Raw genomic sequence first — 72,089 nt, forward strand, 5'->3', positions numbered from 1 at the left:
AAATGTAAAACATGAAGAAAGTAAAAGGTTGATCCTAAATTCATGAAAATTTTTATTTTAATTCTAGAGTTTATTTTATTTATTTTTAGTTTCGAAACTTGAGAGACGAGAGAAAAAATAGATGAAAAACAATAAAGAAATAAAGTTATCGTTTCCCACAATTTATGTAGTCAAAATGCCTAAACTTGGTGTTAAATGATTTCATTTGACGAGAAAAGTTTGATAGTAATGGTTTTTGGCTTTCATCTTGCAAAAAAAAAAAAAAATAGATCGGGTCTTGAAAAATTTTATATTTCAAGTTATTTTTGTAATTTTAACTGATTTTTTTTATTATTTTAAGATCATAAATAAGTTTGCTGAGGTTTCTTAAATGTTTTCATGTGAAAAATTGTTTGAAAATGATTTTTTGATCCAAAAGTCAACACTTGATTTTTGAAAATTTTTTCAATCACATGAGATTGCCTAAAACTAGAAAACCTGTGACATATCATTTTATTTATTTATTTATTTTTAAATAAAAATAGTAAAATGACATGTAGTTCACCTTTTATTGCAAAAAAAAAAAAACCCATAAGTCTAGACATATAGGCTTAGGTTTATAGGTCTAAGCACACCTGGACTATGGTAATTGGCCTCACACGAGGGCCTGCTTGACCGGTCCAGTAGGTCCTCACTCCTTTCTTTTTTATATTACTTTTTGTAAAAAAAATTAACTCTTTAGTTTGTATCTTTTTTTTTAGTTTACATTAGTTTTTTTATTTCAATTTAAATCAATAAAAAAATGTACTTGAATGATGTACTTTTTTTTTTTAAAAAAAGAATTGTTTGTTCTTGATTAGAAAACAATAATCTCTAAAATATAAATAAATAAATAAAAGACATAAATTCAAAAAAAAAAGTGGATGTTAAATATTTACATGCTCATTTATATTTCTCAATTAAAAAGACACGGTACAACAAAACGAATTCATAATAATGGTATATTTTTTCACTATCTTAAAAATTAATTTGGAATGCTACTAGTAGCGTAACTCAAATTTTAAATTTCATCAACTTGAATAATGCGTGTATTTTAAAAAGCTCAATGAAAAAATGATTTTTCTACCTATTTGACACATTGTTTGCACATATTTGATTAATAGTTAGACCCAATATAGAAATTGAGATGGAAAAGGGTTTGGATCACCGAATTAATTCATATGCACCGAGTTAACTTTAATCAATTATTTTTATTAAAAAGTATTATTTTAATTTTTTTTAAAGTATTCCTTAGTGTTGACCTGACAGTATATATTCGGTTGGGTCAACTGAGTTTTACTAAATTAATACTTGTCTAGTTCAACTAGAAACCTACTTCATGTTAGGTTTTAGATCTCGAATTTCATGTGTTAGACTACAGGTCTTAGATGTTTTAGGTCAACCTGCCAAGCTAAGTTTAACAACTATGCTGATCAGCTTAGCTAATTTTTTTCTTATATAGCTCATCTGCAAACTTCTTTTTATCTAGTTCATTCAAAATTCTATCTCAAGCATTTAGAAAGCTGTGAAATTCTTAAAACAATTTCAACTTTTTTATTCTGCAAAATATTGTTGTCAATTAAATCCTTTTAGAGGGAATAATGATTAGGATAAAGTCTATATGAATATAAAAACTATCTCACAATCATATAGAGTGTAAATCTAATAATAATTAGAATTAAAAACATATAAGCAATATTTTTATATTAATAAATTAATAAATTGTTTAGGTTAGCTTTTTGAAAGAGAAATATTACAAAAACAAAAAAGTAAAACCCATGGAAAAAAAATATTATGGACTCCCTTATGGTGCCCTATTAACTGGAACACTATTAAGTTTTATTGTTTGACCTTTGAAATTTTTTTAATTTTATTCACTTATTTATTTTTTAAAAGTAGTCCTTAAAAATTATGTTTATGGAACTTTGAGCTTATAATTTTTTTTAATTATCTTTTTATAGGGTTCTCAAATAGTCAAAAAAATATCTCATCATTTTGTTAGTATTTATTTTTGCAATAAACAATTTGGAAATGTTAATTAAAAAAAATTGGAAATTAAGGACCTAATTTGAAATTATAGCTAAAATATATGGTTTTTCTTTTTACCCCACTTTCCAAAATGTGTCTTTTTCTTTTTATCCCTATAGATTTTGTTAAGCTTCTTTTTTGGTCCTTTTAGTTTTTCAAATAAATATTTTGGTTCGAAACTTTATTTTTTTAGTTCATGGACTTGAGAGAGAAAATAGAGTCGCTGAAAAACAGTGAATCAGAGAAAATGTTGATGAATTGCCAAATTTTAGCTACAAAATTAATTGCTATTGGTGTCAACGGGTTTGACGAGGGGAGTTACATCTAGGTTTTTTTTCTCTTTATCTTGCTAACAAAAAGTAGATCAGGCTTAACAAATAATATTTTTTCCCGACTTGATTTTGTGTTTTTAGACCAATTTAAGTATGTCTTAAGTTGATAGATTAGTTTTTAGCATATAAGGGTGTTTATTAGGTATTTTTAGGTGAAAAATAATGAAAAATCCTTTTCTAGCCAAAAAAATCACCAACTTTGCTTTCCTAACCATTTTTCTAATCAAATTGTGGGGTTTAAAATGAAATGTCATTCGATTGATTTTTTTAAAAGATAAGAAGGCCAACATCAAGAAAAAGAAATGAAAAGTGGATTGAATAAAAGAAATATTAAAACCAAGGAAGTCCTGGACTCCGATCATTAGTTTTGGTTAACTAGACTAATTTATTCAGATCCAAAATACGATCTTGATATTTCAAAAAGTAGGTTAAGTGACACCCGCTTCAATATTCTTGTTTTCTTTTTAAGTCAAACCAAGTGTTGAAATTTTTTAATTGATATTTGTTTAATTAATTAATTATTTAAAAATATGTTTAGATATTATTTAATGATGTGTTGTTCAATTTTTACTTTGTTTTTAATAAGACTATAACATATTTTTATAATATTAACATGTGCTCTTTTTGTAAATCCCTTTATGATATTTCTTTTTATTTATTCTTTCTTAAATTTTATTGAATCGCTTTCATTTGCGTGTTTATTTTTGTTATCGTATAGTTAGATATAAAATTTGATCCTAAAAAAATAAAGTTATTTAACCTAACTGGATCCATGACCAATTTGAATGGTTTAACGGTTTGAATCAAGTTAACCCGTGCTAATAAAAATTGTTGTCATTTAGAAAATAAATGATTACGCCTTGATTTGTTTTTATCAAATCGGGTTATAAATGGGATGATCGTTCACAATTTGACTCTTTTGATTGTGCAGGTAACATCCGACCAACTCCAACATTATTTAATTTGAAACCCCAGTCATAAAATAGATCATATTGTTGGGCCAAGTCAAATTAATAAGAAGAGGAGGAATTACGTTAGTGAATTATTTTGTGTCATTTTAATTTTAATTTTTACTTATTCTAAAAAAATATGAACATATGATTAAATAAGAAAATAAATAGCATAGTATATTGTGATATCATTTATCATTATATGCCTATATCTCTATGCTATTTGGTTTAGTGTTTGGTTATCATTAATGACTCTTTTTAGCATTGGTTTGCACATACGATTATCAATTAATTTTATTAAATGCTTGGGATAGATTTATTTTTTACATTTTATTTTTATTTTTTGTTTTAAAAAGATTAACAACACCTACATATTGTTTATCTTTTACACTAAAATTAACTTCTAATTTGGCCTCAAAGCATAGAATGACACCAAAACTAGTAAATAACTAAATAACGATAACAATGGAAAATAGTAAATAAAGTATAAAAAAAAATATATTGCTAAAAACAAGTCATATTAGGTCTAGCAAAAAAGTTACAATGAGGGAAGCTCTGTTAATATAAAGATCATATCCCTAAACTACTTGTTTAATGCAAATCCATTTAATAATCCAACCCAATAAAACTCTAACTCAACTACTAATAACACTTAATCGTATAAGGAGAATTATAATTATTAATAGAAAAGTTAAATCATGTAGCAAAAATCTTGTTCATCAAGACATATGAAACTGTGGATTGAAACAGTCTCTTGAGCTAGATTATCCTTTCAATGTTTTTTTTTCCCTTCAAGCTCATGGCTGGGTTGGCTATTGCAAACTTTGGCTGAGTTTGTTAGGGATTTGCTTGGTTCTCTGTTGTTTTTACTAACTTGGGTAAGGTTTGGCTTGGATGACCTTTCTTTAGCTGTTTTCTTAGGTTAGTTATATTATAGGGAGAGCAATTTGCTGTCAATTTATGCATTAAATAAATGGGGTAGTGACATCATTAATGACACCTATTTGCTCTCACATTGAGTCTCTCTATAACATTGGGAGAGTTGTTGTGGTTTGTTTGAGGAATAATGTCACGTTTGTTTGAGACAAGGTTTTGTACTCTTTGTATGTGATTTCATTGTGCAACAGATTGTGCTTTCTTTTTGGTCTGACTAGAAATTGAAAATTCTTTGTTTTTTTAGTTTATAGGCAAATCCTTTTTTTTTTGGTTTGTGTGTCTCAATGCATGTGATGGACTTTTACTGGAGGTGCTTTTGGATTTTCCTTTCTACTATTTTTTAGCTGGTGAAATGTCAGTTCTTAAGAGTCATTATGACAAGGGTTTTTCTTAGGGGTCAGTTCTGAGGTTTCCAGTAGGCTATTCTTTTTTTTTTTCGCTTAGATTCAATTCTGTGCATTACTCTTTGGCCATCGGTTGTTGCACCATCAGTTTAGTCTTTTTTTTTTCTCCATTACCTCTTCTACTGGTTATTGCACCATCAGTTTAGTCTTTTCTTTTTTCTCCATTGCCTCTCCTGCTATCTTTGTTTAGTTTGTTTTATGATGTATTTTTTGGGGCATTATTTCATTCAGATTTTATCGGTTTTTAGGTGTTGCATGTGTGGCATATTTTGCATTGAACCTGTTGCCCATTGTTATTGTCAGATTGCTTCTATTACCGAGGTTACCTGATGTTTGTGCCATTCTTTTGCTTGGTTGTTTTTAACATTCCTGTCACGGTGCATTTCATGCATAGCTCCTGCATTAATGTTGGTTATTTCTGTAAGTTTTAGTTGAGGTTTAATGTCATTTTATGTTGGAATTTGCATCTGTTTATTTCATTATTTGTAGAGTGCCCAACTTTATTTTTGCATTTCTTTGCGTTTCATGATGCTTTTAACTATATACGTTGCTCTATTTGCTTTGATGTGTTCTTTTTTTTTTCTTGCTTGTATTGTATTCTCACCACAATTAATTTGTGTGGTGCATCTGTTATTAGCAGATTTGTAGAGCTTTTCTAACCTTCTTTCTGATTGGGTTGCTACTTTATTGAGATTAAGACTCGCTTGTCTTACTCTCTTAATATGTGTAAGTATTTCTAGTCTGGAAGATTAATGGTTGTCTCTTTCTTCCTTTGTTCGAATCTGTTACCAGCTTCTCTGTTTTTTCATATGCTTTTTAACCAGCCAACGAAGACATTGCTTACTAGGAGTTTGTTTTGAAAAATCTTTGTCCTCTATTTTCTTCCTTTGTAATAGTCGTTAAATTTGTGCTTTAAATTCCTATCTTTGACAAAGTCCTGTCTTTTTCTCACCTTTTATTTTCTCTGAAGATTCCTATTACTGTAGATAAAGATGGACTTGACAAGAAATGTTGGTGATTAGATGGAAATGACAGCACAAAGTTGTGATAAATGGAAGTGACAGCACAAAGTTGTTGAATATATATTGAAAAAAAGATTTGATTCTTTCAAGCAAAATTATTTGCAAAATGTTCATAACTTAAAAATGATAGCAATAATAAATTGATAGACAACATTCATTATTCTTTTTTCACTTACACTAAATTCTCTAGTTGTTATTGCAAATACAATACAAAATTGTTCTTCCATGTGTTTTCTATCAGTTTCAAATGCAATAATAAACTTTATAGGAGATGATCCAATAAGTTGACATGTGTCTAAAAAAGGAACCACATGATGGTATAGTTGTCATTTCCATTTCAACTAACATAGTTAAACAATGAAAATTTAGGTTTGATATAGGCTGTGATAACAAATGTTTCCAGTAATGAAATGTTATTAACATAGGTTAACCGGATGAATGAGTCAGGATCAAATTCACAACACAATTCTTAACCACTGTGATAAACCATTTTTTTTTCATGTTTATGAGTTTCACAATTGATACTACACACAAGTTTAGTTATGAAAACCACATGCCCTTTGTTTCTAGCTCTCTTTTTTCACGGTTGTTTACTCATTTAAGACTTTACTTTCCCTCTTTTTTTTTTTTTAACAAATTGTCAGCACATTATCTCTACCTTCTCTTCCTCTTTGCAACTTTTTTTTTATTCATTTGACCACTAATACTACTACTTGCTTTTTTTATTTGTAAGAAATCTCCAATAGGATCACACAATAATTTTGTTTATATAGAAACTCCACAAGCTATTTTCCTATCAATTTTGCATGCCCCTATGAACTACTCCAGCAACATTTAACTCTTTTAGAAAGCAATGCAACTCTTTAACGTTGTTATGGAATTGTTTTATTTATAATTAGTGATTAAATGGTTTTCCAAAATAGATATAACATTCCATGTGTTATTTAACTTTTAAAATATGATCAATGACACAATCAATCTTCTCCAATCACATAAGTCTTTGCTCTTTCAATGTCTTTATAATATCGATATTTTTCACACAACTCATTCTATTCAGTCTCTAAATTTTTGACCACCAACACAATTTTTTTCCCCTCATGGAATATTGGCTCTATTACACCTTCAATTTCTATTACTTATTTAGCACTGGTTCATAATTATAATACTATCAAGCACATTTGCTCCATAAGCCCACAGTAGTGCGTAGGCATGTCATCTAGTAAAAAACTAATATGTATAGTCCTTTTACTTTAGATGTGTGTGCATTATGCATGTTCTCATAGTTTATGGAAGATTTTAATAGTTTTTTCTTGTGTCACCGAATACTATTTTTGATTGCATCCTTACATGTACTATTGTGGTGTATTGTGAGTTGAGAGTTTCATCTCGTTACATATTCTTAAGAATTAAGATTTTTTTTTATCATATTTTAGAACTTGATTATAAGTCAATTTAATGAGATATAGTTTGAACTAGATACGTGATCCATGCTATGCGGCTAGCTGGATTACATTTTTTCCAACGTAACAAAAAATGTTTTGGTAATGATAGTGTTTTTCAAGAAGCAAGAAAAAATTAGAGATGTTGTTAATTAGAATAAGTTCAATAAAATTGGTTAATTAAATAATATGATTATAAAAAAGCAGCGACAATAAGAAAAAAAAGGACAATATCTAATAAAAAATGTGAATAATATGAAAAGATATTATCTAAATATTCTTAAAAGGTCGCAATGATGTAATTTCATTACAAATCAAAAACTGAATGAGAACAGGATAAACTTATGAAGAAAAAACATTTCCAAGCTCAATTATAAGCAAATCAAATGTTAAAGGATGAATTGAAGAAAAACTAATTTGACAAAAACAAGACAAAAAAACCTAATTCTAGCATGCCAAACTCGTGACCCACTTGTGAGGTCAAGATAACCCCACAAAAAAACATTTGAGGTGAACTCTTAAGGAAACTATATAATGAAAGATACAACTAAAAAACATAAAAAAAACTCGAGTCAACCCCAGTTAACTTTACTAATCCGTGATTTGGGATAAGAGATCGGGGTAACCTTATAAAATAAAAACGATAGAAATTATGAAGATGAAGGTCCAATAACTTATTATCGAAGGATAAAATTAAAAAAAAAATCCTTTTTAAAAAAAGCAAATCAAGCTAATTTTTGTAACCCGTAACTCAGGCATGAGATCGAATTACCTCAAGAAGACAAACCTGAAAAAATCACATAGTAAAATTTTCAATCATCCAAAATAAAAAAAAATACAAAACAAATAGTAATCAAAAGAATGAGAATCAATTATGGTATAAAACTTAAATGAAATAAAACAACGAGGGATAAAAATGAAAAAAATAAATCATAAAAATGATAAAAAAGAAATAGCAATAAATAGAATGACTAAATCTTGTACAGAAATGAAATGAAACATAAAATAAATAAAGGATAAAAAATAATAAAAAAATCAATTAAAAGAATGAAGATCAAATATAATAGATGAAAAAAGTTAAAGGATGATGAAATTGAAAACAAATTTTAATTTTATAAATTATTTTGAAATAAAATAAATAGTAATAAAAAATTAAGGACCAAATCTAAAAGGAAAAAAAATCAAAGGGTTGCTTTGAAAAATCAAAAGGTTTGGCATGAGAATCAATAAGGATAGAGAAAGAAAAATAAAATAAAAGAAAAGGTCATCAACACCAAATCCGAAGTTCATTGACCACATGCCCCACCTAGTCATCGAGGGGCCACCAAGAAGATACTAACCTCACCCTGTAAGCAAACGTCTATCCACCAGGTGACACTGGCCCAGAAGCCTATGTTTATCCAATAGGCGACGTTGCACACACTGTCTTTAATGTGCAGGCACTACCCATGTGCCAACTAATTTTTTTTTTAATAATATTGGTTTTGGTTAAATTACCAAATCACCCCTCAATCTTTCCGATTATAACAAAAAACCATAATAAAGAGACAAGAAAGCCCTTAGAAGTAAGTTAAATAAATTTTGGCTTTAAAGGTAATTTAATTAGTTTATTGTTTTAATAAAGTTGAAAAGACTAAAAATCCCCTAGATGCAAGATTATTTTTTTTGGTTTTTTAAGAGTAATTAAGTTATTTTGTTGTGCTAAGCAAAAATGTGAAGACCGATTTTACTCTAATTAATTTGATAATGATCAATGAACTATCAAGAAAAGTTCATATTACCTTTAAAGTAAGTTAATGGATTTTGTTTAAGAATGACAAAAAAAAAATCATTTCACTATGTGAATTCATAATGAAATGTTAGTATGTGAGCGAACCTATTTAAGTTTATATATATATATATATATATATATATATATATATATATATATCATTTAATGCAAAAGGACCAAACTGACAACTAAGAAACAAAAAAACAAAGTGGCTTATCTCAGATTCAAGTGAAAAGGTATGTTTTAGTTTGCATATCTCTATTAGCTTCATTTCTAGTCTCTTTAACTTTAGAGTTTTAAGTTTCCATCCAAAACTTTTTTTTATTTATATTTTAGTTCTTGAATTTGAGAGATGATAAAGAAAGTTACTAGTTGGCTACATTTTGACAATTCAAAAAGATTATCTAGATGCCAATGAGTTCCATTTAATGAGAGGAGTATCATTAAGGTGCTTTCTATCATTCATCCTGTAGGAAAAAATGATTGGGACTTAGAAATTTTTCATTCGGTTTAGTTTTCCATTTCTCGCCAATTAAATGCTAAATTTAAGTAATGAATGAGTTAAGTGAGATCTTTTAGGTGTTTTTCGAGGAACAAATGGTTGAAAATCGATTTTTGAAGCTGATAAGAGAATTTTTAGCATGTATATTTTCCACTATTCATGCTTGATTTTTAAATATTTTGGATATGTTGCACAAGAAAATTAGAATGTTGAATCTCTTTTTGAACTATTAACCTCGTGGGAAATTAATGTGTTTTCAGATATTAGGTTACTGAACAGGCATAGCCCGGCAGTGAAACTGAACAGTGATTCATTATGTGCTGCAAAAGAAGCTATACAACTTAGTTCCAGATGTTTGTCACCATTTTCAAATAGCTGAGATGAAGGTCTACAAAACATATGAAGGGCATATAACTCAGTTTTGTTGTTTCGAAGCCCAAAAAGCGAGTTGAAAAACAAGGATTGAACCAACCCGAAATTCCTGCACTGCACAGACTGTTTCGGTTTATGCCCCTTATCTCAACGTTCAGAGGTCCAAAAATTGCAAGATCAGTGTTGTTGGAAAGAAAATTTGATTCTCTACAATTTCTCCAGAAATAGAGATCTCTGAATTCACACTTTTCCTACCTCAAATCTGGCCCGCAATGTCTGGGTAGGAAGGAATTCAATGCAGAAAAGGAAACTTTCCTCATTACTGCAGGGGTAGAACAGCCACAATATAAAAGAAGAAAAACAGAGTGGAGACGGGGAGAAACCCTATAACAGAGAAAGCAAAACAGAGGAGGCGCGGACCAAGAGGAACAAAAAGAACAGAGGCAAAAATATTGAAGACCGGGAGGACACCTATCTCTTCCACTGAAATTCTCTGGTTTTGAGTGATGTTCATCGTATCAAGTTTGTTTCTCTTTAATTTAACTATGGAGTAGATTTTTATTCTGAGATTTTTTATGTAACCTTACTATGAATATGTGAACAATTTTTTCGATTGAATTATTATATTAAGATGTTGAGTATTTCATTATATGTGTAATGCTTGCATGTGTTTGGCCAACATCTGCATGATTTAAAATTCAATTTGAAACTAAGAAGTGATAATTGTTTTAGCTATTGTTTGAAATACCTTAAAAAATCTATAGGATAGAGATATCCTAGGAACTTTTGTAATCGATATAGGTTTTACAGTACTTAATAAATTTCGACAAGTTCAGAACTTTCGTAGAGTATATGAAATTTGTTTGTCGAAATAATTTATTGGTGCTCGAGAGAGATTAATATTTACATTAGGAAAACCTGATTATCAATATTAGGAGTAATTAATTTAATCGAGAAATTTCACATAAGCATAGTTACGGTAAGTCATAAATCCTAGAACCAGTACAATTGAATTTATTAATATTTAATTATTTGGTTGTTTGTTTTTTTAATCATTAATTTTTGTTTCATAAACTATCTCATTCGATTCCTCAAATAGATCATAATTTAAAAGACTTTGGTAATTAGTAGTAATTTTTACAAATCCTCGTGGGACGATACTCTACTCATCACTTTATTACTTGTTACGATTCGTGCACTTGCAAAATTAACCAACAAGTTTTTGGCGCCGTTGCCGGGGAATTTAGATAAAATTACTAATAATATCAATATAAATTAAATTTGATCTAATTTGATTGCCTTTTGTCTTTAGCTCTTTAGGTGTGTTGTCAAGTGCATGAGAAGCAACAAAAACCAGCCGTTGCTACCTTATAATCCTGAGATTGAGAGAACTGCAAGGGGATTAAGAAAGAAAACGCGAGAGACTCAAAACAGTTCAGGCATCATGGCAGACAATGAAAATCCTGAGCAAGACACACGGGCATTGAGAGATTTTGCTCTCCCACAGGTGATAGGAATTCGTTCTGTTATCAGGAAATCAAGGATTGAGGCCAATAATTTTGAGATCAAACCAGCAATACTTCAGATGATTCAGACCTCAATTCAGTTTTATGGGTTGCCAAGTGATGATCCTAACGCCCATATCGCAAGTTTCTTGAAAATTTACGACACATTTAAGCATAATGGCATTACTGATGATGCCATTCGTCTCAGACTGTTTCCATTTTCTTTGCGAGATAGAGCAAAGAACTGGTTAAACTCCATGCCTGCAGATTCAATTATCAGATGGGAAGATTTAGCTCAAAAATTCCTTGCTAAATTTTTTCCACCAGCCAAGACAACAAAAATGCATATTGAGATAGCTAACTTTGCCTAACTTGAGAGTGAACCATTGTATGAGGCATGAGAGAGATACAAGGATTTGCTCAAGCGATGCCCCTATCATGGACTACCGAAGTGGATGCAGGTGCAGAATTTTTACAATGGATTGAATGCCTCCACAAGAACATTAATTGATGCAGCTTCAGGAGGAGCTTTTATGAGTAAGTCACAAGATGATGCTCACAACTTATTGGAAGAAATGGCTATGAACAATTACCAATGGCCAAATGAAAGAAGCATACAGAAGAAGACTATTGGGATGCATAAAATTGATGCAATCACGATATTAACAGCTCAAGTCCATTCACTAACTCAGCAACTGAAAACCACTCAACTGTCAGCAAATGCCATCCATACAACGTGTGATTTTTGCCATGGAAATCACACAAATGAAGAGTGTCAGGTTAGGAACCCATTCTCTCATGCAGAGCATGCTCATTTTGTGTCAAACTACAGCCGGCAGAACAACCCCTACAGTGCAACATATAATCCCGGTTGGAGAAATCATCCTAATTTCTCTTGGAACAATCAAATTGTCATGAAGAATCCAGTCATGCCATCTTCAAGTGAGCACATGAAAGAGAAATCAAATCTTGAAGAAGCTATGACACAATTAGCAAACAACACCAGCAGATTCATGACTGAAACAAATACTAATATGCAGAACCAAGCAGCTTCTATTCGAAATTTGGAGGTTCAAGTTGGTCAGTTAGCCAACATGCTCACAGGTAGACAACAAGGAAATCTACCAAGCATAACTGAAATTAATCCTAAGGAGCAATGCAAAGCCATAACTTTACGAAGTGGAAAAGAAGTGGAGCAGACCGCTGGAAACAAGAGTGCAGGAAGAGAAGAGGAGGAGCAAGTGGCCAAACCACTTCAGAATATGAAAAAATCTGATCCTCTGCCAGAACCAACACAGGAAATAATGCAGAGAATTCCATTTCCACAACGTCTCAAGAAGAATAAACTTGATAAGCAATTTTCTAAATTTCTTGATGTGTTTAAAAAATTGCAGATTAACATTCCTTTTGCAGATGCTCTTGAACGAATGCCAAGCTATTTGAAATTTTTTAAGGACATCCTCTCAAACAAAAAAAAGTTAGAGGAATATGAGACTGTTGCTCTTACTAAGGAATGCAGTGCCATTTTGCAGAAGAAACTGCCTCCTAAACTTAAGGATCCAGGGAGTTTTACTATACCATGTTCCATTGGAAATTCTATATTTGAAAAAGCTTTATGTGATTTAGGAGCAAGTATTAATCTCATGCCTTTATCTATTTTTAAGAAGCTTGGCTTAGGTGAAGCAAGGCCAACTACAGTAACACTGCAGCTAGCTGACAGGTCATTGAAGCATCCAAGGGGAATAATTGAAGACATACTGGTGAAAGTGGGCAAGTTCATCTTTCCAGCAGACTTCATCATACTAGATATGGAGGAGGATAATGAGATTCCTATCTTGCTTGGCCGACCATTCTTGGCCACTGGAGGTGCGTTAATTGATGTGAAGAAAGGGGAGCTGCGGTTAAGGGTGAATGAAGAGGAGGTGATTTTCAATGTGTTCAAAGCCATCAAACAGCCAGAGATGGAGGAGAGTTACTTCAGCATTCAAGTGGTGGACTCTTTAATTAATGACAAAGTCAAGCTCCCAACTGACCCGTTGGAAGCATGTTTGGTAAATAATGTACTAGAAGAGGATGCTGAAATAGCAGAATATACATGTTGGATGGACTCTTTTGAACCTAACCGCAGAAGATACTTTGAAGATTTGGGACAACCAGCACCAAAAATAAAATCAACCAGTGAACAAGCACCGGTTCTGGAATTGCAACCTCTGCTAGAACACCTTCGATATGCATATCTTGGAGAAGCTTCCACATATCCTGTGATAGTCTCTGCAAAGCTGACCAAAACAGAGGAAGAAAAATTGTTGAGGGTGTTGAGAAAACATAAGGCAGCTCTCGAGTGGGTATTGGCAAATATCAAAGGCATCAGTCCCTCTATTTGCATGCATAAAATCCTGTTGGAGGATGAAGTCAAGCCAACAGTAGAACATCATAGAAGGCTTAACCCGACCATGAAAGAGGTAGTCCGAAAAGAAGTTCTGAAATGGTTAGATGCTAGTGTTATTTATCCAATCTCTGACAGCTCATGGGTGAGCCCAGTTCAAGTTGTGCCAAAGAAAGGAGGAATGACAGTGGTAAAGGATGCAAACAACAACTTGATACCTACTAGACCGGTAACTGGATGGAGGATTTGCATGGATTATCGAAAGCTCAACAAGGCAACTCGCAAAGATCACTTCCCCCTACCATTCATTGATCAGATGCTGGACAGGTTAGCTGGGCATGAATTCTACTGTTTCCTAGATGGTTATTCAGGATACAACCAAATAGTCATCGCACCTGAGGACCAGGAGAAGACCACTTTCACCTGCCCTTATGGTACTTTTGCTTTTAGAAGAATGCCTTTTGGGTTGTGTAATGCACCAGCTATCTTTCAGAGGTGCATGATGGCTATTTTTTCAGATATGGTGGAGCAAATCATTGAGATCTTTATGGATGACTTTTCTGTATTTGGAACTTCTTTTGATGACTGCCTTGCAAAGTTGGCATTGGTTTTGGAGCGTTGTGAAAAGACAAACTTGATATTGAACTGGGAAAAATGTCACTTCATGGTAAAGGAAGGTATAGTATTGGGGCAACGGATTTTAGAAAAAGGAATAGAGGTAGACAGAGCTAAAATTGAAGCAATAGACAAGTTTTTGCCGCCAACTACAGTAAAAGGGGTTAGGAGTTTCCTTGGTCATGCGGGATTTTATAGGAGGTTCATCAAAGACTTCTCTAAAATATCCAAACCGCTATGCAGTCTGCTGCTAAAAGACACAAAGTTTTAGTTTGATGAGGAATGCAAGACAGCCTTTATGCTGTTGAAAAAGAAGTTAGTGACAACTCCTATTGTAATTGCAACGGATTGGGAGAAACCATTTGAGCTTATGTGTGATGCAAGTGATTATGCAGTTGGAGCAGTACTGGGGCAGCGGAAAAATAATGTGTTTCACACCATTTATTATGCCAACAGAACACTCAACGATGCCCAGCTAAATTATACCACAACCGAGAAAGAGTTGTTTGCTATGGTCTATGCATTTGATGAGTTTCGGCCTTACCTGATGGGAAACAAAGTGCTGGTGTATACTGATCATGCTGCAATTAGACACCTAGTGTCTAAGAAAGATGCCAAGCCTAGACTCATCCGTTGGATCCTGTTACTGCAAGAATTTGATGTAGAAATTAAAGATAAAAAGGGGACTGAGAACATGGTGGCAGATCATCTTTCAAGGCTAGAATTGACACAGCAGTTGGAGCCTAAATTCACGATTATAAATAAATGTTTTCCTGATGAAAGACTCTTAGCAATTTCCACTAACAAATTCTTTCCTTGGTATGCAGATTATGTCAACTTTCTTACAGGTAAAATCATACCACCCGATTTTTCTTACCAGCAAAAGAAGAAATTTTTTTTTGAAGTCAAACACTACTTCTGGGAGGAGCTGATACTCTATCGGCATTGTGCAGATCAAGTCATTAGGAGGTGCGTTCCAGAAGAGGAAATGACAAACATATTGAAGCATTGCCACACACTTGAATATGGGGGGCACTTTGAAACACAGCACACTGCAGCCAAAGTTTTGCAGTAACGTTTTTATTGGCCCACTATGTTTAAAGATGCTCATGCTTTTGTTACTGCTTGTGATAGATGTCAGCATATTGGGAATATATCTCGACGAAATGAAATGCCACTGCAGAATATCCTAGAAGTTGAATTATTTGATGTTTGGGGCATCGATTTCATGGGACCTTTTCCTTCATCATATAACAACAAATACATTCTTTTAGCAGTGGATTATGTATCGAAGTGGATCGAGGAAATTGCAACGCCTACAAATGATGGCAAGGTGGCACTTAATTTTCTACGAAAGAACATCTTTACCAGATTTGGTACTCCTCGAGCCATCATCAGTGATGAAGGAACTCATTTTTGCAACAAGCAGTTTGAAGCATTGCTATCTAAGTATGGAGTCAGACACAAACGAGCATTGGCTTATCATCCTCAGACAAATGGCCAAACAGAGGTATCAAATAGAGAGGTGAAGCAAATCTTAGAGAAAACAATAAGTAATTCTTGGAAAGATTGGGCACGAAAGCTAGATGATGCATTGTGGGCATATCGGACAGCATTCAAAACACCATTAGGAATGTCTCCGTATCGATTAGTTTTTGGAAAAGCATGCCATCTTCTTGTTGAATTAGAGCATAAGGCATACTGGGCAATGAAACAACTGAACATGGATCTGCAGGTTGCAGGTGAGAAAAGAATCCTGCAACTTAATGAGATGGATGAATTTCGCAATGAGTCCTATGAGAATGCCAAGATATACAAGGAAAGAACCAAGGCATGGCATGACAAACACATTGTACGCAAGGAGTTTGTCCCTGGTCAGCAGGTATTACTTTTCAATTCACGGCTCCGCCTGTTTCCTAGTAAGCTCAAATCACGATGGTCAGGACCATTTACGGTTGTGAAGGTATTTCCTTATAGAGCAGTAGAGGTCACTCATGATGAAAAGGGAACATTCACAGTGAATGGGTAGCGTCTGAAGCATTATAAGAATGGAGAGTCTATTGGAAAAAGGGATGATATCCCTCTCACTTCATCTTAGCTAAATGGAAAAGTCAAGCTAATGACTATAACTAAGCGCTGATTGGGAGGCAACCCAAAAAAAAAAACCCTCTTATTTGTTTCATTGAGTTGTGCAGGGATTGATCATACAAGCAAATAACCAGGAGCAACAACAAACTCACACCCACATAGTCGAAAGGAAGTATTCGTAAGCCTTTCTATTCTTTGTTTTCCATTGAGGACAATGTGATATTTAAGTTTGGGGGAGACATTGCATGCTTTGACTATGAAAGACACTGCACACTAGGACCATGAAAACAGAGGGTGAAAAGTGATATGCATTTAAGACCAACTTTGACATTTTTAGGTGCTTCATGATGTATCCATGATATTCCTAGGCTTAGAGCGGATAATATCTTATAAAGTTGGATTAAGCATGACTATTTTCTGTTGAATTATTGAAGTACACTTTTCCAGCACAGTCATGTGAATTATGTAGTTATGCATAAAAGATAAGTGTGCTGTTCTTTCTTGTTATTACCCTCTAAGAAAAATATCAAAACAAGGAGTGATAATGAGTATGAAAGTGAATGAATAAGTATATGATGTGTATCTACTCCAATGTTTTGAGTTGCTTAGTAACTAGGAGTATTCATCACAAATGTTTACTTTTACGTCAAACGGCAGCTTAAAATATGAGTATGCAAAGCATTTTAAGTTTATGACCTGTTAAGTAACCGGGTGCATTCATCACAAATGTTTGTATTCGCGTCAAAAGACAAGTGATAAATTTAAAAAAATCACCCTTATCAAAAGACAAGCAAAAGTGTGTTATTACTCCTAAAGTTGGCTACCTTGTTTAAAAAAAAAATGGCAGAATGACTGTGCACGGTTCAAGGATGCTAAACACATGAAGCACATGGATGAGTTGGAAGTTTGTACAACGGTCTGCATAGAGAATAGGAATGCTTAGTTTTCCATTATCTAATATTGTCTATGAGCTAAGTCAAGAAGTGAATGTTGCATGATAGAGCCTTTTAAATGTCAAAGTTGAACTTATCATGAGCTTTAAGCACTCTGCTTTCATGGTTTCCTTTTTGCTTGAGGACAAGCAAACATTCAAGTTTGGGGGTATTTGATAAGAGAATTTTTAGCATGTATATTTTCCACTATTCATGCTTGATTTTTAAATATTTTGGATATGTTGCACAAGAAAATTAGAATGTTGAATCTCTTTTTGAACTATTGACCTCGTGAGAAATTAATGTGTTTTCAGATATTAGGTTACTGAACAGACAGAGCCCGGCAGTGAAACTGAACAGTGATTCATTATGTGCTGCAAAAGAAGCTATACAACTTAGTTCCAGATGTTTGTCACCATTTTCAAATAGCTGAGATGAAGGTCTACAAAACATATGAAGGGCATATAACTCAGTTTTGTTGTTTCGAAGCCTAAAAAACGAGTTGAAAAACAAGGATTGAACCAGCCAGAAATTCCTGCATTGCACAGGCTGTTTCGGTTTATGCCCCTTATCTCAACGCTCAGAGGTCCAAAAATTGCAAGATCAGTGTCGTTGGAAAGAAAATTTGATTCTCTACAATTTCTCCAGAAATAAAGATCTCTGAATTCGCACTTTTCCTACCTCAAATCTGGCCCGCAATGTCTGGGTAGGAAGGAATTCAATGCAGAAAAGGAAACTTTCCTCATTACTGCAGGGGTAGAACAACCACAATATAAAAGAAGAAAAACAGAATGGAGACGGGGAGAAACCCTATAACAGAGAAAGCAAAACAAAGGAGGCGCGGACCAAGAGGAACAAAAAGAACAGAGGCAAAAATATTGAAGACCGGGAGGACACCTATCTCTTCCACTGAAATTCTCTGGTTTTGAGTGATGTTCATCGTATCAAGTTTGTTTCTCTTTAATTTAACTATGGAGTAGACTTTTATTCTGGGATTTTTTATGTAACCTTACTATGAATATGTGAACAATTTTTTCGATTGAATTATTATATTAAGATGTTGAGTATTTCATTCTATGTGTAATGCTTGCGTGTGTTTGGCCAACATCTGCATGATTTAGAATTCAATTTGAAACTGAGAAGTGATAATTGTTTTAGCTATTGTTTGAAATACCTTAAGAAATCTATAGGATAGAGATATCCTAGGAACTTTCCTTTCCTCGCTCTCCACCTCCCACGACCAACTCCAAGCATTTCTTTATCTCCTCGCCTTCAACTATCCCTTCTTTGTTAGCACTGACTCTCACCCTTGTCTTCCATACATCTTCAACCATCTTAGCATTCGTCAACTAATCAGTCCATTGTGGAAAAGCCACCACTGGCACCCCAGAAGCCAAAACCTCAAATGTTGAGTTCCACTCACAATGTGTCACGAAACACCCTATTGATGGATGTGGCAAAACCTCCACTTGAAAGCACCATGGCACTATCTTTCCTCACTTTTCAAGCCCTTCCTTGCAACTCAGCTTATCTTCTTCTTTCTCCTCTCCTTCATCTTTTTCTATGACTCACAAAAATCACTATCGAAAATTCGCTTTATACCAACAGCATTACCAACAGAATACTTCTGTCAGTAATTTGTGGTCACAATTACCGATGGATTTTATTAGTTTTTGTAAGTAATTTTATCTTTTTCAATTTTAACATTTAAATGTCAATTTTATTGTTTTTTTTAGTATATGTATTTTGTTAGTATATGTACATGTTTTATTGTTATTTCTCAAACAAACTTGTAGTATATGAATGTATAATTTTATACTTGTTATGGTTTGTTTTAGATTTTGTAAAATTGTATTTGTTTGTAAATTTTTGAAACTTTATTGAATTACCGAATTACATGTGTTGTTTTGAAATAATTAATAGCTTGTTTAACGGCCCGTTTTAATTTTTATCAATGATATTGCGGAGTTGTAATTTCTGTAAATTTATATGTATTAATTTGTATAGACGTTGATAATTGATAATGAATATTTAATATTTATGAGAAATTGTAATTATTTTGTTGGATAATCTCGAGGCAAACCAATATTTTTGCAATGCAAATTTATTTGCCTAACAGAGTTAATTAATACATGTTGTCATCATAATTTTACAGAGGTTCGATAGAAGTCATGGATAATCGTTTATGGATATATTGAGATTCATCTCAAGGATTACGGATGATAGATTATTGTAACAGGGTTTAGGGTTTTATTAATTTCACAACATCTATTTCCAAAAATTTTACTGGAGACGATATCAGGTGTCTATGCAGGAAGTGTCAAAATAAAAAGTATTTGCATCCAGATGTTGTAATGATGCATCTTCTACACAAAGGGTTTATGGAGAATTACCGGTGTTGGTATGAACACGGAGAAGTATTTGTTCGTGAAGTGCCTTCTAGTGGGAACTTATCAATATTCTCCAATCCTGGATGAGCTACACCTAAAAATGTTGTAAGAGGAAGATATTTGTCAGAAATAGAGTTCAGACAAACACACAATTATGTTCTATTTAACTGTGATGAGCTGAGACCTTTTATTCAGTAAGTATATATATGTGTACTACTAATTAAACTTTGTTACTAATATACTGTTTATATATTGTAATATCATACACTCATTATAACTTATAGGTAACATCGATAATATTTGTTGTCCAATAACTCACAGCTGACCGAATCCCAGATCTTTCAATTACAAGATGAACAATTTGCCACGTGGTTCAGAACACATGTAAGTACTATCACAAACTCATTATCACTTGCAAAATTATTGTATGCATGTCATTACGAGATTCTCACTATTCATTGATGTACATTATGAGATTCTCACTGTTCCATACTAAAGAATACGGGCATGGAAGAAAGACATACAACAACGGTGTTTATGTTAAGGGATCGACTAGTAGTGAGTTAGAAGTTGACTACTAAGGTAGATTAGAAGAGGTTATTGAAGTGCAATATCATAGCGAGCAGAATAGAGTGTTTTTATTCAAATGCTATTGGTATAACACGACTGACAGAGGAATCAGAGTTGATCTGCACTATGGTATGGTCGAAATCAACTCAAAAGCTAGACTCCGCAACGTAAACAATGTCTTTGTTTTCACAAAGCTATGTCAACAAGTTTATTACACATACACCCCTTCCTTTAGAAAGGATTGATCAAGAGTTGATTGGTTATCTATTTTAAAAACAAAACCTAGGGGTCGTGTCGAGGTTGTTAAGGGTGAGAACGAAGACACAAGTGTGCGAGATGAAGTCTTTCAAGTTAGTGAGTTAGTTGAACCATATCGAGTTGCTCCTTCGATTGACTTGGAAGAAAATTCAAATTTTCATGTTTTCGATGATAGTCTTGTTGATATTGACGCAGAGTAGTTGAATATTGTTTTGAGCTCTAACGAACAAGTAAATGTCGATGAAGATGATGATATCCATATTGAAGATTGCGATGAAGGTGATGACTAGTCAATTGACGAAGAAGAAGAAGTAAATTCTGACTAACTATCAGAATGAAGCCATATATAAAACATTTTTTTCATGTAATATATATTATGGATGATATATTTTGTAACATAAAATATTTATTTTATAAGTTTGTATTGTTTAAGCATTGTTGTTATTGTTTTGTGTGATGAATAGTTTATCATTTAAATGTTTGCAAGAATGTAAATAGGCAATACAAACATCATATTTCTTGTACAACGCACTAACACCGATGTTCATACCGACGAACTCATGTCCGTCGGTATTTCACAGAGAGTTAAAAAATATTTACTAGAAATGCCGCCATCATTGACGACTTTGCAGACGGACTACCGTCCGCCGACATTTCACAGAAAGTTGAAAAATATTTACTAGAAATGCCACAATCACCAACGACGTTGCAGATGGATTCCAGTCCGTCGATATGTTGTAGGCGGGTCAAAATTACCGACAAAATCACCGACAAACTGTGTGAATTCCAAAGGGCAGGGCATTAAATGCATCTCTGACTGCATCAGTTTGCTGACGGAATTACCAATGAATGATGAAAAATATGGAGGGTAATTAAAAATGATGGTGCGAAATTCAAAATTTACCGACGGATTTTCGAAACGTCACCGACGGAAAAATTTAAAATAATATTTTTTTTTAATTGTCGTCGGTGAATCCGTTGGTAAAACTACACTATAAATCTCAGCGACTGCTCCTTCAGTTCATTATTTTCATCTGCTCTATTATTCCCCTTTCATTTTCAATTTTTTTCCTCTCATTTCCTTCAAGACTTTTGTTTGTTTTGCTTGTAATCTCTACTTGAATCTTCATCAAATTAAAAGGTATGTGTTTCCTCTATTTCATTTTACTTTAAGGATTTTTTTCTCTTTGTTTTAGCTATTTTTATTTTTGTTATTTTTTTTGTTTTGGTGTATTTTTATAATGTTGATAAAGTCTTGAAATAAACATATTATTAAGGTAAGTATATTTCATTCCAAAAGTCTATAGTTTTTTTTTTAATTTATTGAATATATTTTATTGTTTGTATTGCCATAATAATTGAATAATTTGTTGAATTGTAATTGTTAATGTTGAATTTACCTTAGAATTAGTAATTGAATATGTTGGAATAACTAGTAATTTTACTCTATTATTGCATGATTTGTGTTTAATTATTTACATTAATTTTAATTGTTAGTCTAGAGTTTTTTTTTGAATTTATTGGCAATATTTTATTGTATGTATTGCCATAATAATTGAATAATTTGTTGAATTGTAATTGTTAATGTTGAATTTACCTTGTAATTGGTAATTGAATATGTTGGAATAAATTTAATTATTTTCTCTCAATTTTACTCTATTATTGCATGATTTGTGTTTAATTATTTCCATTAATTTAATTGTTAGTCTAGAGTTTTTTTTTTAATTTATTGAATATATTTTATTGTTTGTATTTCCATAATAATTGATAATTTGTTGAATTGTAATTGTTAATGTTGAATTTACCTTGTAATTAGTATGGATGTTATTTGTATAGATGTTATGTTATATACAATATTAGTATAGATGGGGTCAATTGGTTATGGCTATTGTCAATACTTACAGGTTTGAAAAGTTTGGCTAGTCTCTAGTGTAGGGGAGGTGTTGCTGAATTTTTTTAACATTCGAATTTAATTATATAATTATTTGTATAAAATTGTGTAGATGCGTAGAACGAAATCCACAGCTCGTCGCTCACGTATAGTCGCAGCTAGTTCTTCTAGCAGTGAGGATGACATATCCTTAGGTGCCTGTCAAGAAGAGGCACCTGCGCTGTCAACCGATGTTGCCTCTTCCAGTGTGGTTTCACAGCGCAGAGGCGGCGTGCCTTCGCAACGGAACCAATTCAATGACGACCTTTCAATGTAAATTTGTTAAGGTTTTAGTTTTTTTAAAAAAATTATAACATAATTTATGAACAACTAATCAATATTTCATTAATTTATTTTATTTTCAGGTTCACAAATATTAAGGTCGCCCGAGTAATATCATCGGCGTTTAAATCGTCGATAGAGATTCAATTATTTCAACGGAGTCAGGTATCCAGACATTTGGAATGGATACCTCAAATTGATGCATGGTTTGACAGATTTGAGGTTGATGTTAATTTCTAATTTCGACTTATTTCTAACAAATTATTAATATAATTGTAAATCAATTATTATTTTTATTTAAAATCAATTATTTATACACAGGATAAATTCGACTAGGACAGTGTGCATGACACTGTTGTGAGGAGGGTGTGGAAAAATCACGTGGCAACTAGGTAACATCGAAAACAATACAAGATTTTTAAGGAGAAAAAAAAATCGCGAGAGATAATGGTCTTCAAGGCTGGAACGACGTAGCGGTTTGGAGGGATTTCAAATTGATATACATCTCGGAAAATATATGCCCGCAATATCTTGAGCACGTGATGTCTGAGCGGCTCATACGACGCTTATAGTCCAGTGCTGGCAACCAGAATCGACCAATTTATGGCTTGGTGACAACACACATCGACGGCTTCGTTCCATTTGCTGCACATACGAAACGGATGGTAAGATTAATTTAAATGAAATATATCGTTCAATTAATTTGTTGTTGATTAATTTTTTTTCATTACAGGCTACGTCTCTTGGACGTGAGCCGAGTTCAATGGAGCTGTTTGTTGAGACACGTGCGGAGTCAAGACTGCCAAAAGGGAACGTAACAGTTCGTTGATAACCTTGCTCAACACTTTGTGGTATGTTTGTTCAACCATTTTATTTTGTAAGTTATTATTTTTATTGAATTGACTATGATGATTTCTTTTTTCATTTTCAGGAGACCTATAATAGCCGGTTGATGGAGAGATATGGGGACAATCCTTCGACCCATCCGGATTTATGGATGGAGGTTGAATCGTTCGGTGGACCCGATAAAAATCGGGTGTATGTACTCTCCAACACTACAGGAGAGAACTTGCGGGCGGCCCATAGTGTCTCAACCATTGAGAGCTTCCAATCAGTATCGAGCACCCAATCAAAGGAGTTTGTGGCTTTGCAGTAACACACAGCTCAGCTCACCGAAAAATACAACCACCTATCGACGACTAATGAACAACTCTCAGCAAATTATGAACAACTTCGCCAAATGGTCATGAACATGACATCACAGAGTGGTGATACATGTGTGCCTCCTCCTTTTTTGCCGTATAACAACCAGCCTCCTCCTCCTCCTCCTGCTACACCATTATGTTAATTTGTAATGAATATTATTTAAATTTAATAGTTAATTTAATATTTTTTTTGAACACATTCAATTTGTAATGAATATTGTTTAACTTTAATTTTTTTTGTTTTTAATGTCTAATAAAATTTTTATTTGCATAGTTGGTTTTTTTTACTATTAATTTATATAATTTTATATTATGTATTCTAAATAATTTTTTAAAAAATATTTAAAAATAATCACCGAGGGTTTTACCGACGAACTGTATCCGTCAACATTTGACAAAAAGCGGGAAATGCCAATCGAACCTATGAATTTACAGACAGAATGTTTCCGTCGGCATTTCACAGTAGCTTGGTGCAAATGCCACAATCACCAACGAATTAACAAACGGGTATATTTTATCGGTATTTCACACACTCATCGACAAAGTTACCGAGGGCTATAGTCTTTCGGCATTTAACCGCGAGCTGAAAAATATTTACTGGATATGACACTACCCCGACAAAATCAATCCGTCGGTATATTTCAAGCGAGAATTTTTTTTCACACAATTTCCGTCTATAAAACCATCGGCAACTATTTTTTTTTTACTGACCGATGTAGCGATGGAATTAGGTATTACAAACAAAAGAACAGCCGACAGACGGTTTCCATCGGGGATGTCGTCGGTAAAAAAATTACCGACAAAATCTAAATCACAGACTGGCCGAATAGTTCCGTCGATAAAACTATGAAATCTTGTAGTGGATGGACGGCCAGTATTTAGCAAAGCACGAGCCATTTCCTCCTTTTGTGGCTTTGATAGAACTGATCTGCTTCTAAATGATATATATAAATCACAGAGGATTCGGGCTTCGTGTTAATTAAGCCATTCTATATATATAGTCCTTTGAGCCTTGAAAAAGATTACCACCAAAGGAAGTATCAGTTGGATCTTCTCCATCCAAAAAGGCTGATGGAATCAGAGGGCCAACACCAACCAAATTAAACTTGCCTATTGAATTCAAAGCCTCACACTCTAATGCATCAAAGGTATTGACAAGAACTTTGGGGTTGGTTTCTTCATCAAAGGACTTCTATGTACTCTCTATTTATTGATATTGCAAAAGCATGTGTTTTTCTATAATTGAAAAATGAGGATAACTCACGACTGCCAAGAGGAGGTAATCCAGGTAATTTCTGCGAAAACGTTGGATCATTGATATTCTCCTGAATAGTATCACCATAGCCATTGAAGTAATAGTAGAAGATGTCTAAAACAGCAGGAGAATGGTTCAAAAGAAGTATTGACGGAAGGTTTAGTTCACGTGCCACCTTAGCCCCCCAAGGTATGAGATTGGAGTAAACCACACAAATAAATGGTTGACCAGTCTTGGAACTTGCCACGATAAGTTAAGCCAGAGATTTTGAGCCAGCACGTCTTAGCCCGGTGAAGTAGTGTTCCATAACATCAACGGGTCTGAGCCCATGTTCGGAACCATCATCAAGCCTTTGGGATAAGTTCCGGTTTTGGACATCTGCTGTTCGGCACCCGTGCTCGTAGCAAAGGTGATATGTGCAACAATGGCTACTAAACGTTTGGCAAATTGAAGGGCTGGATTTATGTGACCTTGAGCAGGGAAGGTGACAAAGAGGATGTGAGGCTGTACGTACTCCCATGACTCCCATCTTAATTGCTGGAATTGTATGGAAAGAGAAGTGTGTGGGCTGGATTGATTTTTGTTGCTCAAATTGAGGGTGGGGTTTTGTGGGTACTCGGGGCGTGTTGAGAATGGTTTTACAGACAACGATGGGCACAGAAAACTGACGCTTGTTGTTACGATTTCACATGGCCCGTTCTGTGACGATTTGCATTGATAAACAGATGACGATTGCCAATGGCGAGCTTGGTGATGTTCTTAAGGAATACGTGAGCAAGACCTCTCTATAAAAAATCGAAATTGACAGCTAAATTTTGGTTTTCTTACACAAACTGACCTAAAGAAATTGTAGTAAGAGTAAGACAAGGTTTTCTTACACAAACTGACCTATACGTGAGCATGGTTCTACACAATCGCGCGTTTAGTCTACCTGACCATTGCACAATACAAAACTCAACCCGAATGTTCAAAGATTTCTTTCTTTGGTACTATCTAACTTTCATTTAATTGTTGTTATAATAATAACTAAAGAGTTAGATTATATGCTTGTTTGGGGTTTGAAATAGATTTATTAAGGTTTATAAGAAGTTTTTTGGGTTTCAAAACGTGAAACTTGATGTTTAGGTCACTAGAGGTGGCAGGAGACCCAACCAGTTTACTGATACAAAATTAATTAATTAAGATAATATTTAAGTTATTTTATTATAAAGTTTTTATATAACTTTCCTTAATTTATTTTTCTTTTTTTTCATATATGTGTATAAAAATGATTGATTCATGATTTAAAAAAATAATAATTGAGACTTGCTATAACAACTATAGTGAGTTTTTACTTCAAAAACAAAACTTCTCATAAAATTATATTTTTTTCATAAAATGAAAAACAAATGCAAGGATAAGAAAATTTGGTTTTTGTTTAAAGTATACATTTTTCCTTTTCAGTTTCAATCATTATATTTTTTGTGGTATTTGTTTTTTATTGTTGTTCCTTTTTATTCAATAAACTACATTGCTAATTAAAAAACCCATTTTATTCTTAAAAAAAATAATAAAAAAAGACAATTTTGACAAAAAAAAAAAACCCCTCATTTTCTCTGTAATTTTATCTGTTGGTTTGCATATATATGAATGTCTAATTTTGTTGTAATATAAACTACCAGAATTTTTCAATTTATTGATGAAATATTTTGTCGGTGATTAGACACTGAGCTTGTTAGCATGACATTTACCAACGAGCTCACATACAAAAATAATGTCAGAAAACTTATCATAGATGATTTATGGTCTGTCAGTGAGTTCATCTGTAATAACATTATCGACGGATTTAAAGACGAACAAAACACGTCAAACCAAAAAAAATTATCCATTTTAATACGTCGGTATTTTCATCAGTGACTTTACATATCACTAAAAAAAACATAGGTAATGCCAACTGTGAGTTTTTTTTTAATATTACCGATGAAATAAAATCATCAGTGATTAAACAATGGCACATAAGCATTTATAGTAATTCTTTATCAACTATCTGGAATATACAAATGGACTTAATCTGTCGGTAAGACCATCAGTTATATTTTTAAAAGTATTTTAAAAAAAATCTATTAAACATAAGTAGAAAATAACTAAAAGAAATCAAATTAAAATAAAAATCAAATATTTATTACAAATTTAAAAATTTATAAGTTCAAATACAATTAATCTATAATAGAAAGGTTTAAGAAGGAGGAGGAGGCGGGTCTTCGTCAAGACCGTGGGCCAATAAAAGAGAGGACATGTACCACTCATTTGTGATTTGATCTCCATTACCAATCGATGGAGTTTGGTCACTTTCTTAGCACTGAGTCATTCTATCTCAACAGCAAGATAGGCTGATCGAGCTTGAACTTATTGGTCTAAAATCACCTCGAACTCTAGAGTTTGAGTGCTTAAAACCAATTACGAGCATCCAATGATTGACACACTTCGGGTTGTTCGTGATTCCTTGGCCATAGTGTTTGAGATATCGTACACCTGATTTTTATCAAGTCCACCGAACGATCATACCTCCAACCATAAATTTAGATCGAGTTCTAGATGAGTTGAAAGATCATCCACGTATCTCTCCTTCAACCAGGAGTTAAATGTATCCTAAAAAAAGTCAACAAATTCAAAAAAATATTAATTTAAGAAAAGAAATTGTTGAAATCCAACATATCATAAAGTGTTGAGCTTGACTATCCACAAGATGAACACCATTTTTTGACGGTCATCATTTCACACATGCATTCTGCAAAAAGCTCCATCAAACTTGGTTCATGTCTAAAAACCGTAGTTTACAAGAGAAAACTGTTAATTAAACATATTAATATAAAACAAAAAAATTAAAAAAAAAATAATGTGTTAAAAAAAGAATCTTACCATGTACTTTGCATGCAAAGCAAACAAAATGAATCCGCTAGTGTGTGTGGTAATGAAACTAGGAATCCACCAATTCTGGTTCTTTGAGCTAAATTGTGACCGTCACATGAAATGCTTGGACATTATATGTTGAATATATTTTGCTCAGACCATATTATATGTGGTAATGTATTTTTAACATTTTTTTATCTGTGATTTTGCCTAGAATATTTAATTGAAATTTCCAATTTATTTGAAAATATTTAGAACCCCCCAAATATCATTGATGACTTTCCATTTTTGACTAAATTAAGAAAAACAGGTTTTGCTATAACGAGGATGCCTTTTTAAATCAGCCAACGTCAAGACCTTGCTCTACATCTTCTCTTTCCTAGTAGTTTTTCAATATGTTGATGATTTTGACTGAAAGGAATAATAATTAATATTGTTATTGAGAAGTGAATGATTCCAAAACTCTCGAGAAAATATCAACAGACATTAATCATTGGTGATCCCGTATGTAATGAACATAAGGAATAGTATCATTGAGAGGTGACCAAATCCAAAGCTATTTGAAAAACACTAGTGAAAATTAACAATCGGTGATCTTGTATGTAATAGACATCATGAGCAATGCCATCGAGAAGTAAATAGTTCCAAAGGTCTTGGGAAAATATTGATGGTCACTAATCGTTGATGATCCCATATGTAATGGACACCATGAACAATGTCATTAAGAAGTGAATGGTTCTCAAGCTTTCAGGAACATATTGATGAGCTCGATCCATTGGTGGATTAGTTGGTATTTTACATTTTTTTAGTAATTCCATTGGTATAAAAGAGTTTTTGTGGCCAGATTGTATTTGTATTTCTTATCTATCCATCCTGAAAATACTCAAAATCACAATAACACGCACAACACAATAACATCAGTTCTATGTATAATAATAAAATCATAGAAAATAAATGTTTCCCTATCAAGTAATAATAAATTGATGTCATTTTCATTACATTAAAGTTAATTTCATTACATATTAATCAAAATTGTCTTCTTCTTCTTCTTCTTCTTCTTCAATTTCATCTTTGTCATCTTCATCGCAATCTTCTACATAGATTTCATCGCTATCATCATCTTCATCGATTTTTGTATGTCGAATGGTTCTCAAAATATCATTTAACTCCTTAATATTAACATCAACAAAAGTCTTCTCACTAACACAAAAATTTGAGTTTTCTTCTAAGTCAGTAAACGGAGTAACTCGATATGAATCAACTAACTCATCAAGTTGTTAGACATAATATCCCATAGTTACTTCATTGTTATCATCCTAAAAAACCTAGACATGACTCTTGGATTTGGTTTTTACTATGGATAATCAATCAACTCTCAAATGATCCTTTCTAAACGAATGAGTGTATATAAAATTAACTTGATGGCATTGTTTGGTGAAAATAAAGACATCGTTGACGTTACAGAGTCTAGCCTTTATAATAAATTTGATCGAACCATGATGGGGATCTACTCTCTATTAGTGATATCATACCAATAGGATTTAAGGAAAAATAACTCTATTCTGATCGCTATGATATTGCAACTCAATAACCTTTTTTAACTTCTTATAGTAGTCAACTTTGAACTCATTAAAAGTCGATCATTTAACACATACTCTACTGTTATATGTCTTTTTACTCTGACCATACTCTTCAATATGAAAAAAAAATGTTCATTAATGAAATACCTATCATAGCACTTCACCTTTCTTTAAGGACTTAGACTTAGTAAATTCAAAGTTACAATAACATTTTCACCCAATTTGATAAACCCAGTACATAAATTACAACCATTAACATTTAATAAGAAATGTGTAATGAAATTAAGTATTTCGAGAGATAAGAATAATTAAACAGTCCTTACATGTGTTATGAACCACATGGAAAATTGTTTATCTTGTAATAAAAAAAATTAGAATTTAGTCAGCTGTGAGTTTTTGGATAATAAAAATTGATCATGTTGCTCATGAGGAATTCAATAATTTATCAATTTATGATAGTATAAGAGATAAATTGTTTAAAAATAACATGTTAATTATTATATTTATTAAATAAAAGGTCTCAGTTCATCACAATTAAATAATACATAATTATGTGCATGTCTGAATTCAATTTTTGTCAAGTATCTTCCCTTCACGGTATTTTTTCATAGAGGTAATCTAGAATGAGAAAATATTAAAAAAATGAATCAAAAAACGAATATTAAAGTACCTATATAGAATCAAAGAAATGTTTCCAAATTAAAAAAAATGAATTTTAATTATGATGTATATGTAATATCTAACATCTCGAATGGATATATCCATCTATATTGAATTAGGCCTTTAATTTTTACCTCAACCGATAAATATAAGGGTAAATGCTTCATTGAATCGAAAAACGATGGAGGGAATATCTCAAGTTTGTGGATTCTCTTGATGATATTTGTTTCAAGTCTCTTTATGTGTTGTGTTTGCAACTTATTGAAGCATATATCTCTAAAAAAGTGACTGATCTCAGTGAGTGCATCACATATCCCTTATGACAATAAATCCTAGTAAGTTAGTTGAATTAGATTTTGTATAAACACGTGACAATCATAACACTTCATTCCATACAATTTGTAATCCTTCAAATTCATCAATTTAGATATGTTCGAAAGATATCCATCAGAAAAACTTAAACTCTTAAGTCATTGGTAGACCAATAGTTGTGCATTCTTACCTAAGGCAAAGTTGGATTTGGGTTTTGTGACCCGTGATCCATCAAAAATCAACTCCATATTTTTTATGGCAACAAAACAAAGTATATTCATTCAAGCCTTCATGTTGTTATCTGTCTTCCCTTTCACATCCATAATTGTGTTAAAAATATTTCCAAACACATTCTTTTCATTATGCATGATATCAAGGTTGTGACGGAGGAGATTGGTCTTCCAATAAAGAAACTCTCAGAAAATACATCTCTTTACCCAATTATGAATAAACTAAAATCAGAAAACTTCTGCTTACTGGATTGAAAACCAAAGAAAATGTCATCGTACTGCGACACCATGCCATATAATTCTTCGCCTGATGGTAGAGGTAGTGTAACAACCCTTTTAGCTCTACTGACAAGAACCGCCGGTGGCAATAAAAAATGTTTTATCGTCATTTGTTAACATGAAGGCCTTGTTATTTTCCTTACAATATGGACATACTAATTTTTCATGCGTGTTTCTACTAGAAATCATTCCATGCGCAGGAAAATTATTGATAATCCACATCAAAGTGCCTTCATCTAAAAATTTTGTTTCATCGATACATCATAAGTCAAAATCCTAGATGCCCACAACTACTTTAACTCATCAAACAACGGTGAAAGACAAACATCTATATTCTAACTAAGACTATTAGGACCGATTATAACCGTAAATAAAAATACGAACTCCGGCTTTATACATATCCCCGGTAGTAAGTTATAAACTATGAGTATCACTAGCTAACCAGAATAAGGAGTAACAAATGACTCGAATGGATTGAATTCATTTATACATAACCCAAGATGCATGTTCCTTGATTCCATTAAAAATAAGGATGCACCATATTAAAATGTTGCAAGCCTTCACCATCGAAAGGGTGCACCATCACTCCATCCAATGTGTCATATGCTCAGCAGTCTTTGAAGACACGAATAATCTTTGCAGTCTAAGTGTGATTGAGAAGTATCTAAGTTTTCTATATGCAACAAAAGTCCTTCCACTACTAGTTCTGGGTTTACAATGAGCACGCCCATATGTTTTGAACTCAGTCAACTCTGTATTTTCAAGGTAGTATAACATGCAAAAGTTTTGACACATGTTAATTTTCTGGTATCCTAGGTTAAGTGGTTTTATCATAGATTTAGCAGTATAAATTTATCTTTTCACTTCTTCTGTTTAGGTAAAATGCTTTTCTTTTAATCGACAATTTTGTCATAATCAGTCTCACTCAACCTATGATTTGACTTGATTGTGAACATCTATGCAACGACTAATAATTTACTGTGATTTATGCACTCATCCCATAATGATTTGTTGGAATCTTTCAAAAGATAAAAAAAAAAATATGGTCGCGTCTCCATTAGGTTATTCATTTATGATTAGATATTCACTTGCACAACTCTGATTCATTCTCATCGCATCCATAATTATATTCTTATAAGGATTACAGTTGTCATTTACAACTCCATGCTAGGGGGTGATCATTTTTAATTTGGTTCAGTTTTTATAAAAAAAAAGTAACCAAACCAACATTTTTTTAAAAAAAACTGAAATCGAACTGAAACCGGTTCAAACCGACCGGTTTCATTTCGGTTCGGTTTTTTTAGGACAAAACTGGTTCAAACCGGTTTGGCTCGGTTTTTTTCCTGTTTCGGTTTAGTTTGGTTTTTTCGGTTTTAGGCTTATAAAATTAGAACCAAACCGAATCGGTCGGTTTTTTCAAAATTTTAATCGGTTTTTTTTCACGGTTCGGTTTTTTCGGTTTGCTTAATTCAATCGGTTTTTCAGTTTTTTTTCTCACCTCTACTTTATGCACATTGTTAGAACTAGAAGTTAACCCTACCATCCTTTCTATCATGGTCTCATAAGGACATATGGTTCTCCGTATGCAAACTAATATAAGTATTTTTCCATGAACCCTTTATATAGAAGATGTATTATTACAACATCTGGTTTAATAAACTTTTTATTCTTATACCTCTTATATAAACATCTAATATCACCTCCATTAATATTTCTCATAGTGCATAATTAATAAAACCCTCAACATCATTACAATAATCCATCATGTGCAACCCTTTGGGAAAATCTTGATACATCAATAAACGATCATCCATTACCTATATCAAACCTATATAGAATATTGACAACAACATTTATTAATTAATTATGTAAACTAAATAAATTAGCTAACATTTGTTTAACTCAAACTTATTCAATTTGTTTTAATAGTACTCTTAATTCATTATCAATTATCTACATAAATCCAAATTTCTATACATTTACCAAAACTTTCAAATCAATAATAAAATTGACAAAATATAAAATAAGTCCATTAAATAAGCCATTATTTAATTCATTACAAAACACCTAAGTTAAAAATTCAAAATAAATTTCATCAATTTACAAAAAAAAATTAAAATCTCAAACAAACTCTATCAAGTACAAATTATACATTCATACAACAAATTTATTTGAGAAAAAGCTATAAGAAAATAAACACCCAAAAACAAATACATATACTACAAAAATATGCAATAAAAATTAAATTTTAAAATTTAATTTCAAACAAAAAATGGGTAGTTTTTCTTACTTGATGTAGAGAGTCCTTAATAAAATTTAAATCAGAATAAAGATGATAACAAACTGAGTGTTACAGCAGCCTAATTTATGGAGGGAGGTTAATTTGTGATAAAATAGGGGGTGCTATTTGTTGCAAAGCTGGGAGGAAGAAGAAGAAGAAGAAATGGGGGAAGGAAAAGGGGGGGTTGTTGGCTAGGTCATAAAATAAATATTATCGATGACATTATGAATGGAATTCACTGATGGGTTAATTCTATCTATAACTTTGTTTGTATAAATGACATGTTATCGTACCTTTTATTTTTTTAATTTCTTCTTTTCCCACTGTAATCGCATCGGTATTACCGAGAGAATATTTTTGTCGGTATGGATACAGCAAGAGATTATTCTGTAAGTAAAGTTCACCACAGTCTATTCACGTAAAATTTTTATCAATGTTTCTATTTGTATGTGAAAATATTTTGGTAGTTGTAATTAAATAAAAACAGATTTCAAAAGGCAAAGTTATTAAACTTGGTTGGTCACATAACCCGCGACACTCATTGGGTGGGTTAACCTTAGTTGACCCAAGTCAATCCAAAATATCATTGTTGTTAGGTTTCCTAAAATATAAATGCAATGTAAATAATAATTTAATTTTTTTTATAGGAGTCACAATGATCTTGTTAAATAATCTAGAGTTTGAACGAAGATTACTTAAAGATTAGATTTTTTTTTTGTAGGATTGATTAACTTCTTTAAAGTTGAGTTGTCGCAAATCACAAGTTGTCCAAGTGTTCAATCTTTGACAGTAATCCACTCAAATCACTAGTGAAAAATCTCATAGAACCATTTTAAAAGAGAGGGGTCATTATTCCTATAAGTACTAGTTCTTTCTTTTGTGTCTTTAAGTGTTTTTCTGTATCATATATTCTGTAACATTTGTACAACTCATAACTTACAAAATACGAGGCATAACATTTTATTAAAAAAAACTTAATAACCTATAAATAGAAAAATATCACATATGTTATTTTATGATAGTTTTAGAAATGTATTCAACAAAATCCTTACTTGATTTTTCTAAGTCTAAAATTGTAATATCTTGTATTAATTACATTCTTATCCTTAATCTCTCAAGCTGGGTTGTTACAGATCATAAGTCATTCAAATGTCCGATCTTTAATAGTAATCCATATGAATCATTGGTGAAAAATCTCTTAAAACCTTTTTAGAAGAGAGGGATTGTTATGCCTTTGAATGCTAGCTTTTTCTTTTGTGTTTTCAAGTATTTCTCTATATCGTATTGATGCCAGGAACCAATTTTTTTTTCTTTTGTTGAAATGTGGACAACCAATGACTTTCTCTCTCCTCCCTCAAACCAAATAACTTAAACATGAACAAAATAAAATTTTAAACCCAAACATATAAGTGTCAAACTAAAGGAACCAAAATAGAAATTGAGAAAAATCTGAAGGCTTATTCCCCTAACATAACACTAAATGAAGAGTGTAAGGGAAAAAAAAGACTTTATTTGTCAGCCACTTTTAATTTTGATCCCTTTATTTTTATTTTATTTTTTTATAAAATCGAGTTTTAAACCAATGTCAGGATGTTTTTTTATACTACAACAACTCAATCAAATAAAAATTAAAATAAATTATGAAACTCAATACCTAATAAACACAATATAAATGAGTTAAATTAAAAAAAAATCATTATTACAATCCATATTAAATTCACACATAATCCACAATCTCTACAGTAAAAACATTTTTAAAGTTTTTTTTTTAATGAGATGATTATTTGTGTTAAAGAAATTGATCTCTTCCAATGTTTAATATTCTTATTTCATAAATTCTTTTTCTGAAACCATCGCCCATTGATTTGAGTAGGATCCCATCAAAGTACAAATTTTTTCTATGATTTATATGCCGAAATAAAAATGAATGAATTATTAAGATATAAAAAATTAAAACAGAGAGAAAGGAAAACTGTAAAAGAACCAACCTCTCATGAAATCTTACTTGAATTACTCAACAAAACTATAATAAGTGTTTAATTGATAAAACTAAAAGTATAGATATGTAATTGACAAAAACATTAAAATTTAGGGTTATAAATTGAAATTTATTTATAAAATAAAAACTAACTAGACTAGTGGCTCGTGAGATGCCCCAACCAAGTTAATGTTTTCATAACATAAAAAAAGATATTTGGATGATGATAGAGTCAATCTAGTTCAACTTATCTAACAAGCAATCCAAGATATGAGATTGAATAACTTTTAAAATGAAAAGGGATAAAAATCATAAATTTTAAGGTTCAATAATTTAATATCAAAGTATGAAAGTAAAAAAAATCAAATCCAAAAAAAAAATATTAAAGAAAAGAATTCGAGTCAATATGAGTTCAATCTATTAACCTGTCAAATATGATATGAGATCGGAATTAAAAAAAAATTAAATCCTTAAAAAAAGGACCTAGAAAGCAAGACTAAAGCTCAATCAATAAAAAAAAAAACAATGAAAAAAACCCCGAACCAACACGAATTAACTTGACTAACTTACACCCAGGATGACCTTGTAGAAAAAAAAAGTGAAAAAAATCACAAAACTCAAGAGCCAATAATTTAATGCCAAAGAATAAAATTGAAAAAATTAATTTCATAAAAAAAGGTTGAAATAAAACCTTATTCAACTCAGGTTAACTCAACTCAAACTAACTTGCAACCTGAAATATGAGATAGGGATAACCTCACAAAAAAAAAAACAAAACAAATAACAGAACTCAAAACCCAGTAACTCAATTTCAAATGACAAATTTGAAAAATAATCAATTTTAACAGAGACTTCAAAAAAAAAAGACAAACTTAAACCAGGTTAATATTTGAAATCAGTGGCTTAAATCATGAGATCAAGATTACCCTATAGAAGACAGACATGAAAAAAAAACAAAGCAAAATTTCCAATCATAAAAATTTAAAATTTTAAAAGTAAAATAAATAACAATTAAAATAATAAGAATCAAATATAATACAAAAAATAAATTATAAATAATTATAAATTAAATTGAAAAAAAATAAATTAAAAAAATTAAAAAAAATAACAATAAAAAAATAAGTACCACAATATCAACTGAACTACCATGAATCTTAATACACAAGCCGCAATATCAGCTGTGCCATCACTGGATGAGCCGGATGACACAAGAGTTAATAATTTTTGGTCGTCGTATGGCTCCTCGCATGTTGCTAGAAAGTCACAAAAAATGCGTCTGCAATCTTTTTTTATTAAAATTTTAATATATAAAATTATTAAACAACCCTAGGGTATCTAAGTAATAAAAAAACATAATATAAAGACAAAAAAATCATTTCAAATCAACCTTAATTTTTTTATTTTAAGGTTCAATGTATCATGTAAAAAAATATGAAAAAAAAACTTTTATCCAAATTCAATAATAAAAAAATCATTTCAAATCAACCTTATTTTTTTTATTTTAAGGTTAAATTTATCATGTAAAAAAATATGAAAAGAAAAAAAACCCTTTTATCCAAATTCAATATTTTTTTACCTTTAAGGGTATTTGCATCATTTAACCATGCAAAGAAAATGATAAAAAAAACCCTTAAACAAAAAATTAATATATATATATATTTTTTGTAAAGACAAGAAAATCATTTTACTATAAGAAAAATAGACAAAATTAATACCAATTAATTTACTAATGACTACTTAATCCCAAGTAAAAAATGATTTTACCTTATTATTTAGATATTTGGTTTTAAGCATAGTTATTAAACCCAGCCCGGCCCGACAGGTTGGCCCGGAACCCAGTTGACCCGGTAGCTGGACTAGTTCAGGTTTAATAAAAGATCAGCCGAAGAAACAACCCGGTAAAATTTGATCGACCCGGCGGGTCGACCCCTAACCCGGGCGACTTGGGCGAGACCCGTTGGGTATTGTATCAAGAATTGAGGATAAAGGGCTAGTGTTGTGATTGTGAAGGAGAGTGAAGACTCTTGTGCTGGTGTGTTATGTTATAGTTTAAAGAAGACTCTTCACTGAAGAGAGTTGTAGCTGCTGACCAGAGTTGGAAGGAGAGACTTTATGATGGGAGTTATCTGATTATCACCGTTGACTTGATCGAATTGGTGTAATGCTACTGTAATTCTTATGCTGGTGTGTCATGTTGTAGTTTAGAAAATCTATTTTCGTTGTCAGGTAGAAGGATTTTGATGGGGTTGGGATCTAAGTTATTTTCAATCTTCTTGTTGTTGTTAAGGAGTTGCCATGCGCTGCCAAGGCAGAAGCTTTCACTTTCCTTAAAGTGTTGTTGTGCGGGTGAATTTGATAAATTAGGGTTTTAATTTTGAAAGGGTTGTTTATAATTTTATATACATGTTGACTATGCATTGGTGAACTTTTTATCTTGTCCTCTGTCTTGTTTTGCCAACAAACTTCTGAAATGGATTACTGATGGAGAAAGATTATTTCATCTTGATATTTATAAATTAATATGAGTAAAATAGATATTTTAAATTTTTTTATTTATATATGTATAGTTTTTTTTATATAAAATTTTATATAAAATATTAAAATTTTAAATATTTTTTTTATTTTTCACAAGTTAATCCATGAAATCTTGGAGCTCGCTTGTTGACGGGTCAACTCCCGAATAAACTTTGTTAATCCATGGTGTGTAGAAAATCACCGATCTCTCTTAGGTTTCTTATAATAAATGAACCTTCCTCTTCTATCCTTCGTTGTCTCTTAAATTGCAACTAGGTACCACACTCACTAGTCTCTCCAAAAACCCTAAAAATCTGTGTTTTTCTCCCATAAACCCCATACGAAACAAATCAATGGCAGAAACCGAAATCCCAAACGAACCCGCATTACCCACAAAACGCAAACTCGATGAGGACCCATTTCCTGAAAACAAGCAAGAAAATCACACCAACAAATCGCAAAAGCTTGAGTCTCTTACCAACAACTCACCAAACACCCACGAGAAAACCACTGATAGAACGCAAACTCTAGAAGCTTCTTTCAATAACCAAAATGACACCGTACATAAAGTGGTAGAAGAAGAAGAAGATGGTGATGATGAAGATGGTGATTATGAAGACGAAGAGAACGGAGAGGAAGTGTTGGTGGATAGGAAAGGGAAAGGGATATTGATTGAAGAAGATGAAGATGACGACTCGAGTGATGATGATGGTGATGAATCAAGTGAATTGGATGGTGGCGATGATAGTGAGGAGGCGGAGGAGGATGATCCATTGGCTGAAGTTGATTTGGATAATATTTTACCGTCGAGGACTCGAAGGAAAGCGGTGCATCCTGGAGTTTATATTGCTAATGACAATCACGTGAATGATGATGATGATGATGATGATGACAGTGACGCGTGATTTTAAAGCAAGGTTAGTTTTGTTTTAAAGAAAACTGAGGTTAATTTCATTAGTCAAGTAGTGATTACAATTTAGTGATTTGGCAATATATGTTGTAGCAACCTTGAATAGATATTTTGTTTATTTTCCATTTGAATTTTGAATTTTGAATTTTGAAATTGATCATTGTGGAAATGTAGATGTGGTAGTCTTTCGTTTCTCTTGTTACAAATTTATTGTTTAATCTCTGTTTGTAGACAAGTTGGTGATGTTATCATAGAGGGTGTTTGCCTTCAAAACTTAGTGGTAATGCTGAAGAGTTAAAGAGGAAGAGATGCTAGGGGAATTGTGTTAGTATGTTCTTTTTGGATGAACAATCTAGAGGAATACAACAAACTAGTTTTTAAGTTGCAACGATGGTGATGCTCAGAAGGATCCTTTCCTTCTAAAATCGGTAGGAAAAAAGATACTTTGGTGATTGAGATGTGTTGGAGAAAAACATTCACCTAGGTTAGTAACGACATGATAGTGTAATAGTTTTCCTTAACCAGGCCACAATTGGCACGTATGATTAATGTACCTCACTGAGTCTAATTGACATCTTGGGAATAACAGAAAATCCATGAATCCATAATTTAGGAAAATGATTAATGAATTTTAATTGCTGTCTAATAGAAGCTTTCTTCTCTTAGAAAGTATGCCACTAAATGCTGTCCATTATCGACAAATGTCGTGACTTTCGCTGGTTCATCTGGGTATAGCAACTACATTGAATAACTCATCTGAGTTTCATGTGCTGTTCTTCCCTGAACTGTGTTGGGGAGAGTACAGAATGTGATTTCATTTTATTTGCAAATTATTGGTAGCAATTTCGAAACCCTGCATTAGGACTTGGAAATGAGTGGGAAAATATGCGAATGCATGGTGATCCTTGAATATGAGCAAACTATTTATGAGATCATGTAGTCCTGTGAATTAGTGGTAAAGAGGTATATGTACCTTTGTGTGGTTTCTTGTGGTTTAGCGATTCTTGACAAATTTTTGGCGGGGACGTCTATGCATGCATAGCAATGTAATTGCTATGTTGGTAAATGGTTCAAAGATAATAGAGTAATAAACCTGTCTCAGAGTTACCTAATTTGCTGAAATCCCTAGAATTATGATCTGGATCGCATGATCCCAACCATGGTGTGTTCATGATCTAGATTGTGAAAATTGGCCACCTTTTTTTTATGTTTCACATGGATTTACAAGTATTTGTGTTTAAATATAGCAATAAACATGTAAAACCTTTATAAGAAAGGAAAAATTAAGATTTGAAGTTATTGTTATTAATTGGAATCTAAAAGGTTGCATATTTTGGTTGGACTTTTCAATTTGTTACCTTTTAAAAAAATAATAAAGAAGGAAAAAAGATAATTATCTTCAGTTGCATGCATGGAAAAGATCGAGAGGTTTTTTGGGGAAGAGGTAACTTGTACTCTATTTTCAAGGCCCTGGGATGGAAAATATCTTGTTTGGAAGTTTTAGTTTACATGCTCCCATACAATACTTTTATCTTTTGAGAATTAGAAAGCAGCACATGTCATGATTATCTTAATAAACTGATCTAATGGCTAATAACTAAAACAATCTAATAGTTTTGTTAATAGGAAATATTACTTCTATCTCAATTAAATGTCATACCCGTACCCGTACCACGTACCATAATGTATTGTGTTCCAGCTAACATTGACCTGTCCAAAAGTACTGAGGGTATGGATTGCAGTTACATAACCTTAAAAAAAAAGGTGTATTGAAGTTTGCTTTGATATGGAAAGTCTACTTTTTGGAATTGAAGTTGGTTTGGTTTATTAATAAGCCACTATAGATTGGCAATATAATGGTGCATGTCTATTTAGTTGTGGCTTGATTAAACACACACAAGGAATCTAGGTGTATTCTAGTCTTCTTTTTGTATAACTCACATTGATTTTTATCATAGGGATCCAATTTTTTAAAAACTAAAGGTCTGTTCACTAACAAGAAACTATTTTCTTTTTTCATTTCTAGTTTTCTTTTCCAATGAAAAATTGGAAAACATGTACAACTATTTTTTATATATAAATCAAAATCATAATTTATATATAGAAGAAAAGGCTATATTGTTAACTAAAAAAAACTTTATATTAGATTTATAATAAAAAATAAATTTATGACACTATATATATATAACATTCCTAAAAAGTATTTATATATAGAAGAAAAAAAATTGTAATGGTCATGTCTTTTCTTCATTTAAAAATCAGTGGAAATCTTGTAAAGAAAAACTGGGAAGTACCTCTAAAATGTGTTCCCCAAACTCAGTACATATTTGGAAAACTAGAAAACTAGTTTTCTATTTTTATGAATGGAGAAATGTTGCATTTGAACAGAAGTTCCAGTTTTTATTTTTCTAACTTCAGCTATCCGAAAGATTAGAATATTACTCTATTTCTCAACAGCCTCTAACTTGTCATTGTATTCGGTTCCTGAAGATGTGGTCCTACGAGTGCGTGGTGATTCTGCCCCACACATCTTATGGTTGATTAGCACCAGTAGCAATCTTTAAAGTCAATCATGAATTAGCTTGTGGTTTTGGTGAGACCTTATAAACTTTTTTATTTTTATTCTAAAAAGGCAGTGTTAAACCTTTGATGAAAAATCATCTTTTATTTGAGCTTGAAGTCGCAGAATATGCCTCACATGATTGGCATATTGAAGGGTTGCTAAATCTTTATTTGGTTGGTTTATGGTGTATTTACAGAGCCAGTTGATGTTTATATCAATTTCCTGAAATAGAAATTCAACGATCTTGGTTTGTGTTTGATTTAGAGTTGTAAAATCATAGTCAGTCTTATGGCAAAATATCCACCACCACTTCCCTGCTCCAACACACAACTAAACTGTTTAGCTCCTTTCTGTGCTAATTTCTGGCCTCTGGATTTCCTGGAGAAAAACTTTGGTATTTGTCCTTTTCATTTGCTTTCTCTTTCTTGTATTCTTTCCTGTTTATATCCATATCATATTTCCTCACTTTGACCGGCCACTCTAAATCATTGGCCATAGCAAGTATTTCTAGGACTCCATAAGAGGGAAATGACCCACTGTTATCTGCCTTTTGATGAATTGTTCTTTAAGCTCTAATCTACTTTAGAGACGAAGTGACCAGTACACTGGGGGTGTTCCATATGTTTATTTTGTGTTCTAACTTTATACATTTCCTACAGGCTATGTGTTTTGATGCTGAACTTTAATCTTATTTGTGTGTTTAAGCTCGACTCAAATTAACCTTACCTCCTGGCTATTACTATAGCTTTATCAGGTTCAGTATGGACCCTTCCCTTTTTTAGCTACATGAGAGTTTTGGTCTCAACTCTTTGCACTAAGGACAGCTCTTGCAGCGAAGACCTTCGTACTTGCTTGTGTATGTAGTTGTGTGCATATATGGCCTGTTCCAGGCCTATTTTTCAAGATTTTTCAAGCAGGGATTGTGCTGGGAGATGGGTCTTGGATGACTTGTTGCACATTTTTTTATGTGTTATACCCTTCTTGATGACCTTATATTAATCTGAGTTGCATTAGGGGTTAGGCCCTTGAGTGTTTGGAGTTGCATTTTATTTCTGCTCCTAATATGAATGTCCACTCTTAACAGCATTTTTTGCTTTCACTGTTATTCTCTACAATAGAGTAGTCCAAGAATTAATTAGCAAATTAGAACACATGGATTCGCTTATCAGATAAACTTGAAATACAGATCCTTTGGTGTTTGATATTCAGTCTAAATTCGATTTCCTTGTTTTCTAAAGCCTCAGTTTATGCCACTTGGTTACTTCGGTGTGTTATGGATGTTGAGATACCTTCAGGTGCAGTCTAATTAATTATGTTAAAGTCTCTTAAGCTGTTGTTAGCCACACGCAGGCAATGTGGTGCGCATTTATGGCCCTCACCGGACCAAGCACTTGGCGCACTACTGAATTGCACTTTTCAAACATAAGGCTTGTCCGGAACATGAAAGCTCAACTTGCATGACTTGCTGGTGCTTCGATCGCTTCATGATCTTAAGGTCGTCTTTTAGCTTTTGCTTTAATCACTTGCTTGTGTTTGTTCTCATAGTTCTCCACATCGGCCTGCAATTTAATGAAAGTATGGATGCTGGCAGACCTTAGGTGCATATTTCATGAAATCAAAATCAAGCTATAGTCTATTTCTACGCACTCAATGTCGAACTCCTACGCGGAAATCAACTCCTCTAAAATGGAACTGGACCACCCATGCATGGATTTAGGAAGGAAAGAAATCAAATTCATTGATTACATGGCCAAAACCGTGTCACAGTGGAACAGATAGTAACTGGGAAAACACTGTAGGAGTGGCAGAATTCTGGTGTGCGTCTTATCATTGATGTTGGCTTTCGGCTTTAGGAGTACGCAAGGTCAAATAATTGCCTGAATTCATGCATTATCCCATGGTCCATGTTCTTAGGATATGTATAGCAAGGGACCGTGATCCATAGGCCTGGCGTTCATAGTCTTGGTGGACTCAAATCCAACTCCTTAACCCCTTAGTTGCCCCCCTCCCTACCATTATTCCTTGGATGTGAGGAATTGTGATGCCCACTCAATCTGGTTATTGGCTTGCTGAGGTTTAGTTTATGCGCCACTTCCAAGGTCTCATGCTGGACCAGCTGACGACATAGAGGAAAGCATATGATAGGTTCACCATCCGCCAATTAAAATCTCACTTTTACAAAAGATAGGAAGCTGACATCGACCGACCATTTAGGTGGTCGTTTGCCTCCCTTCATTTCTCTTATCTCTTCTTGTATGTACGAGAAGACCATGACCCCCTTTTTTCTGTCTCTGTTGCTCTCTCTCGGATTACTTGCAAGAAAGTTTCGCTGGGGGACAATACTTTTTGGACCATCTGTATCAATAAAAGGGACATCTTGTGTTCCATCTCCCTTTCACCACAGTCCGATCCCTATTTCCTTCCTGCAATTATACGTGCCATGACTCAGGACCACCATGCATTGCCATGCGTTATGATGCCGCCTGCCTCCATCTGAATTCAATTTCCTCGCAGAAGTGTCACATAACATGAGTCACATACGAGTATGCAAGTACCTCTGTGTGTGTGTGTGTGTGTGTGTTTTGGTATAAAGAAATTACTGCGGCATTCCTACTGCAAACATGTCCATTTCGTGCATAGAGAAGGAATCGATTTTGTAATTTGTTGATTAAATAGTATGTATTATAAGCTTACATGACTCACATGGAAGCCATTCTAGGAAATGATGGGAGGGGCAAATGAAGATGGAAATGATCATGGTTGGTGACTCCTTTTAAACAACAATTTTTTCCCCTTCCCCTTCCCCGTTCATTTTCAATTATGCCCTTCTCCTTGTAATTATACGCAAGTGGGGCTATAATTTGATTTGATTTAGCCGACCTTTTGGCCTAACAACTCCCTCTTAAAATTTAGTAAATATCAATCGTTTTGGATATTGTTCGTTGGCTCCCAATAACCTAGTTGCTTAATTGCGTAGTTCTTGCTACTTGATTTTGATCACGTTTAGGGCTAATGCGAAACGTGTTTTTAAAAAATTTTATTTTATTTTTGTTAAAAAATCAATTTTATATATATTTTAAATTATTTTAATGTACTGATCTTAAAAATAATTTTTTAAAAATAAAAAATATTATTTTGATATATTTCGATATAAAAAACACTTTTAAAAACAACCCCAATTAAACTTTGAAACATACCTTCTTATAAACACTTCCCCTAGTTCACCTTTTTCTTTTTTTTTTCTTTTTTTTTTATCACATGATGCTTTTCATTCTTGAACAGGTGAGGACCTTCTCTTCATCATAAACCCTATAATTCCTAGAACCACAAAGTCATGTCAGGCAGTCAACTATGGCAGCTAAGCTTTATTAGAAGTGGATCTTAGCCTTTGTCCAAGAACTCGTGCTTCCGAACCAATTAAGCAGGTAGTGCTATCTCATCATTTAGAAAGCACATGAAACGTTCTAAACTTGATTTATTTATTTATTTCTTTTCTTTTTTCATTGGGAGATTTATTGGATTTTGTACTACATGAACATATTTAACTAGATTTGACAGATTTTCATATTTTCCGAAATCCATTCTTGCCTCACTTCATAAGATATCTATTTTCTTACAAGAATCTAGAGCTGTATGGCAGGAGGTGAATCTCTTTATCCTAAGATCTTCATAATGGAAATCCCAAATATTAAAACCCGAGCGTCTACTTGGGAGCAAAGTTGGATTTGCTGACAGCTAAAATAGTTGGTAAGACTAGTTGAATACCTTCCACCTCAACATGAAATCACCGCGAAAAAGCTTCCTCCCATACTTTACAAGATGAACTATTTAAAGAATCTATAGAATCCTAAAGATTTCTACCAAATCCAGTCGAACCTTTACCACTGTATACATTATAAAATTAGAAACTAGCACTCATGATTCAATTGAACACCCATGAAAGACAAGGAAAATGAGAAAAGTTGTTGGCTTATGCAAGCATCATGTTGCATTACAGTTGTGGTTTTTGCTCGGCTTTTCCCGATGATGTTTGTCTTCGCGTTTAAGTTTTATATCATCTGTTGTTGTTATTAGCATTTGGAATTCAAACAATCCCTTTCCAGCAGGCTAGACCAGGAGCTTGTGTGCTGAATGAACCAGGCTTAGCAGTGAGCAGAGCTCATCTAGGCTGCAAGCTCTCATTATTTGTGACCAGAGGCAGGGCATCGAGTAACAAGAAGATGCAGAATCACCACGGAGCAATCAAAGAAAAACCAGTCACAGAGGAGTAGCCCCCACAATCACGTGGCTAGTGATGTCCCTTTAGCAATGGCCCACGTTAAGGAAATCGACAGCCGAAGTAGGTTAAAAAATTGGGAATATGAGTCCACTTGAAAATCTCCGCGTGGCTTGACCAAGTGGCCCTGCATATTCAAACGCCGGTGGTCATGCCACAAAAAACCAACAGAACAGACACCAACGGTCCAACACCAGGGACCCGAGCACCTTTTGGCAAGGCATTTGTAGGCAAGGAGTGTTCCAAGAAAAACCTCTAAATCTTGGAACGGAACTTAATTGAATAGACTGCATCTGAAAAAGTAGGTTAATCGTATCTATATTTTTCAAATTATAGATTCTCGTTACGGCTCACGATTTCTCAACCTAGACTTTCTTTCCTTCCATGTATTCCACAATAAATAGTCATTTTATATATATATATATATATATATATATATATATATATATATATATTCTTCTAGTTAATATATATATATTTAAATTAAATAAAATATTTATAAGTTTTTGAGTATATTTGAAAGTATAATAGCGATTGCTTTTCAAAATATCTTCTCATTTATAAATATATCAAAATAATATTTTTTTATTTTTTAAAAATTATTTTTGACATCAGCGCATCAAAATAATATAAAAATATAAAAAAATATTAATCTTAATAAAAAAAATTTAATTTTTTTTAAAATACTTTTAAAATAAAAAAATAAAAAGAGTCTAAACCCAAATAAAAGTAATGACTTGAAAGAGTAAAAATCCATTTATGTAGTTAAGGATAAACCTCCAAGGCAAAAAAAAAAAAACTAGTTATTTAAAATCATTTGACAAATAAAAGATTAGCAAATAGTGTTTATGAGCATACTAATTATTAGTAATTGCTAATTACTAATTAATTAATAATCATCATCGTCTGATTTTACGTGCTTCAATCTAAGGCTCCAAAAGAAGAACTTATAATATAGCAGAAATTAAGGATGATTTTAGTATCAAATTATGAGTAGATTCTGCTCTATTTCATTGGGTTGAATGAAAGGAGAAAATTTTCTAAGATTTTATGTTAAGATTATCCTTTATGCCAAATTGAGGCTTTTTTTTTTTTTTTTGGAATATATATTGGATGGAAGCACTTAAATATCGTGTGTGAATTGGACAAAATTAATGTCTTAAACATTACTATCATTGGATAACGGAAGGCTGGCACTATAATATCTAATATTGATTACGTTTAGGATATAATTATTAAAATCAAAAGGTTTTAATTAGACTTAATTGATAATTAATAGAGTCGTCATCATGTGGTGGTGGCTAAATTAGGTTTCTCCTAATTATATTTAGCCTTCATAGATTCAGAAACTTTCAATTTTGACCCTTATGTTTCAATTTTCCCAACTAAGTCATAATATTTTCAAAGAAATATTTCATGTTTTTGCCTAGACAGCCAATGGAGTCCAAATCTAACAAAATACACGCTTATTTTCACCTTTTAATTTCTGAATATTCTTGTTAGTTTTTTCTTTTGCCTTCTTCCCAAACCCTAAGCACGTAAACATATCCCACCCCAACTCCGAAGGACTGGGGATTATATTGGAGCTTCAGAAAGCTTTAGAGGTGGTATTGAGAAATCGAAACTATATAATTAGTGAGCAAAAGTGCATGGAATATTGTCAAAAGGCTATGATGAGTTTAATAAAAGACAGATTTTTTAAAAACAAAGTCTCCATTCTTTGCCTGGAAATAGATATGCATCACAAGTTCTTGAAAAGGACAGAATTCAATCTCTAATCGGTTATCGAGAGGCCACCAAGGGGGATTAGAGAAATCGATTGAAGAGGGAATAATTCAAGGGTTTTTTATTATTATTAGTATGGATATCTAGATTAATTTATGCATATCTCTTCATTTTATAAATTTTAATTTTAATAATTATATAAACTTTTTAATAATTTTAAAATTTATAGGATGCGTACTAGTAATTTAAAAAAAAATTATAAAAAATAGTTGAAAAAAATATTTATTTTGGATAAAGTGATGATCCAAGCTAGTAGAATTGTTTCTTGGATGGCTATCCAAAACATCTTCAAGAGATTTATTCACAAGAAAACGAAAAGAAAAGGAAATAATCTCTATGCAATAATTCCCGGCTCCTAATATGACAAAAGTCTTCGCATCAAAGCAACCAGAAGTTGCTCTTCTGTCAACATTTATCCATCCCACTCAAAGACGGAGAAAAAAAAACATAGAAAATTATTTAGATAATAGTCTAGTGATAAAAGTTTGAAATTAAAAAATTTTTTTTTTTTTATTTTATATTCGAGCCCTGTAATTATTCATATAATAACTACTAAAAACTTATATGATCATTAACTTTAAAATCTATAAAATTAATTAAAATTCATATAAATTAACCTAGACACCGCGTTAAATAAAAAATAAAAAGAGCACAGAAGCAAGCTTACGAAGGTTGACGACATTTTCAATTACAAGTAGCTAGCAATCTGTGGGTTAGTGTTTGACAGCTAAGATTTAGGTAACATGTAGACTTGACTAATCCCTAACTGACTAGTAGTAATACAAGTTGCATTTCAACACGACCACCTTTGGTATGGTTAATGGCTGCCTGCATACGCCATTGATGTTTCTTTCCCTCAAGGAAACTAAGGGCTCATTGATTGTTTGTTCCTCTGGCTCATGATCTCTACATAAAATATGGATTTAAAACATCATCAAATTATTTATTTGTACGATTACAGCTAATGAAAGATTGTCAAATCACCATGGGTTGTTGGATCTAAACCACTCTTTGTTTCAGAAAATGTTCCATGGATTTTGGCAAGTGTTGTGTCGGGAGGATGGAAAGTCGGGGGAGAGAATTTGGAGGGAAGCAAGAAATACAAGGCAAGTACTTCTACTTTGTATGGGGAAAAGAGAGGAAGAAACGGTAAAGGAGAGTGGGTGGCGATTGCAAATTTCACATTGGGCCCACCCAAACTCTATCTCTTCAAGTACTCAGAGAATTCCCTGTGGAGAAAATCATACTCTAGCTAGGGTACTAATAATATATGAATAAACTTAATTACTTTTAACAATATCTTGAAAGTGATAAAAACTTTATATTGATGTTATTCTCACTCTATGGCTTATTAATTAATCTAGCTTCAAGTTTTATGGATGGACCAAAATAATCTTCTCTCATGACTTGTCTCAAAAGCCAATGAAATTACATGAGATTAATTAATGTAAAGGAAAATTTCAAGTTAATTTTACAATTATGGTAGACATGTAATGTCTGTTTATGTTAAAAACATGTTGAACAGAAGGTCCTAAGCATAAGACAATCGGATTATAGTAGGGATAGGCTTTTGGCTTTCCTCATTCAATGTGCATGAATACACATGATCATGCTTGGACGTGAGATATAACATTTCAAAAATGCTTTCAGAAAGAAAACCCTAAAAACACCACTTTCACTGCTCGTAGAGCAGGAATAAAGAAGGGGAGAGGAGGAGAATAAAGATTGAAGATGTTACATATGTTGTAGGCGACAAAATTGACTTGGCAGAACACAAGATGATGTTAAAATAATAGAAATTTACCATGAAACAGTAGTAGTGTGTGTGTATGTAGTGCAACAGCAACAACTGGGTCAGTGGCTGGTTTCAACATAATTGAGGTGTGATGGTGATACAGAATTGACAAAATACTGCATTTTATATGATTTGTCTGCTGAGAAAAGAGAATCCCAGATGACTTTAATTTTTTTTTTTTTTTGTTGTTGTGGACGGGAGCCATCCCTTGCCTTTATATTCTTGCAATCTCACGTCTCTTTGCTATTGGAAATGTCCAAAACAGTGAAACACTAGGCAGAGAGCATTTCCTAAGTATATAATTGTACAATCTACAGCTTATGGCATCATTCATATAGTGGAACACATTGCACTGAGCGCACGCATGGTTCTTGTTGTTTTTTATTGGCTCTTGAGATTGTCCTGATCATGAGCACAGGGAGAAAAGAATTATGCGCTCAGTTCATATATGTTACTCTGAAAAAATCCAAAAATTTCATGGAAAAGAAAAAGAAAAAGAAAACTAATAACTAGTTGCATCTCCACCCTTGAGCAACTGCAATAGAAATCCTGCCTCATCATAATTAATATCATCCAGTCATTTAAGGATTTTCAAAACATCGTTGAATCAATGAGAATAATTTGATAGGGGATGAGAAGGATTGGAGAGTCATTGTAACTGTTTTTTTTTTAATTTGTTATCATGATATTCTGGAATCTTGAAATATATAGTTTTCACATATTGAATTTAAATTTTTTATTTTAAATCTTAGAAAAATCATTCGTATATAAATCAATGCACCCATATCTTTTTTTTTTCTTATTGCACTCTCTTAAATTCAAACTCAAAAAAATAAAATATGATATGGGATTTTCATTATGAATCCAAGTCTCATGAATTAGGTTTATGGTAAATCTAAAAATCAATCACTGATCTAATTTGAATATCTTTACAAAATAAATCCCAATAAAAAACTGAAAAGTAAAAGTAGCAAGTAATTGAGTTCAATAGCTTTTCATATAAAATTATTAACTTTAAAAAAAATATATAAAAAGTAAAATTATTTCAATGCATCGATAGAACCAGAAGTGCCAAAACATCAACTTTGAAATATAAAAGCAAAGCTTCTTGACTTTAATGTTGGTAAGGAGCACCTTGAGAGAGGTACGAGGCATTGAAGATACATCATACGCTAGTTTGGTGGTTATGTTCATTAAATTTAGGGTTTTTTTTTTCTTCCTATATTCTAAACAAGTTAGAACCACCGAAGTTGGTGGGATAATTCGGTTCCTTCAGCCCGATCATGCATGATAAAGTTCAGAAAAAAAAGAGAGAGAGAGAGAATAAACTTTGAATATATAATTTGTCAATGATCACAGGTTATGTTCTCTCAAAGCAAAGATTTTGAACAAGGCATTGGTTCAAGGAAGGCCCTTGCTATCATTTCCACAAAGAAAAAGCAAGGCTAAAGTTTTTATTCTCACTTTGACAATTTGACTCAGGAGAGCCAGCTTTAAGCCTATAAACCAATGGATAAAAGAGTGGATAATTGAGCCTATGGCAGCAGCTGGTCAAAGCCACAAATGATTGGTGAGATCGCAATTCACAGCCATGGAATTAAACTTTAATGGGAGAGTCATAGTATATTTATCTTTGTACTTTAGATAGTGAAAACTTAGACAAGAAAGCTCTCGTGCTGGGCATGGTAATGGTAGGGATACTCTTCTTTTTTTTCCCTTTTATTATTGACTTGCGAGCAGTGAGTGACCTTTATACCTGCATGTTTAGCTTTTCAGGGTGAAGAAAGAGCAAACTCCATTGTGAGTTTATTTATGGATTGATAAGGAAATAATTAGTAGAAGTACAATTACAAGCCAGAGAAACTGAGAGTGATCTCTTTTGTGAATCTTGTCCTTGGATATACTGTTGCCTAACCAAATGTTTTGTTTTCAAGGTAGTTTATGGTATTCTTTGTTTTTTAAAATATTTTTTTATTTATAAATATATTAAAATAATTTTTTTTATTTTTTACATTAATATATAACAACGATTTAAAATCATAAAAAATTTTAAAAAATATTTTTTAAACAAAAAAAACAAATATATTTTAATTGTGTAAAAAGCCCATGATAGTTAGCATTACTTGTTAAAGCTGCTTTCCCTTCTTTTCTCGATAAAATACATAATCACCCTCTAAAAATATAAGCAATCTTGTCTGAGGTGGATGATTTTCCACTATAGGCTTATAATTCTTCTTTTTATTTTTTCCCTTTCCTTTTATTCTCCATAATTTACATCATATGTGTGGATCTAGGTCTTTCTTATTAGATTTTATATTTTTCATGGTCTAAACAACTACAAACCTTCATCTATATGATCAAAGTTAATTTTAGCTCGATTTGATTGTATACCACCCTTGGAAAGCATCCAATTCATAGACTCCCTAACAAGATTTTGATTAATTAGATAGTTTTTTCAACTTTAATCTTTCTTTTATTTAATAGGAATATAATACATGATTTTAATATTTAACAAAGTTTATTTTCTTTATTAAGGTTTTCTATTTATTTCATGGTTGTTGCCTCTAAAAAGATTTTTTTTTTTTGGAATTATAGGTATTCGAGTCAACTTACGTTCATCTCGACTAATCCCTTGAGACCCTCAAATTAACGACCAAGTAAATCTTCTCTAAAAAAATTATATTTTTTATTGATTATGGTAATACTGTCATTTCTCAATAATTATAAAGACTTGAGACTCCATTATTTATGCGAATGGGATACAAAATCTCAATCTAAAAGGTTCTTATTTGGGATGGTTAGCAAGCTCTATTTAAGACTAGTTATTGCCTTAATGTGTTTTTGTAGTTATTGTTGCATTAGTTGTTATCAAATCATTATATTAACAACAAATTGTATTATCGTGTTAGGACTCTATGCAAGTCTTTCTAGAAGGTAATTTTATACTTTGAAATAATTTTATCTTAATTCAATTCTATCTTTAATTGTAATGAAAAAAAAAGTTCACAATAGTGTAAAATCAAGTAGATGGTGACTTTTGTAATAAACTCACCATGACAGTTGTGGTCATGCCCCCAAACCTAGAGGCAATACCCATATTACATAATTTGAACTAGTCATGTGACACATGTTTTGTCAGGTCAGATAAAAAAATCTTTTTAAGTAAAATAACTGATGTGCAGATAACACAATCATGTTTTAAAAAAATTATTATTGAATAAGAAAAATTAATTTCAAATGATGAAAAAACAACTACAAAAAAATGATGTTAACTCATTAAGCTTATGACTCGAGTCATTTGATCAAAAATAATAAATTAAAAAAAAACATTAAAGCCCAATCTTCAACTAATTGAATTTTGAAAGATAAAATTGAAAATAAAATAGAAAATAAAAAAATAACAATTATAAGCTAAAAAAAGACTTGAGCCCACCTAGATCACGATAACTTAAGAATAAGAAAAACAAAGAAAATCACAAAACCTCATTTTTTTTTTGGGAAAAAACCAATGTCAAATCATGAGATGTAAAATAAAATAAGTCCAAATAAAATTGATGTCAACCATTGTCCTTGGTCATTTGATCAAAAGCACTAAATATGAAAAAATCATTAAGGTCAATTCTCAACAAATCAAATATTGAATGATGAATTTTTTTTTAAAAAAATCAATCACACAAAAGGATTAAAGAGAAAAAAGCATTAATTAAAAGCTAAAAAAAGTGCAAGTCTACCCGGGTTAACAAATTAAACATTCAGTCCAGGTCATAAGATCATGATAACTCTTTAAAAGGAAAACAATGAAAACCATGAATTCTATTTTTAAAAAAATCAATGCCGAGTAATGAGATAAAAAAAAAAACAAGTAAAAAAAATGATGTGAACTCATGTTAGTTTATAAAACCCATGACTCAGGTTATTTGATCAGAAGTACCAAACTTTGAAAAATCACAAAGCCCAAATTTTAATAAATAAAATGTCAAAGTATGAAATTGAAAAAAAAGTTCAAAAGAAAAAAAATAGCAATTAAAAGAATGAAGATCAATTTTTTAAGAAAAAACAAATATGAACATGGATAATTTTGGATTGAAATGCTAAATTGAAAAGAAAAATCAATTCTACAAAGAATTAAAAGAAGAAATAACCAAAAGAATGAGGACTAAGTTTTAAAAAATAAAAATTAAAAATCTTGATTAAATGATGAAAATGAAAACTATAGAAAGTTTATAAAAGTGGAAAGAAAAAAATGAAAACAAAAAGAATTGGAACTAAATTTTAAAAAATAAAAAATTCATATTGAAAGATAATATTAAAAACAAATAAAAAACTTACAAAATGACCAAGGGTAAAAATTACAAATCAAAAGATTAAGAATTGATACTTAAATTCCCCAACTAAGAGGACTGCCCTAAAATTTTAAATGTCATGCATGAATTTCAAGGGAAGAGAGGAAAGAAGAGGGGGGAAAAGGTCGCTGGCTTCAAATGTGGCGACCTTTGGCCACATGCACCGCCTCCCCGAGGAGGTGACACCAAGACGAATCAAACATCACTGTAAAAGACGGTGTTTGACCACTATGCAACCTCGTATAAATCACCCAAAGGGCGCGAGGACCACCACATACTGACGCACAATGTTTTTTATAATAATTTTTGTATATATTAAATTAGATAATTGTCTCTAAACCAACCTGATAATTACAAAACCACCTGAGCTCAATTACAAAATTCCCCTGAATGAAAAGGTATAGAAATTCCACTACCAAGGGCATGCAAGTTAATTTATTGTTCATTAAAATTATAAAAGACTAAAACACCCCTGAACATAAGCTTTTAAAAAATTTGAATCTAAAGCTACAAGGGTCTTTTCATTATATATTAAAAGACATAATCGCCCCTATAAATTTTGAAATGCCAAATAGGTCATTGTGAAATTACTTAATTACCCTCAATAGTAGGGGTGTTCAAAAAAACCGAAAAACCGATTAAACCGAGAAAACCGGAAAAAAAATAACCGAAAAAACCGAACCGTGAAAAAAAACCGATTAAACCGATTAAAATTTTGAAAAAACCGACCGGTTCGGTTCGGTTTTTTAAGTCTGGAACCGGAAAAACCGAACCGAACCGAACCGAAACTGGAAAAAAACCGAGCCAAACCGAAAAAACCGAGCCAAAACCGAGCCAAACCGAAAAAACCGAGCCAAACCGAGCCAAAACCGAGCCAAACCGAAAAAACCGAGCCAAACCGGTTTGAACCGGTTTTTGCTCTAAAAAACCGAACCGAACCGAACCGAAACCGGTCGGTTTGAACCGATTTCGGTTTTTTTTTTAAAAAAAAAAAAAATTTCCGTTTGGTTACTTTTTTTGATAAAAACCGAACCGAACCGAACCGTGAACACCCCTACTCAATAGAATGATTTCTTGGTTTTTTCTAAGGGAAAAATAGGTATTTCCCACCAATGTCTGAAAATGCCACCCATTCATTCTGTTTTTTTTTTGTTTTACTTTGGTCCCTATCTTTTAATCTCACCTTCCCCTAACAAATTAGCATAAATTGGCCTATAATTTGGTCCAATAAAGGCTAAATTAAAAAAAATAAAAAATAAAAAGTCATTGTGAATAGTCTATCCATAATGCCTTATGAGGGGATCTGTAGTGTATAATGCACAGTGGATTCCCCACACGTTTTAAATATACCAATAAAAGTTGTAAATTCTCAGGTGTACATTGAGTTGTATTTTTATTGTCTTTATTATTTCAAAAGTATTCCTTGTTGAAGTCAAATCTTACATTTTGTCATAAGACATATTGAGACGAACTGCATGAAAACAAAAAGTAAAAATATAAAAAAGGGTTGTCACTTAGTTTTATAATAACTAGAAACCCTAATTAATTTTTCAAAGATTCTTGGATAATGGACTAGTTATGTAATAAGAAGGATAATAATTATCTTGTACATTATATCTAAGATAAGTTGAATTGTTATTTGTTTTTAACAATAAATGTGTTTATTGTGCTTTCATGCCAAGAGTTTACCTAAACTATTATATGTGTGTTTGTTATTAAAGGTAAAAACTATGATGACCTAAGGTAATGATTTAGGACTTGGGTCTAATAACAAAGGCTCTATCCTCACTACAAAAATACGAGTGTTAGAACGACAAGGATGGTGATCAAATGATAGGCATAAATCTGTTCAAGATTATATTGATTAAAACAGGTCTAAAAGCAGTCACTCACACCACTCACACTCAATGGGCCTATATAGGATAACACTAGCTCATCCCAAATCTGCTTGCACCATCAAGAAAATATGTCCTAAAAAATACCACAAGAATAAATTTATATACATCAACATAAACATAGAAAAGTCAAATATCAAATGAATATTTACAATTAAAATTTAATGTTAAGATTTTTCACAAATATTTACATTTTATAAATTTTAAAACAATATTATCACTATGGGTGATTCTGTTTCTTGAAAGTGATTAACTAGGTAGTTGAAAGATTAGCTCGAAAGTGTATTGTCGAAGGCACCCTCAAACCTATAAGTTCAGATTCAAAACAAGTTGAAAACAAACTTATTTATTATCTTTCTTCATAACAAAATTATAAGAAAGAACACAAAAAATGATACCTTGAAAACAAAAATGATACCTTGAAAATATTTTCTAATCTCATCCTATTTATGGCAGATGTACCTCGATGATGGTACATCTACCATAGATAGGATCAACGCATAATAAAATGGCAAAGAAAGTAATTTTGAAAAATATTTTAATCGCAATAATGTAATACATTATGTGATTTTATTATAGTCTAATTTCACCCTTAATACTTCCTAATGACACTACATATGCCATATGTAATTTGAAAATATTTTAATGTATGTATTAAGTAATTTTATTTTTGACTGATCTCACCCTATGACATTGCTCGATGACGGCACATCTTCCATAAGTAGAGGGTTTGATAATATTATAAAGTATTAAGTGATGAATTTCTTTTTACTTATTGACCACATCTTATGGTGGTACATGTTTTATAGGTAGAGATTAGTACTCACAACAAACAAACACACATCATTCACACATATCAATCAATATCAAGAACAAACATTACATCTTGGATAAACCTACCTAATCTTTCTAACCTCATCGTGTGGAGTATCAGAAATTTCTTGGCGACATCATGCCCCTGAAGTTGTCACACAATGGTGTGTGATTAGTACTTGAAAGTGTATTTTTATCAAGGTTTTATATCATCATTTTGCATTTGAAGTATCAATAACTCCTTAACTAAAGCATGTTTTATAATAACATATCTAATTATATAAGATACCTTTAATTTATGGTAAATGTTCATCTTAAATGCAGGCCTATCACATAAATAAAAGAATTGATTGATGAGTTGAAGTACTGAAATTGAAAGGACAAAGAGATGGCCAAACTTAGAAAAGAGATGCTGGTGCAGTCCAAACTGGAATACTGTTTGGTAATTGGGTCATATCTGGAGTTGTAGATCTTGGATTTAGGTTCATTTTATATGGATGGAAAGATAAGACATAGGCCTACAACTTTCATGTGGAGCCCAAGATTTAACAATGCTGTTTTCAAGTCCAAATTGTAGCAACAAAGAAGAAGTTTGAATCTGTCATGCAGCCCAGACACTGTTCTGTGTTCAGCCCATATCTCGAGTTCTAGAAGTCCAAATGATCTCAAATTTGTACCCTGGAAAGATGAGACAATTTCCTAAAACTTTCATGATTGAAGTCTGTTCAAATTATGACGTTATTAATGACGTTTTTGGCAGACAAGAAGATAAGAATTGTCACCAAGTCAAGATGTGGCCACCCACTCATCAATTAGTCAACAAATCAATAGTTCCAAATTTTGGCCTATAAAAAGAGGCATTTGCCATGTATTTAGGCATCTTGGTGTTCAGATCAAGATCATGATTGCTTTCTCTCTTTGTATGGCTTATGCTTTGCTTTCATTAATATCAAGTTTATGCCTTTCATATACTTTCATTTACTTAGTTAACTTCTTTCTCATTTATGTTTTTATCTTGTTTATTTATGTTTCTTTCTTTCATTATGTCTAGCTAAATTAATTATGCCAAGGTGAAAAGGGTACACTAATGGTGTAAGAATAAGTATAATATAAACTTAACATGGACTTTAATGTTGGATACTAACATGCTTTATATTTGTTATCTTATTCACTTTTAATACTTTGCTTGTTAAATGGTTAATCTAGATTTATGTTGTATAACACTTGGTACAACAAATACTTGGCACTTTCATAGCCCATACTGTATGGTATAACCGACACCTGAGCTATGAAAGGAACTTGATTTGTTGTTAACATAAGTTATAATCATGAATGCCTGACAACATTTACAAGTATTAGCATTAATCGAATAAGATAACTAATGTAATCATGTTAACAATTTATAATCTGATTGGAACCTCCTTTGTGTGTGGTTTCCAATTGAATAATAAGAGTTTATATTATACTTGTTTGAAGTACCATTAGTGGATCCTCTAACCTTGACATTTGTTATTATCATTATTTAATCCTTACGTTAATCTTTCATCTCAAAGTTCTCATCAACTTCTTCTTCTTCTTCTTCTTTATTATTACTATTACTATTACTATTACTATTACTATTACTATTACTATTACTATTAGTAGTATTATTAATAGTATTACTATTATTGTTGTTGTTGTTGTTGTTATTGTTGTTGTTGTTTATAATTTATACAATTAACCTCCATGTGGTTCGACCCCGGTCTTGCCGGGTTATTTATTACTTCGACACTCCTGCACTTGGGAGAAGACATCAATCTTTTGGTCGTGTCAGTGTGGACTCCTAACACTTTAAATATATCGCAAACATTTATAATAATATATAATCAATCTCAAAACCACCACAATAATCAATATTTCATCATAAAAATTCAAAAAAAATATTCAAAAATATTCAAAATTGTTCAAAATTTTATTTATGTTTTGAGATCAATCTTCTAGAGTGGTAGAGGTAGACTAAAAGCAACTAAAATAGTAGAAGGTAGTTGTGGCGTTAGCTACACATGCTGGTGGTGGTAGTCATTGGTGGCATGTCATTTCACACATTGATAAGGTTAGGAGGCACATGAATCACTCCACCAAGTATGCTTCTTCTTCCCCTTCCCTTCTACATTGATGATGAGCTTCACCGCCCTTTATGGAAAGAGGTTGAGGCACTTTAAGTTTTGGTCATTTTCTGTCTCTACTAGTTTGGCATCTTTCTCATGGTTTCTCTCTCTTTTTAGGTGGTTATTGCTGGTGACATCAAATGTGAAGGAACTTGTGGGTTGTGTGTAGTGTTGATCGTCGAGGGGTGGCTGTCCATAGTTTTTTTCTTTTTCTTTTTCCTTCTTCCTTATCCTTCCTCTCTCTCGATATGTTTCTCTCTCTTAGGGAATGGATGTCGACTATTAGAGAAGATGGCGCATGATCGGTGGTCCATGACTACTTGTGGCGTGGTGGTTGGTCGACCAGCTTGGTTGAGAAAGAGAAAAGAGAAGATGAGTGGTGATGGCTTCTTTCTCTTCTCTTTCTTTTTTTTCTTTTTTTTTCTTTTTTCTTTTTCTCTCTTTCCTCTACACCTTTTTCACTCTTTGTTTTTCATTTTATTTTTTTCTTAACCCATTATTTTCCTTAAATTTTTTTTGCCCTTATTTTTTTCTCTTTTAATAAATCTCTCCTTCACATTTTTCACTCACCTATTTATACTACCTAATATCCCTTTTTTCATTCTTCATTCTCTTTTAGCCTATCATCTTAAGTTGCTTGCTTGGGTAATGAAATTGAAATGTTTATATTAGTCTCTCATTCCTTTCTTAATTACCACCATGCTCACAAAAAATTTTTGATTTTAAAAAATTTGTAAACATGCATACAATAAGCGAAAATGTAAAAATTTGTAAAATTACTGAATATTGATCAAATTGTGTCGAAAATGTATTTTTGAGAACTTTTTGTTTTTTTAGTTTGTATTTTTGAAAACAAGGTGTCAAAATTGAGTTATAAAATATAACATTTCATTTAAATTTCTGATAATCCACTAATATGAAATATGAAATATAACATTATTTATTGCACCATGATTGATCTCAATCAAACATTGATCCTAGGGGATGTATGTAGGATGGTAGAAGTAGCTCCTATGAGTTTAAAATATGGCTTTGACCCCTTCAAAGGTGTAGCTATACATCTCATATAGCACTAAGTTTTTACACTCGGTTAAAGTTAGTTTTGATATAGTTTTGTCCCACCTCAAGCTAGGGATAGGGCTCTTTACTCAACCTTTACAATTGCATGGCTTATAAATGTAGTACTGACTTGAGCTTATTATTATAATCGTCGCTCAAAATAATTTTTTTTGTTGTACATGGAATCTTAAATCATGTCTTATATCTCATTTATATTTCTCATGAGATATAAAGCATCATAATTTTATTAGTAACTTGTCTCAAGTTTTAAAATAGAGTATCATCATTTTTTATATATACTCTGAAGGCATGAACAATTTTGTTTAGTATTCTTAGAATAAGTTTTACTTGCGCACATTTGAGTCTGGTTTGCATGACTACTGAAAAATAAAAATAAACTAAATTAAAACTAAGTTTGATAAAAATTACCAAAAACAATTTTTTCAAAAAAAAGAAGACAATCTAAGTTATAATTAATAAATAAAAAATTTTAATTTTAATTTTTGATAAAATAAGATTTTGACTCAATCATATAACAAGCATAAGCATAGGTTACCTTGTCAATTGAACCATCCTAATTCTTAAGCCACCTAAGATATTTCCTGCCTTATACCCAAGTCTTTCACCCACGACCATAAAAGAGGCCTCGGTCTCCGTTTAACACCTGACCACTTTGGGTCATAAGGATTTCCTCTACTATTTGACCATCTTGGGGAACTCAATCCCACCATAATAATCCCAAGTTTAATGCACCTCGCTTAACCTTTAGATTACTCTTTATCAATTGATCTAATTTCAATTTTGAACTATCCGATTTTGACCCATCTTTACATGTTTTTTTTTAATTGTAATACTTTCACATGCATCACTATAGAAACATATTTTTTTTTTACTGAAAAAAGTAAGAAGGTAAACGACTATCATTTTCATATTACCTATTACATTTATTGAATATGATTGAGTTTGAATCAAAGATTGATAATAGACATCGTGTTATTTTAAAACACAACGATTTGAGTTGTGATACCAAATTAATTTATAACGTAAAAACAAAGTAATAAAGCTGTGAAAATGTTTCCAATATCATAATTTTTTAATTGGAAAATGAAAAGATAATGTTTATATTTAATAAAATAAATCAAAAAATATATGAACTAATAGATAAATAAATAAAAAGTTGTTAGCATTAATTAAAGACTAAAACAAAAACAAAACTTATCTTTCTTGTAAGAAGCAATAGATTGATGTATAAGCAAATATTTTACTTTGGGATATCCTTTTACTTTATATATTTTCTTTATTTATTTTATAAGTTAATTATGGTCGCTACACAAATGATTTTTGTTTTTATAAATATATTATGTAAATACAATATATTTATATAAAATTTAAGACAAAACAAATATAAAGATAAATTATAATAATCTCTTTGAAGTATTATAAAATTATAAAAACAATTTAAAAGATTAATTACTATTTAAAAATAAATAAATTGAATGATTCAAAAAATAAAAGAGGGTATTAATTAAAATTTTAGTTTAAAAGATTAATGAGAATTAAAAGACAGGGGGAGAGAAATGAAAAGGCCTAGGCATGTCTAGTTTTTTTTTTCCAGAGCGAACGACGTGTCATTTGATCTACTGTTTTTTTTATTTTATATTAATAGGTGACATTTCATCCACTTTGGTAGACGATGTGTCATCTTCTAGAGCATTTTTCCGATCATGTCTAGAGATCAAAAAATTAAGATCCGAGTTTTGGATCCAAAAAACCTAGTTTTCAACTTGTTTTCACTTGAAAACATCTCAAAAACATTCTAAAAACCTTTATAAAGAAATTTTCAACCCTAAGACACCCTTTTATAAATTTGAAAACCCAAAATCAAATCAAATAAAAGCAGAATTCACGACTCCCGGTCTAATTTTTTTTACATGTTTAAATGGAAAAGTCACCTCTATATGGCCTTCTTTAAGAGAAACCTAATGAAACCAAATTTGGCCTTTTGTGACTATAATATAGTTGGTCGAACTCTTTCTCACCTTTCTCCTTTTTATACTTCTCTCTCGTCCCTCAATATTCATGGATTGAAACACACCAAAAATAAAGTTTTTGGTTGAAACATAAAAACCTTAAATAACAAGGACCAAAAATGTATAATTTGAAACCTAAAGGATAAAATTGAACTTTTTTGTGCTTCTTAAAAAAACAACCCTATTTTTTTACATTTTAGTTTTGATCCTTTTTTTGTTATAAAAATAACCTAAAATTTTATTTCATAAAATCAAACTTTCATTTAATATTAGAATATTTTATGACACATTGAATATGCGAGAATATGCAAATTAAAATAAATCCCAACACATAAAACAATACCAACGTAACTTGAAAGGATAAATCGATAAGAAAATAGAAATTCAAGGACCTAGAAGGAAATAATTGCTATGAATAGTAATGTGAACAATGAAACGTGAGGGGATGAGCAATTAATCTATAATAAAAGACAGATATGTTTTTGTTATATTGTATAATTTATGTCAAAAATTGGATATCCTTGATACTTTAAAAAACTACATAATAGTAAATAAAATTATAATGATCTGAAATGAGAGATTTGTAATTAATTCTATTACATTATATGATTCTTTTTATAGCATTCCATGCATACTATTACATTGTATTAAACATTAAAATAAGGAATGTTATTAAATCATACTAGATATTAAAAAATAAAAGAATGGATATAAATAGTGAAATGATAGTGGGTGAACAATGCTAGCTATAGTAAAACACCTATGTGTTTTAGTTTATTTTACTGGCAATATTGTTGGACATTTTTTAGAATTAATTTTTTATTTAGTTATGTCATAACCCAATCTTAAGTCTCCTAAAATTTCTTTTATGAAAAAAATATTTTTCTTCGAAAAATATTCATAAATTCAAAAAAAAATAAAAAATCCAAAAATATTTTGGGTCACAAATAAATGAGCTGCAATAGGTCAAAACACTAATGGATAGTCATTTTGAAATATTGTTGATGAAAATGGGTTGAAGATTGGTTTAATTGTGTAAATTGAAAGTTGAACGACCTAAATGGACCAAATGACAAAGTTTGGGAATTCCATTCCAACAATGGGGGGCTAATTGAAGGAAACAATGAGAATTTAGGATCAAATATAATAAAGATATTAAAGATTGGGATATACTTGTAAAATAATTAAGTTCGGGGACTTAGTTAAGCTTTGATAAAGGGTTTAATCAAAAGTAAGATTAAGTTTGAAAATCAATTCAATCAAAATCGAAAGAACTAGTTATATTTAAGAACTTAATTAAACTTTTAATGAGTTTAATTGACTTAATTGAATTGAAAACTTAGTTTGGAAACCTAATTCGAGTTAAATTGCATGAACTAGAAGTTTTAGGGATCAATTTTGATTTTTAATAAGTTAATTGGTTGATTTAAGGGCTTAATTTCAAAGAAACAAAAGTTCGAAGGCCAATTAAGGACTTAATTGAAGAAATTCAAAATCAGGGATCAAGGTGCAAGAGGCGCGTACATTCAACGGCCAAAATCAATTGCATCAGGGGTTAAATTGAAATAAATTAAAAGTTTAATGGTCAATTAAGGATTAAATAATCTGAAAACAAAGGCCAATTTATAAAAGGTGTGCGAATATGAAGATTTCAATCCACATTGCGAGGGATGTAATTGTATGATATAAAAAGTTTTGTATTAATTGAGGGTGTATGTACCAAAATTTAAAGTCCAGTGACTAAAACAGGCGACCTGTCACTTTGGTTTTTAATAAAAAGAAAGGTGACATGTCATTCAACCACTATTAATCTTCTTTTGTCAGTTGAGAAGACTGGTTGAGAAGCCACTTTAGACAAACGAGCATAGCATCTCTAACCACCTTAAGAGCTCTAATTGGCACCAAATGTTTGAGAAACACTTTATCTACAAGGATTAGTCATCTTTATCAAACTTTTATACCTTATTTATCTTAAAGAACTCGCCAATATGTCGTCCCCACTCAACCTCCCCTGCCTTGACAAATTCAAGCTAATCGAAGGCCATTCTTTCAATCAATGAATGAGGAGTTCTAAACCTCTAAATCAAGCATGTTTTATTTCCAATGATAGATATGTCTCTTCTACATGTTTTAGATCGTTTAATGGCACATTTACATCTCAATCTCCATGATTAATTCATCAACCTCATTGACTAAAAAAGAGGATCACCTTTAAAAGAGCCCACTTTGAGGTTATTTTCTCCTGGTAAGGCTTATTGCACAAAGGAAAAGAAGAAAACCAAACACCATAACTTTCAAGGAAGGACTTTTCAATAAAAAACCACCATACAAATTATAAGTGGTTTTATAATCTTCTGGTTTTGCTTCAGGTTATTAAAAGAAGTGATTTTTTCATAGAAAAAAGGGGGGATCAAAAAGATAAATATTCTATGAAAGAAAGAAAAACAATAAGCAAAAGTGAGAAAAGGGAGAGAAAAGAAGAAAAGCAAAGTAACAAAGGCTAAAATGAGTTGGAAAGTTGAAGAAAAAGACCGCGAACAACCAAAAGAAAAGATTGCATTTTGACCAAAAGGTATATCATTTAACCTTGATGAGATGATGTAGCTCAATGGGCACACCCCGCCTTAACTCCTTTTAAATCTTTACTTGAATGCTTAATATTCATCCCCTATATTTTGATGAACAATGTGTAATTTTGATGTGTTTAATCATGTTTTAAAGTGTTATGCATGTTTTGATGAATATATGTTCAATATGGTAGTGAATGCATAACTTATGGTTTTAAGGTTTAGTAGATTGTTAATGCAAGGTTGATAGTTTGTTTAGATGATATCCAAGTCAACTTTGATGGTTATGGTAGCCATGGTAAGCTTGGTTTGGTTTGATGGTTATATATAGTATGTGATGATAAGTATGATTTGCCAAAACTATAACCTTTGGTGGTTAAGGGTTCAATTTTATGTTTACTTAAGCCATATAATTGATAATGTTGAATGAAAACTAATTTTAGAATCAATGGAACAATGTAATGTGAAATCCATTTTAAAGTTATGTTATATTTGTTAGTTTAATAATTGTATTGTTTTGTTTGTTACTTTTCTTGAGGTAGTGGTTCAAGTAAGTCATTATGAGTGTGTTTGAGCTAATGTTGTTGAGTTTAGGTCATTTTCCAAGTTTTTGGCTATTTTCTAGGTTTTAGATAGTTTTATAGGTTTGTTTGGTGTTTGGGTTTGATGTTTAAAGGCTAACATTTTGATTTTTTGCAAATTGAAACTCATGGCTTACCTTGTGTGTTTCGATCAGAGCCTAGGTATATATATAATTATTTGAGACTAATTTATCCATTTGAAGTATGGTTTAGATCAATTGATCCTTAATACCTTTGAAGACCTGGTTTTATGTTTGAAATTGTTGGGTTTGATTCTTGGAATATCTTATATTAGATTTGTAGGTTCAATTCTTGAAATATATTGCATATTGTTCTTTTTTATTTTATGTTTGAGATTGTTTGGTTTATTTCTTGGAATATCTTGCATGAGATTGTTGGGTTCAATTCTTAAAATATATTGCATATTGTTCTCTTTAAATGAGTCTTTCAGCTTTAGCTTAACATGGTTTAGCTCTCTATACTTGTGATTTGATGCAATATGTTATCTAGCTTCGATTAGATTTATGGGTTCATATGATATTTTTCATGTTCTTAAAGTTATTCAACCAATAACTGTCATCTGATCTTCATAAATTCTATGTTGGTCGTGAGTTGTGTTTTTAGATCTTAGACTAAGCTAGGAAGTTCAATCCACGTGATTGGGCTATGCCCTTGGGTTTTAGGCCAGGCTAGGAAGTCCAATCTATGAGAATAGGTTGAGCCTTTTAAGGCTGAAAACTGTTTTTGTCAAATCCAAAATTTATCAAGAAAATAATATGTTTTTAAGTCTTTAAGGCATGTTTAACAAACATGCCCCTAAGGCAAATTATAAGCCTATGATTTTTAGTTAAGGGCATGTTTGACAAATACACCCTAACATGTTTTTTCACAATCTTATTTTTTGAATTTTTTTATGATTTGCCAATCATAGCCTTAATTTAATTTTTATTAATTTTGAGAGATTTGGAGGATTATTGTGCAATTAATTTTGGGTCTTTTATACTTTTTTTACCCTTTTATATTTAATATTTGGGATTGTGAACTTATACATAAGAAACTTTTTTTATATTAAATAAACCAATTTGAGAAAAATAGAAATACAAAAAAAATCCCTCTTTAAAAAAATACTTTTATATTTTAAATTGTATATGGCTAAGTTTCGTTTGAAAAAAAATCATGTTTGCATTTTTAATCAAAAAATATGAATGAAAAAAAAGAAAAAAAACTAAAATATATTGCATGATTTAGCATTTCTTGAAAAATTCAAAGCAAAATAGTTTTTTTATAATTTGCATGCATCATAGACTTAATAACAAGTTTATTACGCCCATGAAGGACTTGGCTTATATTTTAAAAATACTAAAAAATCATTTTTTTTGTTTTTAATATTTTGAGAATTATAAATTTATACATAAGACATATTCATAAAAGAAACAAAAATAATAAAATATATTTTGGCTTTAGAATGACTTGATTTGACATACAAAGTCATGGTTCGCCTTGCTGAGATGGATTTGTTTTAACCAATAGACAATTAATTGTTAAAAAAACATAACAAAGCCTTAGTAATAACATAACAAATGAATAATGCAACTTACCTTAGGTGAGTTGTATTAGGGGTGATATTGTCTTCTCTTTTCACAATAAGCTCTCTTATCTAGACTTTGTAGACCAATTAGAGGTTTCTAATGACCAAAACACTAGGTGGCGACTCTAAACTTTTAAACCATATATATATATAAATTTGTTCTTTCCACACCTAGAATCTTGATCTAGGAGGATGATCATTATGATGTTGCAACATGTTATAGATTAGATACTCCATTGGGGATTCTTCTATGGATTAAGCTTTGTTGTTTATCTATTTGTTATGTTTTAGTTTGATTGGTCTATGTATTTGTTTTCAGTATGCATTTTATATATATTGCTCTTGAATTGTATATTGGATATGAATTAATTCCTTTCTGCATCACATGCTTTAGTTTTTTAGATCACACAAGCTTCAAGGTTAGGTGGGGGATTAATAGTTTGTCCTATGACTATTAGTCAGGGTTCAGATTCGTGAAATACCCAAATCAGATATGAGTGCTTGCTTAGTAATGGTAGGCACACATGCCTTAACTGTTTCTTGCAATGTTCCTATAATATTCTTATGAGGACCATCATTAAGCAAATTTAAGATCTTTTTTAGATTAGGTAAAAAACTTACTCATGTTTCACTTAATGACTAGAACATGTCTATAGGTAAATGTTCCCAATTATTCATGTTGTATTAAATGCAAGCCTATTCATAATCATCTTATATTACAGGATTTTGAGTTGAAACCATAGCTTTCATAAAATACATATATTTTTCAAGAATTTAGGTAATAATCTAAGTTAGCCTATTTAAATGAGGGAAACTATCCAATAATCAATGCCAGTGAATTACCACACATTATCAAGGTGAACTATGATGCGAATGAAATGGAGAAATTATTGTCTATCATGGGATACTTGGATAAGACCTTGTTTGAAAAACAATATGGAAGGAAACTTCGTTAATAAGACTCTTGGAACCTAATTATAAGTATTCCACCTATAAAAATATTGATATGATACCTACATAAACAATACAATATGATTCTGGATTTCTCAAATGACAATCATAAAGTTTATTTCAGGTAGAGATTTAAGGATATTGCTTATAAGGTAACTAAGTAATTGTGCTTGAGTAAGGTCCGCCAATGTAGAACAATTGATGAAGGGTTTAGATGGAAAAATATTGAAGCCATAATGAAGAAAAACATTGAGGAAGGAAAACTAGGAAATGAAAGGTATAAGATAATGGTATTTGCTATATTTAAGTTGGTTGTATCCTCATCTAACAATGGAGTCATTAGTCTAGAAGTTGGTAATGTATTCATAAAATATTAGCATACCAAGATCAACCTTTCTGCTAGAATTTGGTTAAAACCATGTTATCAATCAACCATTATAGAATGCATGAAAAAAAAGAGCCATGAGATGTTGTGTCTAATGTTGTATTTGTGGATTATTAGCCATATTGGGACCTTTAGTGATGTTTTCAATAATTGATCGGGGTAATTGGCTATATTAGTTATGCAAATGCATTGGTAACAAAATAGCTTGGTGAAGTACTGTATGTTCCAAGGACTTTAGGGTTAACTGATTTTACTGGTTTATTTAAAAATTTTAACACTGATTTTACTGGTTTATTTAAAAATTGGTTGTCTCTTGAAGAATTAGACCTTATGAGACAAATTACGAAAGGCTTGTTATGGTGAAGAAAGAAGAGAAAAATAGAGTTGAATTCACATTTAGCCAAAATTATATTGTCTGAAAAAATATAGGAATTTCTAGGATGGTTTGATCCATAAATCCCATAACCTTTGAATATGAAGTAGGGCCTTCTCAAATTATTGAGCAGGGGTTAAATAGAAAAAGGGTCGATAACAAAGAAAAGTTAAGAGAGTAGTTGGAAAAAAAAGTTCAGAATTGACCTCTGCAATAGCAAAGGGCAACAACAGTTTTTGGAAAAGCAGCTAGAAAAAAAAAGATAAAATAAGGAACACTTGAATCAATAACTTAAGGAAAAGAATGAATAATGGTGAAAGATCTTGGGGCAATAAGTGAATGAAAAAAAGAAGTTAAAATAGCTAAATAAATAGCCAAAGGTATCCAAGATGAACTAAGAATTTGAATAGCCAAGCATGACGAGCTAGTCATAAAATAAATGCTCATAGAAAAAAAGTTGGGAAATGTTAAAAAGTTAGCTAAATGTAAGATGAGTGCCAACAAATAAAGGGTAGCCTCTTTTAAAAAGGAAAAAGACAGCCTTAGAAGGAAGTTAGATGCTAGAGAAAAAAAATAATCATTTGGCCAATATTGACATGGATGAAGAAAAAAAACTAATCCCAATATATAGCACAAATTAAAGGAAGAGAGAGGTGTTCGAAAAACTATAGAATCTGATATGAGAGATTATAAGAAAAAAGCTGAATTTTCAAGGGAACAACTTATGGTGTTACAGTCTGAGCTTGAGATTCAAGAGAAAGAGTTGAAAGAGTTAAGGGGTCAGTACCTTGAGATATAAAAGGATCTAATTAAGGTCAAGAAATAATATAAAAAAGAACAAGATTACTTTAACATTTTGATATTCAAATAAACTCCAAAATAGCCAATCTTGACATTAAGAGAGAAGCTTTATAGGTCAATAGATATAGTAAAACAAATAAAAAATACAGTTTGAGTGCATGAAAGAAGCATTAAAGCCTTAGCTTCCAATAATGACATTTTGCTTACTAATAATACATTATTCCATGACAAGGTAAGATAAGGAAAATGATAAGAAAGATTGAGCAAGTGGCTTATCAAGCTAAGAGGTTACAACAAGAGGCCACCCAAGTAAAAAATAATGTTGTAAAATATCGAGAACACTTGAATGCAAACATTATTTTTTTGTAGAAACATAGTTAATATAGGCGATGCCTTTTATGAGTAGTGATGTAAAGCCTTAAATGAGACGTAGTAAAGCTTATCAGCCTAATTAAGAAGACGCTAAGGAGGAATCTATAGAAACCTATGTTACTCAACCAACAGTAGCAACTCATCCAATAACTACGACTCCCTTCAATCAATAGAATTCAAGCTCTAGTGGAATATCTTTAGAATCTCAATTCATGGGCCATTATCTATATATCCAACATGTTTGTCCTATAAAACTACCATTTTATGGTAGACTTGACTAAAGAAGAAGTTCTGAAAGAGAAGCTTGTGGAAGAAGAGACTTATGAAAAATAGGCAGCTTTAGAAAAAAAAAGATAAGGATAATAAAAAGGTCTCATCTATATGACATAGTAAAAGAAGTAGAAATATGTCTAGTCCCCAATATCATAGTACCGAAGAAATTTCGAGTGCTCGTGTTTATCAAGTATACGAGAACTCAGTGCCTAGTGTTATAATAATTAGGATCTATGATGAGACACCTAAGCCTAATTTTGGGAACATTGACATCGAACTAGTTATTAGCCCACAACCATTTCAAGTTACCTGTAAGTAAGCGATATATGCAGTTGGTGTTATAGCATCTTATTTGCATCAAAGGATTAAATTTACTATTAATGTTAAGTTGGTGACTATAAACTCTACAAAGATCTTAGCAATGGTAAGAAATATGGCAATCCTATACATTAAAACTAAAAATTGCACGGATGAGAATCTACACGCATTCAAGGTTGTGAATGCAGATTGGGCGACTGAGAAAACCATATGTGAATGTTAATCAAAGGTTTAGGCTAGGGTTCAAGCCCTAGAAGAAAGATTTTGTAATAGCAGCTGAGATCAAAAGAGAAAAAAAGGTTGCATAAATTGAAAGAAGGAATCCTAACAAGAGAATAATAGAGATTTTATCTATCCAAGTGACATTTATACATTCAACTTGCATGATGAAAACATGTAAAAAGCTGAAAAACCTAGAAGAAAAAATGGCTAGAGCTATAGTTAATTATCTAGAAGAAGCCAAAGACCCTGAAAAGGATCATCCCAAGCTATAATTACCCTAGTTAACTGTTAACATACTAGAAGATAGTCTTATGGGACGATTCATGAGAAAACTAGCTAAAGGAGAGGAGCTGAACAATTGGAAGGTTTAAGATGCCACAACTGTTTTTAAGAAGTAATTTCATTTAAGTGTGCTTTTGTTGATGTGTTTAATTTAAGTTTACTTTTTATATATCGTGTTTGTCTTTTAAATATCATGTTTTACTTAGCTGATAAATGGCTCTGGATATCAACTTTAGGTCTTTTGTGTGTTTGAGCCACCTTTTTAGATTTAATAAGATCATGCACTTTCTTTCATCTTTTGCCTTTGTTTATTTAGATTTCCCGCGCGAATTGACCACTTATGTAAAAACACTTTCTACTTTCAAGCAAACTGAAAGCGGATCTTTAATAAACAAACAAACTTATTGTAATGAGAATAATTAACCTAAGTTTGATAAAAACATAATTGCCATGAATGAGGAAGAACATAAAGAGGAAGATGTGACTGAGTTTACTAAGCTAATTAAATAGTCTACGAAAGCTCTAGAACCAGCAAAAAAAGAACTAGAATTAGTGAATGCAGGCATTGAGCAAGATAATAAAGAGTTAAAAATTAGGATGTTAAATGCTGTTAAAGAAAAGGATGATTTGGTCACCTTATTAAAAGAGTATGTTGATGCATTTACTTGGTCATATACTAACATGCTTAGGTTGTATACTAATATTATGGTACATGAGCTGTCTTTGATAGACCGATGCAAGCTTATCAAGCATAATTTTAGAAGAATGAGACATGATATCCTGATAAAGGTAAAAGAAGGGGTGAAAGAAGCAATGGGATGTCGGGTTCTTAGAAGTAGTCAAATACCCATAACGGGTGTCCAACGTAGTGGTTGTGCCTAAGAAAGGTAATAAAATTTGAGTGTGAGTGGATTTTAAATATCTGAATAAAATAAGCCCAAAAGATGACTTTTCTCTACCTCATATAGATGTGCTTATCGACAATGCCATAAAAAGCTCTATTTACACTTCTATGGATAACTTCTTGAGGTATAATAAAAAAAATGTCCAAAGAAGATAGGGAAAAGACTACCTCCTTCATAACCTTATTAAGAACGTTCTATTATAAAGTGATGTCCTTTGATTTGAAAAATGTTGGAGCCACATATCAACGAGTAATGATAACTCCCATTCACGATATGATGCAAAAAGAATTTGAAGTATGTATAGATGATATGATTGCCAAGTCTCAAGTAGAAAATGATCATATACAGATTTTGAGGAAGCCATACGAGAGGTTGAGAAAGTACAAATTAAACTTGAACCCTGCAAAGTGCATATTTAGGGTAAAATCTGGGAAATTATTTGGATTTATAGTAAGCAATAAAGGAATTGAAGTAGTTCCTGATAAAGTCAAAGTCATTCAAGAAATGTCAGCACCACACCTAAAATTGAGAGAAGTAAAAGGCTTTTTAGAGAGGTTAGATTGTATAGCCTGTTTTATCTTTCAATTGATGGCCACATGTGAACCAATTTTTAGGTTGTTGCGGAAAAAGAATCTGGAGTTTGGAATGAGGATTGTGAAGAAGTCTTTGATAAGATCAAGCAATACCTACTGAACCCACCTCTCTTAATATCACCAATTCATAGGAGGCCTCTTATCTTGTACCTAATAGTGAAGGAGCAGTAATGGATTGTGTGTTAGGGAAACATGATGAAATTACAAGAAAAGAGCAGGCTATTTACTATGTCAGGAAGAAATTCATAGAGTACAAAGTTCGCTACAATATAATTGAAAAATTATGTGATGGCATAGTGTAGAGTGTTACGAGGTTGTGTTAGTACGTGCTATACTATACCACTTGGCA

At 31.7% G+C, this 72,089-nt stretch overlaps 1 protein-coding gene, 1 non-coding gene and 1 pseudogene across 4 annotated transcripts; 1 reads left to right on the top strand and 2 right to left on the bottom strand.

The window, feature by feature from the left end:
* Positions 1-11,618: 11,618 nt before the first annotated feature.
* On the bottom strand, positions 11,619-11,724 carry LOC133672205 (small nucleolar RNA R71). The gene has a single exon (XR_009834798.1). It is a non-coding gene; the product is annotated as a small nucleolar RNA R71 (small nucleolar RNA).
* A 6,778-nt stretch (positions 11,725-18,502) lies between these two features.
* LOC133671522 (UDP-glycosyltransferase 75C1-like) lies at positions 18,503-26,092 on the bottom strand (annotated as a pseudogene).
* A 12,026-nt stretch (positions 26,093-38,118) lies between these two features.
* LOC133670877 (histone H2A.Z-specific chaperone CHZ1) lies at positions 38,119-46,078 on the top strand. Of its 3 annotated transcripts, XR_009834173.1 has the most exons (3): positions 38,119-38,830; positions 44,669-44,811; positions 45,493-46,078. XR_009834173.1 is itself a non-coding variant. In XM_062091471.1 (2 exons), exon 1 carries the CDS (start codon positions 38,267-38,269, stop codon positions 38,816-38,818), a length of 552 nt encoding a protein of 183 aa, XP_061947455.1. In that variant the 5' UTR covers positions 38,119-38,266; the 3' UTR covers positions 38,819-38,830; positions 44,669-46,078. The 3 variants fall into 3 exon arrangements, 2 of the variants coding, with proteins under 2 accessions (XP_061947455.1, XP_061947456.1); XM_062091471.1 differs by having other exon boundaries at positions 44,669-46,078; XM_062091472.1 differs by lacking the exons at positions 44,669-44,811; positions 45,493-46,078 and adding an exon at positions 42,132-42,485.
* The last annotated feature ends 26,011 nt before the right edge of the window (positions 46,079-72,089 follow it).

This window comes from Populus nigra, chromosome 13 (genome assembly GCF_951802175.1).
Source record: "Populus nigra chromosome 13, ddPopNigr1.1, whole genome shotgun sequence".
In the NCBI taxonomy this organism is placed as follows: Eukaryota; Viridiplantae; Streptophyta; class Magnoliopsida; order Malpighiales; family Salicaceae; genus Populus; species Populus nigra.

What these genes read in the sequence shown, in the direction of transcription:
- LOC133670877 (XM_062091471.1), top strand. Translation starts at nt 38,267, where the DNA reads ATGGCAGAAACCGAAATCCCAAACGAACCCGCATTACCCACAAAACGC.